We start from the raw sequence: 72,089 nt of genomic DNA on the forward strand, positions 1-72,089 counted from the left end.
ACACCTGAAGTTCGACATGAACCAAGGGCCATCTGACAAGGGTATCATGCTTTACTACCACTGACTACGATGTCTTCTAGGCTACATGCATATCACTTTCGAAGACATGGTGGATATAGGATTTTGGAGAGCACACTCAGCATTCCGACGCACACTCAAAAAGCTCCAATCTAGAAGGAACTTCTACCGACATGAGTTTGGTGACCAGGTCTTTAGACCTGGGTATAACAGGTTCTGTGGACATAACCTACATTAGGAAGGGGGGATGTTAATCCCATTTGGGATTAACACACATGATCGTCCAATTGAGGACATTAATAAGTGTCATGAAACGGCACTATGAAAGTTGTACATTATGAGATATTGGCCACCCAAGGCCTAGTAAGTAAGTTTTGGGCGCCCAAGTGTGAATACGGGCCAAATGTATATAAAGCATTTTCTCATAATGAAAAGACGCAATCCCCTTTGTGCTATAGAGAGCTCTTCCTTGTGTCTTGAGAGAGATTGAGAGAGAGAGAGAGAGCATTCTAGCATTGTTTCTCTTCTATGCTTGTCTGGAAGAGTGAGAGAGAGAGTGATTGCCTTATGCGACGGTGCGAGAGCGACTCTATGGTGACAGCGTGGAGGTGGAGCTTGGAGGTTGGAGCTTAACAAGTGAGCTTGGAGGCCTCAAGGGACTCAAGTTCGAAGCATTGGTAAGTGCCCTACGACAATTGTGATCTATTGCTCATCCTTTAGGTGAATGTGTTGAGTTCCCTATTAGAGGTGTGGTAGCCCATAACAATAGTTTGTATCACCACCTTCTTGGATGGCTTATCAGGCTACAATCAAGTGATTGACCCAACCCAATGCAAGATGTTGTTTGCTACGGAATGGGGAACCTACGCATATCGCATCATGCCATTCAGCTTGGTCAATGTTGCTACCACCTTCAAAAAGACTTGATGTGTATAACCTTCAAGGATCTCCTTCAGAAGATCCTAGAGATATTCATCACAACAATCTATGCGTGCACTCCAATGTTTGACTAGTCTTGGAGAGGTGCCGCAGAATCTTACCATATCTTGTTAAACCCACTAAAATGCCAATGGTGTTATCCTTGGACACATCATCTCCAAGAGTAAAATCTCCATGGATTAAAAAAAAATCCATGTGAACTTAGAGTTGCCACCACCAGTGTCAAACTACAAAGGAGTGTAGAGATTCATGGGGCGCACATAGGGTATTGTAGAAGGTTAATCTTCCTATATATACAAGACCTTTGCATATGCTACTACTAATTGTCTTTGAATGATGGATAGACAAATGCCAATGGGCATATGAGAAACCAAAGTAGGCATTAGCAAGTGCACCCACAATCCTGAGATCCCCCAATTGGGATCTAACCTTCCATGTACATATAGATGCTACAACCTTTTTGCTATTGGACTTCCATGTGACCTTTACTAGCCATCAACTTAATGACGTTGAGTGCAACCAAACCACCACTAAAAGAGAGGGGTTAGCCATGGTATATGTTGTGAAGAAGTACATGCATTACCGACTAGCTACCAAATTTGTGTTCTTTGAAAGCACTACTGTATTTGAGCCTTGTAGCATAGGGCACGTGATCATCAAGTTATTCTTTTGAAGTTTGATTTCACTATCATGGTGAAAACGGGATTTGTGCATGTCCATGCTAACCACCTTTCTAGAATTCCAAATGGAGGACCCCTTCTAGGGGTGGATGATGATTTTCCTCTGTTCCACATTGACCACGTACCAGAATGGAGTGATGAAGACATTGCCCACTTCTTGGTCAATGGATTTCCCATAAAAAAGGATAGAGCCAGATGCCTCTTAGGAATTAATTGATAGTAGGAATTCTTTACAAAATAAAGGTTAAGATAGCATCACATCATGAGAAAGTGTGTCCATATAGATGACTATGTTGCTATTCTTAAACAAGCCTATTCTGGCATAGGTGGAAGACACTTTGCTAGGGACATAACTTCCCACTTCTTGGTCAATGGATTTCCCATAAAAAAGGATAGAGCTAGATGCCTCTTAGGAAGGTGGCTCCTTATTAATTGATACCAAGAATTCCTTACAAAATAAGGGTTAAGATAGCATCACATCATGAGAAAGTGCATCCATACAGATGACTCTGTCATTAAACAAGCCTATTATGGCAGCATAGGTGGAAGACACTTTGCTAGGGACACAACTTCGCACTTCTTGGTCAATGGATTTCCCATAAAAAAGGATAAAGCTAGATGCCCCTTAGGAAGGTGGTTCCTTATTAATTGATACCAAGAATTCCTTACAAAATAAGGGTTAAGATAGCATCACATCATGAGAAAGTGCATATAGAGATGACTTTGTCGTTATTCTTGAACAAGCCTATTCTGGCATAGGTGGAAGACACTTTGCTAGGGACACAACTGCGTGAACTTTGGTGGCATATACTCTTTGGAGACGTGGGTGAATTTGTCAAGCACTGTGACACATGCCAAAGGCGTCATAGTCCATGAGAAGGATCGAATGCCCCTTAACCATAGTAGTTTTAGAACAACCCTTTGAAAAGTAAGGCTTAGATTTTGTTGGTTCCATTAACCCTACCGTTAAGGGAACCTAGCTGTGCTTTATCATTGTTGCACGTACTATTTCACAAAATGGGACAAGGCCAGGGCAACACAAAAAACACACTAGATCTACCACCAAATTATGAGAACGTGATTACCCATTTTGGTTTCCCCCACTAGAAATAGTGAGCGATTATGGTACACATTTTATCAATGAAGTGGTGGAGTTCTTGCTCAAGGAATTCCTTATGGTACCATAGAAAGTTGCCTCCTTACTACCCACAAGAAAATAGCCAAGCTGAAAGCATAAACAAGACTTTGTGCACTATTCTCACCAAGATGGTATAAGCATTGATGAGGAGCGATTGGAGCACAAGCTACACTTAGCTTTTATGGGCCTACCACATGGCATATAAGATGACTATCTCAACTTCACACCTTTCTAGCTTGCATTTAGGCTTGACGTAGTCATGTCAATGGAACAGCCTTCGAGCTCCAAATGGAGGACCCCTTCTAGGGGTGGATGATCATCTTCCACTGTTCCACATTGACCACGTACGAGAATGGAGTGATGAAGACATTGCCCACTTCTTGTTCAATGGATTTCCTATAAAAAAGGATAGAGTCAGATGCCTCTTAGGAAGGTGGCCCCTTATTAATTGATAGCAAGAATTCTTTACAAAATACAGGTTAAGATAGCATCACATCATGAGAAAGTGCATCCATACAGATGACTCTATCGCTATTCTTGAGCAAGCCTATTCTGGCATAGGTGGAAGACACTTTGCTAGGAACTGCTCGAACTTTGGTGGCATATACTCTTTGGGGATGTGGGTGAACTTGTCAAGCGCTGACGCATGCCAAAGGCTCATAGTTCATGAGAAGGATCAGATGCCCCTTAACCCTAGTAGTTTTGGAACAACCCTTTAAAAAATAAGGCTTAGATTTTGTTGGTTCCATTAACCCTACTGCTAAGGGAACCTGGGTGTGCTTTATCATTGTTGCCACATACTATTTCACAAAATGGGCTGAGGCCAAAGCAACGCAAACTTCTCTTTCTGATCTGTTGGAGCCTTTGGGAAGCTAGCCTCTGAGTGTCGTGTAGTTGTTGTGTAAGCTGCTCCATCGCCTCGATGTGCCAACTCTTTTCTTTGTACTTCAGTCTAGCTTCACTTATTGTTTCATTAAGTGCTCTAATCTTTTCTTCATGGGCCTTGTTTGTTTGTTCCCTTTCCTCCTCTGCCTTTAGCTATGCTATTAGCTGCTAGATTTGGCATTGCAAATCTTCTTCTTTGGCCCTGGCATTGGCTTGGAACTACTATATTTGTCATGCATGAAGCGTAGTGAGTTCCTTTATGTGGGTGACCTCTTTTTGAAGCTGCTCCTTTGCTTGTTCTAATTTAGCATTAAGGTCCACATTGTCCTTGATTCTTTGCACTATTATTGGGCTTAGGCCCATGTTATTACTCTCCAGGGCATTATACCTTTTCTCCTGGTCCTCCGTGGCCTTCAAGCTCTTCGTGGTGGTGAGGACATCTTTATGGGTCGCTCAGCTGCTTCCAAGTTGGCTTTTAATTTTTACACTTGTGTGGATGCATCTTTTACTTGTTTCTAGAGGGCAGCGTTACGGTCGTGGAGCATGTGCGCTGTCAGGAGGTGGCACCGCCAGACCTTTTGTTCTTGCTCCCACATTGCACTTGTACTTGATTCGGCTTCCAGCCGAGTTTGTGGTTGGTAAGCAACTCATTGAGTCCTTCCATGGTCTCCTGCACAAGAATTGGTGATAGTCTATGTTCTGCAGGGAGGCCAGCTAGGCTAGTCTTTCGTCATCTTCCATCCTCCTTCTCTTGCTTGGACTGGATGGCTCTGGAGTTCTTTGTCTTTTTCTTGCATTGATTGGGGCCTCTGGTTCTTGTACAGGAGTTGTGGTCACCTCAACTCCTTGTCTTTCCTCAGCCTGTATTGGTGTTGTTTGTTTGGGCACTGCCTCTGTTGGCTTGTCTGCCAGAGTTGATTGTTTGAGAGGAGATAGATCTATAAATATTAGTTGCGCTAGGCATGTCGGAGGAGTAATTCATTGTAGGGGCTCCTGTGTGGCTTGGCTAAGAGTTGTCTCTTGCAGGGCCTCTTGGTATGTGCAGATTACCTGGGCCGCTTCCGCCTCTAATCTCTGTGACTCAGTAGCTATATCTGGCAGCATTCCCCTTATCTTCTTATATGTTTTCTTCTTTTGTCCCTTCTTGATCTGCTTCATGATTACCTTGGTCTCCATCAAGATTGCCTACCCTTCTTGCATATCTTCAACTATTAATGTGGGTTGGTTTGGTAACAGTGCTGCCAACTGCATGTGCTCCTATGGTTTGGGCTCCTTGAGAGGCCTTTTTGCTACGTGATTAAGAACCTATGTGAGGAGGTATGGGTTATAGATTTTTGATTGGTGTGCCTTCAAGTAGTTCTCCATCTCCTTATGGATGTAGTATTCCTAGTCGTCTTCTTTCTCCTCATGTGCTTTGGCAATCCTATTCAAAGTGACCCTGTTGTATCTGTCTATACAGGCTTCACCTGCAGCATCAAGGACATGGCCCTGCAAGCTTTCTCTGTGGCCTCATCATCCTGCATGTTTTCGTACTCAGCCCATTTGAGTTATAAAAGCTTTTCTTGAGCATGGCATCCAGAGGCATCTTGTCAATGGAGTGTGCGTGGACCTTGACTGCGGGCAGAAGTTGCAGAACATCCCGGATGAGATCTTTTGTGATGATCGGAAGTGCTGTCAGCTTTGGTAATGGTTCCCCTTTGGTCCCCTTGTCGTAGGTCTTGAGGTATTCTGCGCATAGTTCTGTGTCAATACTTCTTGGGAGTATCTTTGCCATCTTCCCCAGACTAACCTTGTCTAGCTTTGCTTTTACTTCGGCCTCCTCCAGAATTTGTAGGCATTCTGGGCTGTGATACTAGAGAGCTACCTTTCCATGGGTCGTGAGAGCTTCATCTTTGGGTGTTGTGCTGACCTCTTTCTCTGACTTGCAGGGGATCCAGTGGTGTTGGCTTGAGTCATAGCTAGGGTCTCAAGAGCTTCTAACTCTAAGGCCAACATCTATACATGAATATCGCATCAGTCCACCGACTGGTGGGGTTTAATATCATCTTTTCTTTTTTCTTTTTTTCTTTTTTTTTTAAAATATAAATAATGGGTAATAGGTTAGTTGGATTGAGGAATTGTTAGTGTAGGAGCAATCATGGGGTGTGTTAATAGTCAGGGGAAAGTTGTGGTGTGAAGGTTCATGGTTAGAGTGAGTTCGTGAATCTGCAGGAGGTTGTGAAAAAGTGAGGCGTAAATCTACAGGCCGTGAAAAAGTAAGCCGTGAAAAGGTGAGGCATGAAAAGTCAGACGTGAAAAAGTCAGGCGTGAAAAGTCAGTCGTGAAAAGGTAAGGCGTGAAAAGTGAGCCGTGAAAAATTCAGGCATGAAAAGTCAGTCATGAAAAGGTAAGGCGTGAAAAAGTCAGGCATGAAAAGTCAGTCGGTCGTGAAAAGGTATGACGTGAAATTACATACGTGAAAAGGTATAACGTGAAACTGTAGACATGAAAAGATATGATGTGAAACTGTAGACGTGAAAAGGTATATCGTGAAACTGCAGGTCCACGAACCTGAGTTTCCGTGAAACTACAGGATGTTATTGTGAATCGTTTATTATGGTTGTTTGTTATGAGGGTTTTTCCATTTTGTTTAATTTTATTGTGAATCATTTATTATGGTTATTTGTTTTTATGAGGGTTTTTTCATTTTTGTAAAGATGCATATGTGAAGATTCCATGAAGACAATGTTTATACTAATTACGATGTATGTACACAAGATTTTATTAATCTGTGAAGATCAAAAAACATAAGAAGAAGAAAAAGAAAACGAAAAGAAAAGGATCAAGCTCCCACCTCGAAAGGAGATAGTTAAAAAGGTCAAAATCTGGAGATGGCGGGTTGGGAGATGCAAACGGAAGTTGAGCGCAGCGAAGATTCAAAGCACACAATGCAAAATGATGAAAATGGAAAGAATTACGATTTTATAATGCAGTCGTCAGACATGGTAGCTGCCTTAATGAAGAACACCACGTGGCGCTACTTGATTGGCTCGTGAGAAATTATTGTTTCACGACGTGAACGTTTTTTGAAAATTTTTTATGACATGAACCTCTATGATTTTGTTCACGGCGTGAACGTTTCTGAATTTGTTCACGACGTAAATGTTTCTGAATATGTTCACGGTGTAAACATTTTTGAATTTGTTCACGGCGTGAACCTTTTCGAAGTTTGAATGAATAAGATCGATACCTTCTCATTTTTTCCTTTATGCTCAAGCAGTCAAACATGCACATGATGATTGAATGATACCTTGCTTACCTCGTACCCATTGGACACCCTTCTGTTTTATTGCCCCATAAAAACTAAGGGGTCACCTGGGCACTTTTGGGCATTTGTTGATGCAGTTGTTTAAGCTCTTTGTGGGAGTTTTGTATTGTTCCTTCCACCCAACTGAACAATGTTTTCACTTTGCCTTGTGGTGGAGGGCTTCTATCTGTGTCTCCTCGCTGAACTTCTTTGTTTCTACCTTTAGGTTCCTTGTTTAGTTCTGTAACCTGAGTGGGTACTTTCGTTGCTTTGGCAATTCCCAACCCATCTGTCTGAGTTGCCTTTTTCCTCCACACCAGGGTTGGTGAGGTTCTGCTTGAGTTGGGAGTTGATGTTGTATGCTCTTAACACCCTCTTTTTTATGACTTGAAATGCTTGTGGTATTGGCCACTGAGTGGGGTTTGGGTACCCATATTGCCGTATTGCCTTGGTAGTAACGTTGTGCTCGCAACAATAAGTCCTTTCAGACCCATTGCTTTTGGATCCTTTGAGGTCCCTTGGGATGCTTGGAGTCCTGCCAATCTGTTTGTGTCAACAAGGTCTGACTTTTGAATTTTTTGCAAATTCTTCTTGTGGTCTCCATCTCATTCATAGAGTCCTTTTTGTCTAGTTGATCTTGAAGTTGAATCTTGGGCACCCACTTCTGTGTACCCTTAGATGTTGGGTATTGTGTGTGCAAGCACGGATGCTGTTTCTGTTTTCTGTGGTGTTGCCACTGCACTCGTTGTTGTTTGTTCATCAGTTATGATGTGTTTCCCTCTATTTGTCAAGCTCCATAAGGGTATGGACATGACCTTGTCGCCCGTATGCTGTCCTTTATTCCCATTGGATATTGCATTTACTTGCACAGATCCAGGATTGTCCTAGAATCATTTCTTCTTCCATGGAACCTGAAGGCATGACAAACACCTTCTCGACCAAGGAATGATTTCTTATGGACATGTTAACATTTAGAAATCCCTCGACTTTTGTGGTTATCAAGTGAACACTACATACTTGTGCATCAGTAGGTTCAAGGTGTGGTCTATCTAATGCTACCCAGGTTTCATATGAGATCAAGTTATGACTTGACCGCGTATCTATTAATGCAATGCTTGTTGCAATGCCTTTAGATGTAGTAAGTCCCACCTTAAGTCGTGCTAGCTCAATGTGTTTAGTTACTCCTCATCCAAGAGAGTCAGAGAAGCCATGTTGACATATATCAGTCTATTGTGCAGCAATTGTTTAGCTTTGGCCTCCCTAGCCTTAGCTTCTTCTTGAGCCTGATAGATTTTTTCCTTTGCAAGCTGTTTCTATTGTTTTAAGAGATGTTCTTGCAAGGGCATCGCTTGGGTCGATGGTCCAAAATATTTTTTAAATTTACATTCATTGACGTAACCCTCCATTTGTATGCCGTCAATTGTCTCAATTCGAACAGACCCCTAAGGTGTGATCTCTGATACTTGGAATGGTCCTAGGCCTCGGTATTTGAGTTTCTTTTTCCTGGTGCTTTTTCGACACCATAAATGAGGGCAAGGTCCCCCGTTTCCAGTTCTTTTTTCTTAAGGTTTTTGTCAAACCAATGTTTCCTGCGTAGTTTTTCGACCATGAGTCCATGTGATGCTATCAGCCTGGTCTCATCAAGCTTCTCTAAGTCGATTAGCCTTTCATCAACTAATGCATTCTCTGTCAGACGTTCTTGTATGGCAATCCTTAAGCATGGGACTAAGTATTCCATGGGCATAACTGCTTCAACACCATAAGCTAGATGGGAGGGAGTGTATCCCATTTTCTCTACCTTATAGGAGGTTTGATACGCCCATAGGGCTGCTGTTAGCTTATGTTCCTAGTCTGTTCGACTTGCTTCCCCCAAGGTTTTTGTCAAGATAGTACATAAAATTTTGTTTGTACTCTCTACTTGACCATTGGCATGTGGATTATAAGGTGATGATTTTCGATGGACCACTAAGAATCTTGCAAGTAAATGATCAATCATCTCATTAATAAAATGTGAGCCGCGATCACTAACTAATTCTAATGGGGCAGCCGAGCCTCGAGATAATTTTCTCATATAAAAATTTTACTATTGTTCGTGCATCAGCTCCTCTTTGAGGCTTTGGCTTTTGCCCATTTCGTGAAATAGTCCGTGGCCACAATCACGTATCAGGCTAGATGTGCCACTGGACTAATAGGTCCCACAAAATCTATTCCCCATTTCTCAAATGGTTGTCTTACAATTATAGGGGTGAGCAGCATCTTGTCCTTTTGTTGTGGGGATAGTGAAACGTTGGCATTCTTCGCATCTTTTGACAAATTCTATGGCATCTCCGAATAACGTAGGCCACCATAGTCCTACTTGAAGCACTTTTCGAGCTGTGATTTCTCCAGCAAAATGCCCGCCTACTATCCTTGAATGAGCTTCTTCCAATATGGTGACGAACTCATCTTCTCTAACGTACTTCTGAGCACATTATCTTTTCCTATCTTATATAGTTCTTCCGCAATCAGTTGGATAAGGTGCAACAAGCTTGATAAGCTGCCGCATTTTATCTTTGTTCAAAGGTATTTCTGGCGAAAAACCATAAGCTAGATAATCTGAGATTTCCTCACTCCATTCGGGTACCATATCCAACTTGAACAAGCAAGCATCAGGGAGATCATAATCAACACCAGTTGTTGGTTCCCCATTAGGAGTTCTTGACATGTGATCGGCTAACACATGTTGTGTTCCTTTTCTTGCCATGACTGTAAAGTCAAATTTCAACAATAATAGTAACCATCGTGTGATTCTCCCCATGGTGCAAGGCTTATTCACCAGGTATAATAAGGCTTAATGGTCCACGAAGAATACAAATTTGTTGGCCAAGAGGTAATGTCGATATTTCTTGATGACACAAACCATGGCCAATCCTTCCCTCTCTATGGTGGTGTAGTTCACCTCTGCATCATTTAGCTCTAATGACTAGTGAAGCAGACTAGATAGTCCAATTTGAACTCACCAGGCTAGGCTAGTATGCAACCAACAGCAAAATTTGATGCATTAATATGCACATGAAATATGAGATCCCAATTGGGGGGTCGTAGAATTGGTGCGCTAGCCAATGCTTGCTTTAGTCGATCATATGCTTATGGCATTCCTCAGTCCATTCAAAGACAATGAGGAGCTTGTACAATGGTCTGGCTATTTCAGCATAGAAAATTATGAAGCGACGATAATACCCCACATGGCCCATAAATCTTTGCACACCCTTGTAATTGGTGAGGCGGTGGCAGTTCCAATATCAGCTTGACCTTGCTATCATCTATGGATATACCATTCTTTGAGACAATGTGTCCCAATCTCACACCATGCTTGACCCAAAACTAACACTTTAAGGGGTTCAGGGATAAACGATATAATCGACATCACTTGAACACTTTCCTTCTACCCATCGAGAGTGTGCACACAGATCGTCAATGAATACCTCCAACCACTTTTGTAAGTAATCCTTGAAGGTTGTGCACATCAACCGTTGAAATGTTGCTGGGACATTGGACAGGCCGAAGGGCATAACTTTGTATGCAAATGTCTCCCACATTGTATTGAAAACTGTCTTATGCTGGTCTTCTAGTGCTATGGACACCTGATTGTAACCGAAGAATCCATCCAAGAAGCTGTAAGCTTCTTCCCTAGTCACTCTTTCCAAAACATGTTCCATATAGGGCAGTGGTTGGATAATGGTCTTTCCTGGTGGCTGCGTTGACCTTTTTAAGATCAACACATACCCTAAGTTTTCCATTCTTTTTTGGCACTATCACGATTGGTGACAACCAATCCATATGTTTGATTTTATAGATGAAACCCACAATAACGAGCTTGTCTATTTCCTCCTTTACAATTGCCGCATACTTAGGATTCATCTGGTATGGTTTCTGCCTGGTTGGTCTCAACCCTTCCATGATTGGAATCGTATGATGTACTACCTCAGGTGGTACCCCCTTCATCTCTTTGTAATTCCAGGCGAAACAATCCTTAAATTCCTTAAGGAGAGCAACGAGCTCATCTTCTTCAGCCAAAAATCAAGTCCTTAGCAATGTATACGGGTCGGGCTTTCTCCCCTCGTTCCACAATATCCACTTCCTTAACTTCTTCCGGGTCATCGTATGATGTGGACAGCCCATCCTCCTTGACTCTTGTTGCCATCAGTGAGACCACTTTCCGTTCGCCACCAACAACAGTATAGGTTTTGAAGTGGTCGGGGACTGAGAGCAAGTCTGGTTTGTCCTTATTTTCACTTTTGGTTTTAGCCATGATCTTTCTAGCCTCATGTTCTGCTTCTGCCAAGGCTTTATTGCATTTTCGGCACCCAGCTTTTTCTAACTCTTGAAGGGGGACTTTCTCAAGTCTGGTTTGTCCTCATTTTCACTTTTGGTTTTAGCCATGATCTTTATAGCCTCACGTTCTGCTTCTGCCAAGGCTTTATTGCATTTTCGGCACCCAGCTTTTGTAAGCTTGGGTGTTTCTAACTCTTGAAGGGAGATTTTCTCCCTTTGTCTTCCCTCCAGCGATATCTTAACTCCTCACCCCAATCCTTGGAGAACTCATCATGCACCTTAGTGGCCTCAAGGTATCTCAACCACTGGGCATCTGTGGGTTTTCTTTGTAATAGGGCATTTCAGGCTATATATCATTTCTATTTTCGCCACCGTCTGAGGCGTTGAGCACTGGTATAACCTTGTGCTATGGTCCCTTATGAACTCGATGTCTCCTCTTTTGATGCTTCATCAATGGTCTGCCAATTAACCATACAGATAGAGGTCATGAGGGGACGGTTCCAGATTCCACATACTAGGTCCCCCTGGGTTGCATCACATCTATGGTGGCCAACACATGCATCCATTTTTCACTGAAGTCCGAAGGAGGAATTGATGAGTACATTTCCATTTCCTCTTCTTCCTTGGAATCTCCCACCGAGGGTTGGTATATTTGTATAGAGGTGGTCCGTTCCGTTGTGACCGAATCGTTACCAAACAATTGCCCTTCCATGGGGTGTGCTTCCCATGTTCTCAGATTAATCTTTAAAATTTTGGAATCCCTACGTACATACACGTGATCTAAGGCCCCCAATCATGCACCAATTTGGATTTCCTCATGAAGGGTCTCCCCAATATTATGTCATATGAATCAAGTTGGCGCGCAAGAAGTCCATGACCACAAATGTATGATGGTCGAGATGTAAAGAGTTTGAATTTCACATTCTCCAAAAGTCCAATGGGCCTCGAAGATGTTTCGTCAGCCATTTTTAACGATTAGATCTGCTTTTTTTAGATCAGGTTTTCCCTAGTTTTCCCAGCAACGTTTTGTGTGATGATGCTAACCCATGCCCCACTATCCAGGATAGCCAGTGCCTAGTACCCACCATTATGATGAATTGGGATTGTAGCATTGTGTCATCGCTTTCGTAGTAATGTCCTAGTTGATTAACTGGTATCTTAACGGCTCGGGTTTTCCTTGTGTGTCTCAAGATTCTTTCTGCCAGAGGTAGCAGAGTCTCATCTATAAAATCTGTTGGCTTTAGTCCACCTTCTACCCATTCTTTTATGTCTATCCATAGGGTCGGTGAATTGCGTAACAGTTGCCCTAATGGCATTTGCACATGCGTGGACAGCACAACCGCGAGACTTCCTATGTCTCTAGGTTCTTTGGAGATAGAGGGTTCTCCCCATGTATGTGCCTCGTATTCCTCCATTGGGAAGGAATGGATGGACTCCCCCAACACATTTTCCTCAAACATTCTGAACAGTGTGTTTGCTTGGGACCCCTCTTCTATTTCTTTTCTTGTTGGTCATAAGACTCATAGCTCACTTGTTCTTGGGTTTCTATTTCTTGGGTAGGGTCACTATCCTGGTGCGGTTCTTTGAGGAACTAGCTAGGACGAAGGTGGATATGGAAATTGGGATGGTCTCGCTCTCTGGTAAAGGGTTTTGATATGTAGGCATGTGACAAAGTTCAAAAAGGAGTTAAGTCAATTTGGGCCCAAGGCCAAGGATCAAGGGTATGTGAAAGGGGCCAAGGATTAGGACTAGGGTTGGGCATACCCATGGACACTTTTATCATAGTATGAAAGGGCGGCCAAGTATAAGTATAATTTGGGCCCAAGGCTAAGGATCAAGGGTATGTGAAAGGGGCCAAGGATTAGGACTAGGGTTGGGCATGCCAATGGACACTTTTATTATAGTATGAAAGGACCCATATTGCCTAGTATAGGCAATATCTTGTTAACCATGATAATCACTTTACTAATAGAAAATTATAGTTTCTTTCCCTAATCATAGTCTAATCAACTTAAGCTAGGCTAATCCAAGACTAATCCATGCTAAGCTGGGCAATATATCATATAGCTAGCTTTCTTTTAGTGGTATCAAAGCTATGCTTTGATCTTTTTCTTGTTAGTGTAGGGAAACCCTAATTTTTCTCTAAAAACCTACAAACCCTAATTTTGTGCATCTTTCCTCAAGTTTCTTCAAGATCTATACTCTAGCTATGAGTGGGGTTAAGCAAAATGCCCTTGATTTGAGCTTGATTTTATCAATTTTCTTGATCTTGATTAGCGATTTCTAGGACTATTTTGTTAATTCTTGGCAAAATGTTTGCAAGAATTTGTTGGAAGCCATTAGGAGCTATATTGCAGCCGTTTGAAGCTTTCTTTTGTTTGGAATACTAACAGCAAGGTGCAACATGCAACAGGTGCAACTAGTGCACTACGAACTATAGCTTTCTTTCAGGGATCTATATTATAAAATTTTTAAGCTTTCTTTGCTAGAATCTACTGACGGCGAGTACCAAAGGAAGTTGGAACCTTCAAAGCCTAAAGAGGTCATTTAAGCAAGTGCAGCAACAACTGCAGAGAGAGCTCAAGAGGTACATAGCTATGGCTGGCAATGGCAGTCACATTAATCCACTCTACTAACTCAAGAAGAGTTGAAGAGGTCCATGTCTATGGTGTATAGTAATAACAAGCCGAAGAGGTTGTTCTACTTGCGTAAAGACACTATTTTGGTAACCTTTGATTCGCAAAGTGTGCCTTTGGAAGCCTCTTGGTTCACATTGGGACAACCCTATAGTGGCCTTGGTGGAGTTTTACTTGGCCTATATTCAACTTGCTATCTTGGCCTATATTCAACTAATTGAAGTCTTATGAGCCTTCTACTTCCAAGGAGAGCTGGTGGCAAAATGAAGTAGCAACCTATGGAGTTTTCATTGGCATTGTGCATAATGAGAGTTAATGGAGAGCATAGCCAAGTTTAAATGCTTCAAATGTGGCAACAAAGGCTACATCTACTTGATTCTCACCTTTCACACGAGCTTAGTGGATATGGTGAGTCTTCTTGATGCTTATGGGTTGATTTTGATCAATTTCTCATAAATCCTATCAAGAAAATCAAGAAAATGCTCTTTACATGGCTTCTTTATGAGCGTGTTGGAACATTCTTGATCAAGAATACAATCTTGGTAAGTAGTGCACTTCAATCCAAGTCTCTCATTGGAGACCATTACTCCCATGAAGACTCTTCAAGTGAAGATGGTGATGTCGAATGAGGAATGTCAAGAGATTTCTATGTAAGCATTGTTGTCTGAAAACGAACCAGTGGATAGCCATGAGGTTGCAAGTGTAGATGAGGTTAATAAATGACAATTACACTCTTGATGAGAATGATTATGGGAATAGTGATGCTTGTGATGAGACTTTTCTCAATGAAGGAGATGACTATTATAGTAATCTTCGTGATGGTGACTCTCAAGAGGTCAATGTGTATTATGATCATGAAGAGATGAGACAAGTGTTGAAGATCCATATGATGATAATGTGGATGATAGTGGGGATGCAAATGATTGTGACCCATATGAGGACATTTATGCAAAAGATGCTATGGGTTATGATGATTATGAGGACATCTATGGTGATGATCTATATATATATGTTGATGACTCATGGGAGGACTATGATTGGTTCATTGGATGGCTATAATACCCATGATTTCAATGATGACAATGATGATGCATATCCTTTTGACCCTGGCATAAGTGTGAGGAAGAGCTTCATCGCTTATACTTTTCTTATGATTATGAGTGGTTTAGCTTCATTTCCATATGATCCGAGTGGATGCTATGCACATGATGGATATATGTGTGTTTATGCATACATATGGGGTTAATGGATTTCCTTTTGACCTTGGCATTTTTTGTGGCTATCTTTCTTTGGTTAGGGGATGGCGCAGATTCAAGTTTAATCCACGAATAAGACATTCCACATGATAAATATGTTTGAGGGGTTAAATGGTGCTTTAAAAAAGTGGAATAGCTTGCTGGAATTTTTGAAAATCACTATTTGGATAGCCCTATACCTTTTGGTGTTGGATGCATAATGCATGGGAGCTTCATGAGGTTCATAAGACATTATGGAGTATGTGATATGGCTTGATTTGAGGGTATTAGGTGCATTTCACAGCCATATACATGTTTTTCTGGCTCACACATGAGCATGTTACTTAACATGAACCCTTGATGGTATTCTCTATACATGATGCGAGATTGCACATACATACCTAAGGTTTTGAGAACGAAACCTCTTGGGTGGGGATGGTTTATAACAAAGTTAAAAAGGGGCTTAAGTCAATTTAGCCCCAAGTCCAAGGGATCAAGGGTATGTGACAGGGGCCAAGGGTTAGGGCTAGGGTTGGGCATGTCCATGGGCACTTTTAAGTGGTGTGAAATGATGGCCTAGTATATAAGGCAATATGGGTCCTAATCTCTTGTTAACCATGATAATCACTTTACTAATAGAAAATTACTATTTATTTCCCTAAGCATATGCTAATCATATTAAGCTAGGCTAATTAAGGGCTAGTCCATGATAAGCCAAGCAATCTAGGGTAATCATGTAGCTAGCTTTCTTTCAAGGCATTGGAGCTTGTGCCTACTAAGGAGTGACCGATGGAGCTAGTAAGGCTAATGGTTGTCATGGCGCGAGGAACATCTATTGTGGTGCCAGAGTCCACATTGCTTGGTTTCCTTGGTACCAACAATAAGCGGTGTCATGGTTCCCGTGGCACTAGCACAATGAGCACAATATTGTTGTTATCTAGGCCTCAACATTAGACACTCTCTACTTGTATGATTTTGTTGGGGAAAATCGCACACCAAACCATATCTCTTAGTGGGAATAGATGTGGGGAAAATTGCACACCAAACCATATCTCTTTGTGGAAATAGATGTGGGTGTCGTGCTTGAGGTGCTGGTTGGCCTTAAGGTTGCCCTTGGGATTGTGGCCATCCCACCGCTACCTAAACAGTTGAGAAGATTCTTTGCCAACTTGTCCACGGTCATGTACTTAACTGGGACTCTAGCTGGTATTGGCTGGGCACTCTTAAGGCTTTGGATGATGTGTCCCCTATAACTCTTCAGTGACGACTTCTACATCCTTATCTTGGAGATTGTCTACTAGGTCTATTGCCTCGCCAACAGTATTCATAAAAAATGTACTCTTAAGACCTGTAGAAATGGTCATGAAGCCTCTTGCTTTTAAGATCGATCATAAATCAATCAATCAATGATAAGTCATCCACTCTTTCTCTAGTGCTACATCTCATGTGGAGATACTTGGATCTAGCAATATAACCCCACATTATTTTCCCCCCTTGCAACAATGAGCTTATAGATTGCAATAGGGCTCCAGTTAGCTCCACTGAGAGAGAATCCCAACTATCAAAGTGTGTCTCAAGACCTCGTAGCTAGCCTTTTCAAGTGGATTTAGTGACCTAAACCACTGGTCTGGTTTGCCTTCAAAGTAACATTTGAATGAGGGAGCATCAACCCATCCTATGGCCTCATAAACTTGGTCTAACTTTTCTAGGTACTAAATGGGATCTCTAGTTCCATCAAATTTGGTTATCATCCTTGAGATGTGGATTGGCTTGGTTTTGCCAAACACTAAGCCTCTAGGTGCTATGTTGGTCACAAATCCATTTCCCATTTAAAACATCATCCTCATTATATCTTTCACGTATTCACGTGGTGGTGGAACGAAAGGAGGTGGTTACGTGAGACCCTCAAGTTCAGGGTTGGGAATCTCTTACCCTATAGGGTGGGATATGTGGTTTCCACTGACACTCGTCCTTCGCCAACGTGGCCTTGAGGCTATAGACTCATTGCTGCGATTGAGGACATGTTATGTGAATGCCCTCGTGGATCCCTTTGTGATGAGGTAGTCCCTGTCATTGGCTCTTTACCCTGTCTAAATGGAGAAAAACAAGAACTTGGTTCTGTGGTAAAGGCACTTCTACAGTGGGCTCCTATGGGTGGCAGAGAGCGAGACTCCTTCTTGCATTGTATGTGCTTACTGTTGGTATGAAAAAAGAGTCATGTCCCTATTTGTATCAAAAAAAGAGACATGTCCCATTTACCCGTAATCTATGGTTGTTGGGCTAGTTGATGGTCTGCTTAGGATAAACCCAGCTCAGGATCAACACCAAATGTTTAAAACATTATGGCATCGGTGGGCGGACATGGTTTGATTGCTTCTTATGGGAGCCAACCTTGAGGCTCCTGCTTCTGCTTCTTCACTAAAACTGCCCCCAAAAATAGGGCGGTTGTACGCCTTCTTCATAAAATTTAAGGTGCCTTTTACAAATCCAGTTGGTAAATCCAAAGGTCGTAGGAGTGTAGACTCTTGTTTCTAACTATTCCATTGTTTCTCCACTCATGTATGTGTTTCTTTAGCTCGTTTCTTCCCAAATCTCCTCGCTTAAGGTGGATCTAAAGGAGTTTAGCTTTCTTAACCAGGGATCACTGCTGCTAATAGTCATTTACCAGGACCAAAGACTTGGTAGGTTTGAGGAGGTATGGTTTGATGTGCTGCAATTGAGTGTATTGTCGTTTTCAAGAATTAGTCCAAATCGAGTTCGCATCAAAGGTCCTAGGTGCTTCTAGATCAGGTCTAAGAATGGCTTTAGATAAGTTTTTTTTTTGTTGATTTTTTAAAAATTTACCCTAAGCTCACGGCTCACAGCCTAGACTCACGACTCACAACTCACATCTACAAGTTCACGATTCACAACTCACATCTACAGGTTCACGACTCACGTGTTTAGGTTCACAACTCACATGTTTACTAGGTTCACAACTCATGGCTCATGGCTCATGGCTCATGGCTCATGGCTCATGGCTCATGGTTCACGTCAATGGGCTCATGTCTTTTTTTAATGAACTCGGCTCACGTACTTCTCTGGTGTGAAATAGGCCTATCTAGGGTATAAAAAATCTAGGAACAGGACCTATGACGGGGTTAGTGTGTACTTATTAGAACAAGTGTACTTAATACCCCGATAATTATGAGAAGCACAAGAAGTTTCCTTGGAATTTATAGCTGGTATAGATTGTGTGACGAGAATACCTTCCAAAGACATGGGTAGGTGTGTCCATAGGTTTTTATGGCTGTGATAATTGATCCATACTATATTAGGTATACCTACCGCCTAGGCTGACAACTCATGTGTCTTTTTGTGTGGGACATGGGATCCAGGTCCCCCACCCGAGAGTTGGTTTAGCCTAGTTTTTGGTGGTTTTTATGATTTTTGGACTTGATAGGATGTGTTTAGTGTTTTTAATCCTAATTCGAAATTGTGATGCGGCTAATTAATTAGTTTTATTATTTTTAAATGATTTAGCATACTTCTACTCTACCAATTCAACAATGCATGAATAAATTATGAAAATTTATGAAATGCATGAACTTTTTCGATAGCGTGTGAAGAGGGCCTAATGCAAACTGGAAACTTGCAAGGGTCTGTTGTTTGATATTGATAAGTGGAAGCTAATTGGTTTGGATTGAGCAGGATTTTCTTTTGCTTTGTTTAGCATTTGAACAATCGAGGCATGTACATGCAAACAAATCTAGCTATACAACATATATATATATACATATACATATATATATATATATATATATATATATGTATATATATACATATATATATATATATATATATATATATATATGTATATATATACATATATATATGTATATGTATATGTACACACACACACACACACACACACACACACACACACACACACACACACACCAAGACCATATAAACTCTAGGGCTAGGCCTTCTCAACGATACTCGTAAGAAAGTGGTACCCAAGGAAAAAAAACATGAGAAATATCAGTGAAGGGAAGATTTTGGAAATGCCCAAATTATTGAAAGGAAAAGAAAAGAAAGAAAAGCAAAAAACATGGATGTGGAATAAAGAAAGTAAAAAGATGAAGAAAATACAATAGGAGAATGATATATTTTAGGAAAAACACACCTTTGGGACTTCCTATAAGCTTTCTTAAAATGCAGAAGCTTTCATAAAGTACCGATAACCCTTAGCCCTTTTGAGTTCTATAAGATTTCCTTGGGCTTCCTTATGTTTCGTTAAAACTTCTTGAGCCCCTAAAAAGTGCTAATGAACCTTTTTTAGAGCTCCCATAAACAATCTTGGGACCTCTCAAGCCTTGTCCAAGGTTTTTTTGAGGCACTCTTGTGATAAGTGTCTTTCTTGTGGGTAGTACTTAGGCTATTCTTTGGGTTTGCAACTAAAAGGTTTTACTAAGATACACACATTAGTTTGAGCTCATTTTTCGATGATTTGAGGGCGGTGTTGACACGAGCATTATAGTGAAAAACTTTATCGTCTAAATCACTAATGCAATTAAGAGATTTTAATCTCATCATCATCTCTATTCAAGAAATGGATTCGAAGATAATGGAATCAATAGTGGCACCTATGTAAGGTCAAAGATCAACATTGATGTGCCAATAAATGTGTGTGTGATTGTCCCTCCTCTTGTGTGGAGCAACATGCAATGACAAAGGGCTAAAGAGGTCTATGAAGGCAAAAATTAAATCTTTAAAGACATTCAAGATACATAGTTTACAAATGGCAACGAGAGCAAATGGTAAGAGATGCAGTCTCACTATGGAGCTTTTTTGTAGGGTTGATTTTTCCATCACATATATAGATCTTCCTTAGCTCACAGACAATGGAGGACCTTCATTAAGAAAAAAAAAGGCAAATGCTCATTGTTAGTCATAATCTCTATGGGGACACCCATTATTTTATTTCGGGATATTTATTTTGGATGTGCCTTTTATTTATATCATCTACCAAGATTAATGTGTAGAGTTAGCTGTGTGCAATGGTATTATTTAGTCAAGATTAATGTGTTTAATTGGAGGTGTGAGCTGACTAATATTATTTTGGATATAAGCGATGATTAAGTGGCAGATTATGTGTTAATCACACGGGTGGAACACCACTATGAGATATTTTGGAAGACATGTGAACACCTATTATGGTTTCATATTTTGACATTAATATTTTTGTAAGGCTAAGGTCTCAAACCTTTATACATACCAATTCGCATTTTATACCAAGACTTTATATTTATAGCTTGCTATATTTTTGTAAGAGCTTTTACTCTCAAAAACTAAAAAGCACTTGTGCTTTGTTTTTGAGTTATCTTTTTGAAAAGAAAGCTTTCTAATACATATAAATATGGGCAGGGCCACACTCATCCAGGGGAGATTCAACCCAATCTTATGTCGATGGTGATCTCTTTCTTATTTTCAAGTTCTCTTGTTTATTTAATTTTATTTATTAAGATTTATGCTTTTAATGTATGCAAGTCTATGTTAGCTCTAATTTTTATGCTTGAGAATTAGAATTTCTTCTCCAAGTGTCTTAAAGGTCTCGACACTCATACTTAGCAATCAAAGATGGGAAAGTTAATTTATTTATGTTTTCTAATCTTATATGGTCTATTGATATGTTAAAAATAGAATTTATTAATTTGCATATTCTAATTTCATATGGTGTGTTGATATATTAAAAATAGGATTTATGTCATGTTACCCTTCATTTATGTAGGCATTTTTTGTCAAGACAATCCGTAGTGTTACTATTACCCTCCTATTGCCACTAGCAATTTAGATCTCGATATGCAATCTTTTGTTTGTTGGTAGCAGGTTGTCAAGACAATCCGTAGTGTTATTATTACCCTCCTATTGCCACTAGCAATTTAGATCTCCATATGCAATCTTTTGTTTGTTGGTAGCAGATCAGCAATCCAAGAAAGTGTTACTATTACCCTCCTATTGCCACTAGCAATTTAGATCTCCATATGCAATCTTTTGTTTGTCGGTAGCAGATCATTAGTAATTCAAGAAAGTGTTGGTATTACCTCCTATTACCGTTAGTAAATCCCCATATGCAATTGGTTGAACCAAGTCATATGGAAGGAAAAAACGATGAACCACTTCTTTCTAATGAGCCTACATGCGTTAATAATGGGGTGCCCAACAACCAATAAGAGAAAAATCAAAGAACGATGATTTTGTATGTAATTAACTTGATGACAAGGTAAAAGGTTAGGATGTTGTTGGACCAGCTCATGGGGACTTAAATTTGTCAATGCATCTAGGCATATCCAATAGTTGAGCGAAGATGAAATTAAAGAGATTCCACATCCACTTTAGAAGTTGTATAAATTGAAGGTCCTAAAACTCTAATTATCATATTGGATACACCAAAGAGTTGGGCGAGGATGAAATTAAAGAGATTCCAAATCCACTGTAGAAGTTGTATCAATTGAAGGGTCCTAAAACTCTAATTATTGCACAATGAAATAAATCATGCAAACTACAAAAGCTCACTTTTTTTTTGAAAGCTCATGCGAGAAAACCTCTCAAAAAATTATACTCCGGGAAAAAAAGAGGAGGGGGAGGGGGGATTTTGGCAAGAATCGAATCCCTGTAGCTAGTGGGAAGATGCCACCTCCACCGCTAGGCTATTATCCCCACCCCAAAGTTTTGATTTAGAGAGAGAGAGAGAGAGAGAGAGAGAGAGAGAGAGAGAGAGAGTAGACTAGAGAAGCCCAAGTGTATTTATAGTGGGGCATTTGTTTACTTTTGTTTTTGTTTTTCAAGCCAGAGTCAGAAACAAGCACGCTTGAGCACGCTCGTTCTGAGACTCGAACAGAGAAACACTTTTGATACTACCTTCGTCGTCTCTAGTCTCAGAAAAGGGGCATTTGTTTTGATGAGACAGAGCACGTTTTGGCGCGTGTGTGGGCTCCGCCGGTTATCGTAGGACTAGGAGTCCAGTTGACGGGAGCCCTTTACACACACGAGACCCGATGGGCCCGCCGCCCATGTCTCTCTCAAAACGACTCATTTCCATCATCGTTAGGGGAATCTGCAGGGCATTCACCATACGAACGCACCACAGCAACCCTCATCATGATTTAGCTCTGTTACTGCGGCGCCATTGGTCTACCTGACCTTCATCTCGAGCTGCCCACGTAGCGTGTAAGTTCAACTATTTTGCTCTTATCTGATTTTCATTTATTTTTCACCCCCCTGGTTGATTTGATCTTAGCTTTTGTCCACTTTATCATCCTATGCCCTTGGTTCCTTGCTTAATTAAATTCTGACATGCTCTTCTTGTGCCTACTTAATTGCTTAGTATGTGAGGCATTTATGTCAATGTTTGGAGCAAGCTCCTTTGAAAATGACTTCTCTCGTTTGAGCCAAAATTAGCCTCCTTTGCATACAATTCATGATCGAATTTATTGTGCTGAGAATCGGCAACTTCAATGTTCAGAATTTCAGCAATCTTTCTCGAGACGAAGATAACGCACAACATAGAGAGAGAGGTGTAGAAATAGAGAGAGCGGGAGTCGGACCTAGTATTGGGTCCCGACGAATACCCTCTGTAGGGCCCCATCACGAATGGTGTATTTGCTTTATTAGAATGATGTGCAATAACTCAAATCTGGAGATATGGGGATCTGTTCTTGACCTGCACTCTTCACCTTGGCTGTCCTGGCCCTTGGAATACAACAACCCATTGTGAATTATGAGATGAATGAATGAATTCTTACCTAAGCTATTTATAGCTCCTAAAGGTGCTGGTCGGCTGGCTCAAACAGGGGTCGGCCTGTTATATTTCCTCACTCACGACCTGAAAATACCCCTCATTGGGCAGTGCTTTTCATACATGGCTGCAGGTCCCCTGCGCATTCCGTCCAGATTGGCTGTCTAGGCTTGCGCTGGCTGCCAGGTAGCCCATAATACCTTGCCCACTTGGCTGGGTTGGCCTCTAAGCATGGTCACCATGAAACTCGTTTCGGTGGCTTTGAAACTCGTTTCACGTTTTAGTGTTGAAACGTTTTATGTGCACATTGAAACCATATCGTTTCATGTGGGGAAAAAGGTTGTGATTTTATGTGCTTTTTATCTTTTATAATTCTTTCTTTCCTTCTTTCATCACATTTGTTCTTTTCTCTTCTCTTTTGTATGTCGTCTTGTTTATTGATGATAAATATGCTGATATCATCTTATAACTATTGGCCAGTACCTTCACATTTTATGTATATGATCATTTCGGTCCGATGTTTCACTGTCCACCTGCCTGGTGTTGGAACGTTTTGTTCCAAAATAAATCGTTTCAGCATCGTTTCGTTTCAATAGTGAAACGTTTCGTGGTGACCTTGCCTCTAAGGCATGTCAGTTGGCTGGCCAAGCCTTGCTTGGGCTGGCCGACAGCCAAGCCCTTGCTTGGGCTGGCCACAACCTCCTAAGGCTGGCCAACCACATGCCCTAGCCTTCCTAGCTAGTGGGCAAAGGCCATGGGCCATCTTGGCCCCCCTTGGGTGACCTAAGGTCTACCCCATGCCCAAGTTCAAGGGATTCCACTCCCTTTTTGGGGTAGCCCTAAGGGCTGTCCCCCTTCTACATGCAACTACATGCAACTAGACAGATGCCTAGCATTTGGTTGCAAACCAAACACTCAGTACAACTGACATCATTCTAGAGGGAGACTCACAGTACGAATTGGCATTGCTTCATGTGCAGGACAATCATAGTTGTTTCTTGTACCGGTACGAATGGATTCGTACCGTACGGTTTGTATGGTACGATACCGTACGATATTGTATGGTACGAATCGTGTGTGTGTGTGTGTGTGTGTGTGTGTGTGTGTGTGTATATATATATATATATATATATATATATATATATATATATATATATATATATATATATATATCAGTGTTGAATTTTTGAGTCCTTTTAAGAAGAGAGCAATTAATCGACTCTAGGTGGGCTTCTCATCTTCTGGGCAACGATTAATGTACTGCTTCATCCTATTTACACAGTCTCTAACACTCTCAGTCTCGCCTTGCTTGAAAGAGTAGATGTTTGCTACTGTGCCATGCTGAATCCCCGTCAAGGAAAAAGCAGCAATGAATCTCTCTTCCAAAACTCGTAAAGAAGATTTGTCTGAAGCCTCTAGTGCCTGAAACCAAGCAAGGGCCTTTCCCTCAAGAGTGAGCCCAAATCCTTCAATTTTTATATATATATATATATTCCCTTGAAAAAAATAAATCCAAATGCTATAAAAAAATATACAAACCTTGCTTAACGAAGATCCCAAATGCTCGCAATACTTCGCAACTTTCGTGTCCACTTAGTATTCCATATGGGGTTGTTGAGAGACCTAAAAATTCTGGCGAGGTAAACTGGTAGTGTACACTTGATTGGTAGGATGAGAGAATCTTGCTGCCTCACTTGGAGATCCCTAGTATAGGTAGGCTAGACAGTTAGATTCTCAAGTTATGTACGAGGGAGAAGATTTGGACATGGCCATTTTGATCTAGAGAGGAGTCCCTAAACCTATCACCCTAGATGCACTGCTCGTATTTGTGCAAGGACGGTCCCTTAGTCATAAACACTACACTGGGAGACCTTTGGTATTGCATTACCCATCCAGGTTCTTTTTTGGAGACAATCGAGAGATCCAACTGGGAGAGACACATATCCATGTTTTGGTTCCTCAAGCACTGTAGAATTCTCCCCTCCCAACCTTCCGTAACATTCAAGCTTGAAGCTCCATAGGTTTAAGTGTAAAAAATAAAAACCGTATTTTATGGTACGGTATCCGAAAATTTCATATCGTACCAAAAATTCCCGTACGGTATCGTATCGTATGGTATCGTATTTTCGTACCGTGACTACCATGAGGACAATGCACACCTGACCTTGGACGCTTAGAGTGGAACCCTGGCTGACTCGTCCTGGACTGGGGCTCACATGGGACCAGCTTCCACTCCAGGTCCCGCACCTTGGTATCAGATATATCCACGTGGCATCCAAGTGTAGGACGCACGTGACATCCCCTTTTGCTTAACTTGACGGAAGCTGCATAGCCTCTAGATAGTCTATCAACATGTTTTCCCAACATGTCAAGGGGTGTCATATCACCTGAAATGCAACCATTCAGAGAATCTAAATAGAGAGAAATAAGAGTTTTGTAAAGCATCTGCACATATCCTATTTGCATAAGTCTCCCAGTTTTCCCCTCATGGAGTCCACATGCAACCACCTGGTAGTAACCCTAGAAAGCATACGTCTGATGAGATAAAACCAGTTGTGGTGCTGAGAGAAATACCTGGGAATCCTGCTGCAAAATAACACATGAAAGACACGCAAATCTCTATAGACTCTGGTTTAGGTCGCTCTGATACCACCAAATGTAAGAGGCCTCCCAGGCCTGCTAACCAAGATCTCCTAAACATAGTCCAATACAAGGTTAGAGAAACCAAATAAAAGGGGTGCTAGCAAGCTCACCACCCAACTGTAGGATCAATGGGCCTTGGCAAGACCATGTTCGATCTGCCATGTCCATAGTAGGAGTAGAAACTCTGGTCCAGGCACAGACCCAAAAGAAGTGCCCCGCACAACGGACTACCAAATAATCACACAAGGCATCACTTATATAGTGATAACTGTTGCTATAAATAGTAACTTGCTATAGATAGCTAGTAGCCTAGTTTATTTAATTTTGAACCTTAGCCCTTATATTTGCGTGCTATCTCCTAATCCCAGGCTCCCTAACCGTGTTGGATTAGGCTCGCTAATCGGAATATTAGCTCCAGGTACATAAGAACTTGATGTGTGCAGAATGGTGTGAAGGTGTGCTCAAGAAGCACCATACACAAGCCCAAAAGAAAAGTTGTTGCGCTTTGATACCAAGTCTCAAGGCCCTCCCAACAAGCAAACCCCAATCTCACATGCAAAATTCCCTTCTTTAGGCATGCACGTTTGGAGAAGAAGACCCAGAAATAGCAAAAGAATGTAGGATGGCATGATTAGCATTAATCTCCCAACCATTATATACCAATCAGTCTTGTAGGCACCCTAGTTGTGAACAAACGAGTCCACACATTAATCTATTGCCCCAGTAATTGGTCCCCCATTGGTGCGCATCAATAGACCCTTGCTAGCCGGCTTGGCTTGGCCTACGAACCCGGATTTCCTTTGGCTGCTTGCGTCAGACTGCGAGCAATCATGCTTGTTGCTTGCAAACGTTGATGGGCACTCATGCCGCCACGTATATGGCTATCCTTCGGACCACTTGTCCTCAAGCACATTGTTTCATCTCTTGGCCTCAGTGCATTGATCCTTGGCCAAAGCATTACTTTTTGGCCTTGATTCACTCCATCCTTGCCAAATCAATCATCAATTATTTAGGGTCGTGACAAAAACAACAAAACCAAAAATTGACAACTACATATGACAGGGTAGTCATGAAAGAAGTGCAAGACTAGAGCCTAGAGTGTGCATTTGAGTGAGGGGTATCTTCATGTATCCTTTGATCATGAGCCTTAGTCATTGATACCTCTCGATTGAGAAAATGGACAGCAACACATCTTCTAGATATAACTTTGTAGCCTCTGTTCATGAGCCTTAGCAATGAGTCCAAGGATATGCCTTGAAGCAGGAGGGGATGTCACGTGCACGCTCGTGCCATGGCTAATGTCTAGCATGAACAACATAATCCCTGATTAGGGCAGCAGTTAGCAGCATTCAGGTCATCAACAGTATCATCAGTAGCATCATCAGCATCAGCATCATCATCAGCCTCAGCACCACCATCATCATCAGCATCATCATCATCATCAGAAGCATTGGAGGGCTTGGGCAGCCATCAGACCACAATCGACAGCCAGCAGGGAGGCTGCCAAGCGACAGCATGCAAGCATCGTCATAGGGAATGGGCATTTTTAGACTCGGGAATGTTGGGGATGGCGGCATCTTCCCGTTCCCATTCCCGTCCCATGTCACTCTATAGTCACAGGGAATGGCCGTTCTCAATCTTTTCCGTCCCCGTTCCCTGTCCCCATTTCGCGTCCCATGTGACTATGCATGCAAGGCATCAGGTGTGGGCAGCATTGAAGTTAACGCAGCAGTTTAGGAATATTTCATTAATACCTTGTCCAGCAGCAGGCCGACAGCATTCAAGACTGGCTGACCAGCTTCCTTCCACATATATATAAGCGAAGGCATCATTTGCAGCATGGACATCAAGTCATTCAATCATTTCATTATCCTAGAAGTCAGTAGAAGTCATGTAGGGGCCTAAGGGGCTGACTAAAGGCCTAACCATGTACAATCATTCAGTAACCTTTTCGTACCATATTAATACAGAAAACCCTGACACTAACTATCTCTCTCTTCTTCTCTCTCCTGTCTTAATCATGTTTAAATCAGCATCTTGTTCTAAATCAGGCTTAAGGCTTTGGATCAGTATAGCAAGGCTTTCGCGTGTGCGACAATAGCATGTTGACTCTTGATGCAGGCTACCTTCCTTTGCCTCTTACTTAGTGGGTGGCAAGAGAAAGAGAAAGAGAAGGGGAAGGGGAGGAGAGAGAGAGAGAGAGATGTATTAAACTTCAAAGATTGCTGTATATTTTTTTATGTTGTTTTACAGAAGTTTTTTAACATTTTGTGCTCAACTGGATGGCTTGCAGACATGACCTTTTGAGATGGAACTTGCCATGCGGAATTTAATATAAAGTGCTTATTCACATGAGTTGTCTATATCACACATATTCGACAGAGTATAAACCTGAAAAATTGGTGATGACTCTTGCTTGCCAAACATTGGAACAGAATGATTGTCTGTCCATCTACACACCAGCAATCGAAGCATACTGGGCTGAAGCGTCAACTTTTAGTGCATCTTTTGAAGATTACAAGGTTGCCTTTGCATGTGCCAAATTCGAAAGTGGACTCTATACTGCCCAAAAATGCAAGGAAAGATATATTAAAAGTGACTGCCCTGTATAATAGCAAGCAGGTAGCTCTAGGGGAATTCCCAATTATGATGAATGAGTGTGTAATCGATCAGAAATTGACCTGCCAGCTCAATATTTCCAAGTCAGAGGCTCAATCCAAACTCCATTTTTACATAGGTGAGCTGCTTTGGTTCCAAGTGAGAGCAATGTTGTAAGGTTCTTTTCGTAGTTTGTGGGGATACTCTTCTCAATTTTATTTGTTTTAGTACCTTATTCAGTAACACTTGCAAACTAAGCATGGGTGCTCTTTGTTTCATTAGATCAAGCTTTTAGCCCAGGGTTAACTGGGCACCTGGCTCTGGACTTAAAAGAGGTTAGTGTTTTTTTTCCCCAACTGTTTATTTAGAACTGTCTACATGGAAGAAGCTTAGGTTGACATTTTGAAAGAACAATGTGTCATTTTGTGTGAGCATGGGAGCCTCTAGCCTTGATGCGGGAATGAGTGAGTAGAATGCATGGCTTTGAAGGTTACGTGATCACCTTCTAACCACATGTTTCATAGGAAGGATGTGTAGCTAGAAGAACCACAGCTTTGATTATATGCTTGCGATACATCAAGGAACTGATCTACCTAAGCAGCTTTTTTTCCAGTTTATACGCGAAGGTGAGACAGAAGTGTACTTGAAATATCCTTTACATGCGAATGCTTCACGCTACAGCCAAGGGCCCGTTCTCAAGGCAAGGATTTTGCTTTGCATTTGTTTTTCTACACTTCCTTTGCAATAGCTAGCATTCTGTGTGGGATAGATGGATGGCTTCACTGCTTTAATTTTCCTTACTTGCTTAATTATTGTACCAAAATTGTCAGATGATCATACAAAATCTGGGAAAATGGGATGTCGAGGCTTCCTTAGATGAGGACAGCGAAATTTTTGTTCTCCAACATCAAAGGTTTCCCCTTGTAACATGGATTTCTAAGGACTTTCCTTTTATTAAATTTAAGCATTTTGTATCTACCTACTCAATCAGAGTGACTCTTCTACCTTTTTGTTTGCAGTATTGAAAGGCTTCATAGCAATAGGATCAGCAGCTCAGAAGACCCTAGTTGTAAGCTGCAAGACCTGGCTTCAAGTGGTAACCTTAGTTTGGTAAGTGATTGGTACTTGTGAGAGTTTGATGCTGCATGCACAAAAGTCATGGAAATGTTGGTGCAGACGCCAGTTCATGAAATTGGTGCTTTTAACGTTTTTTCATAACCATTGCACGCACACGTGCTCATGTACGCGTACACATGCATGTGCACGACACGCCCACCCACACATGCATGTGCACATATTACACTCGATAGTAACTGTATTTTGTATTGGCAAGCAGTAATGTAGCATTAAGCTAAGGTGATATTGTGTATGGATGCAATTATGTGCGTGGACCTTGTGTGACAGATATGTTACTGGAAATGTGTATGAGGCATTAGTATTAGTTTGGTGACATTTCCCCTAGCAATAAGTGTCACATATAGACTATAGTTTGCAATTTGTAGCATGCACAAGATCACACAATGCAGCTATGGAGGATGAAAGATATCCGTGATAGGTGTGTAGGAGTAGAGTGCAAGAAGAGAGATGAGATGGAAGATCAAGCCATGACAATGGTGCAAGAGAAAGAAAGATATATTAAGCGCCTACTTAAGACCCAATGGGCCTATGAGACCAAAGTGATACAACAATGATTATATTATGATAATACTTCTACCATGTACAATGCTTTTATAGGCATCAAGCCTCATATCTTATGTTCTCTCAATAAGAGGGTGTTCACAGCAGTGGACACACTACTAGACTCCAAAAATATCCAACAAAACCCCCTTAGGAGTGATGGAGGCAATGTCTGACAAACCTTCAAGAATAGTCTCTATGCTCCAATACTAGCAAAGCAACAAGACATGGTTCCTGCAACTGGCTCAGAGGCATAAAAGCATGGCTCAGAGGCTCATGAAGCATGGCTTAGAGGCTCATGAAGCATGGCTCAATATGAAAGTCTTAGAGGTCATGTTCTACCTCGGAGACAAAGACATCCTACATCAGTTCATCAAGATGATTCCCCCTTGCTCTAAGTATGGGTAAAAAGGGAATGATGGAGCATTACAAAACGAAACCCAAAATATTCAGATTTTGGGGGACATCCCGGGCAAAGAACCCATGATTACAAAATATTCAGAATTTGGGAGACTTGCCGGGCAGAGAACCCATGACTAATAACTAGAAATAGAGAAAATTTTGGAAGTTTTACAGGACGTCGATGATGATCTGCAGTAGTCTTCTTACGTCGACATTTCCAAGTTGAACACTTCATGGTCAAGTTTGGGAATTGTACTCGCAAAGAATAGATGCTTTGTGATGATGCTTATAGTACTGATGGTTATAATCTTTTTATGCATGATAGCTAGGGTAGAGAACCCGAGGGACCCAATGTGTTCCTCCATGAAACTTTATCTCAAAAGGATACTGATATGATCAGTAAGTACCTTGTTGACATATGGAAGCTGTTGCAGAGGAGGCAGGCAAAGGAGACCAAGAGCAAAATACCAGGTGCACTTTAGTAGTGGAGCCGCCGGTGGCTGGCCTTGAGCATGGACATCAAGGTTGTGGCACTACTGCTGAAGTTGATGAGTAGCAGAGTTGTTTATGGAGAACTATTGTAGGAGATCACGGATAACGTTGCTATCGGTCGGTCGCATACCAAGTGTAATTGCCCCAAAAAGGGTTGAGCACAATTGTGACACACTCTTAAACTATTAATACTATTAAACAAGATGAAATGGCACAAAACCAAATATGATAGCAATGCTGAAATATGATGGAGTTGATGGTTTATTGTCTTGTGGATGACTACCATGAGGTTATAAATTGCACTTTCGTATAAGGTGGATTTGGGCATGTTTCTGGATTCATCTAGGTATATGATAGCAATGCTAAAATTTAAATGACATTGCAATAGGGTTGGAAAAGTCCAACCTCCCTTGTAATATGATTGTATTATCAAGGATTCATCAAGATACAAGCTTCATGGGCATCACATGCCAGATTTCCATGACATTCATGCAATGCTGAAATTTAAATGACACTGCAATAGGGCCGGAAAAGGCCAACCTCCCTTGTCATATGATTGTAATATCAAGGATTCCTCAAGATACAAGCTTCACGGGCATCACATGCCAGATTTCCAATGACATTCATGCAACGAAAACATTTTGCGAACATGTTTTGTTAAAGTTGGTGCTGATTCCACAGCTTTTGTCAGGAAGAACCTGGCATACACAAGCATGTGTGTGCTAGGTTGAGACACAAGAGACTTGAATGGTCAAGGACACGGATGTAGAGTAGGTTAAGAGAACTTCAAGAAGCTCTTACCATTGAATTTGCTGAATTTTGAAAGAAGAAATCAACTTTCGGTCAAATTGTCGACGATAGAAATGCTCAAAAGCATTTTTGGTAGGTAGATATCCAGGAGATAGCAGCTGAAAAAGGACTCCCAAGGGTTGGACAGCAGTGTAGTACTCATTTATTGCCTGATCCAAGAGATAGAGAAGCCAAAAACCATGTGTATGGATTGGTTATGCTGAAAATTGTCTTCCTTTACCTCCTCATGAAAAAGGTGCCTATTTTCCAAGGGGGGAGAGAGAGAGAGGATAAACCTTTCCATAGAGGGAGAAGGTGGCCATCGGGCCACCTTACCAGAGGCCACACCTCCCGTAAGTGGAGAGGGTGCCATTTGTGCAGAGCTGGGAGTGAAGACGCAACCGAGTGATCACGTATATCGTGTGAACGTGGTGGCGGGACATGGACAAATCTGGGACATGCATGTGTCTCAATTAGTGATATCCATTCAGAGTTATATGCCCATGTGGATTGGAAGGGTCATATTTTGTCCTTTGTTATGGAAGATGCTCCAATATATTTGAAGGGTGATTTTGCAGTTCCACCCTCTATTTTGTAATTTAGTAGGACTTCGTAATATTATATAATATTTTATTATGAAGTGTTTCACTGTAATGGTACCCTATTTTTGATTCTCTTCTTTCTTTTAAAATTATTCGTAAGTTCAGACTCATCTAGCCTTATGATGGTATATGTACCCATTCATCTGATGTTAATTGTGGTTTATAATGTTTTGGAGACATTTGGTTTAGGAAGCTGTTATGTACCTAGCACTAACCCTTGGGGTTAGGAACTAATCTAATAGGGTTAGGGGAGCCCTAGGATAAGGAAAAGCAGGCGGATTCAGGTGGCTAAGGTTCAGATTTAATAAATCCAAGGTTAAATCTATTGGCTATTTATGACTAGACTATTATTTATATATTGCTACTATATAAGTGAGTCTTGGGTTATTATTGATTCATTGTTGTTTGGACTTGGACCAAGAGGCTTACTCTTGCCATGGACATGATGGATCATGGGTAGTCTTGCTAAGGGCTCCTATGGGTAGGTACTGGTGGTTTGGGATGCTAGGGCTGATTGGCATGGACTCGTGGGAGTGGAACCTTAGCCCCTGGGTCGAGAGAGGTTTGTGGACGCAAACCTACGGTTGGGTGCTGAACTTGCTTGCATCCCTTTTATTTGGTTTCTCTGATCTTGTTTATGCATGTGTATTAGTATGTGTTCCTTGCGAGGGGTCCCTCCCAGTTGGCATCAAAGCAAACCTAATTGCGGAGGTGGGAAAAAGCAAGGTTTGCATGTCGTCGTGTTTTTATCAAGGTTGCCTAAGCCAGGTATCTCCCGGTCATCATACCTGCGTTTTAAATCTGCAAGAAGTAGGTGCTTTTTTAGGTTTTTTCGGTAGGATAGGGTTCATGTGGATTCTGAGAGAAGGGAGAGAAAGGGGAGGTTTGTAGGCATGCGCGCGGGTGGAATTGTCTTGGGAAACCCTTGTTTTGGACTGTAACCCTAGGTTTTCTCTCTGTTGTTAGTGCTGCAGATTATCTGAGTTTCATGGTGTGCATGGTTGTTTCATGGGCTGTGGGCTTGCAGCCAGGCATGTAGGGAAAAGTGATCGTGTGCAGGCACCATTAGGGCATCCGGTGGCTGTTTGCTAGGGCTGGGAAGTGCTCTGAACTGGGCGCCAACAGCTCAAAGCAGGCGCAGGTGGCAGCTGGGCAGAAATTGCATGCGCAGCAAGCATACAGGTCGTACAGGCTGTCCAGCAGGTGGTACAACACCTGAACCAGGCTGTACAGTGCCGGAAGCAGTCTGTCATGCAGGCCGTACTGGTTAGGGAAGGGCTAGTGCATATGACAGCAGGTGGACAGCAGCAGGGCAGTGCAGAGAGAGAGAGAAAGAAAGAAAGAAAGCTGTATTAACGTCTACTAGAGGCCGAACTTGACCTATGAGACAAATCAATGTACAACTGTCAATGTCTTCTTGATGTCCAGAAAAAAAAGGACAAAATGAACCTGAAATAAACTGTGAAAGTACTGAGCTAGTGGGGGGGTGTGATGGATGGAGCACTATTGCTAGAGGCTCAGTATGCAACCTATATGCGCAAGGTATACAAGAATGCAATGCAGATCTGTCTAGCTCCAACTAGTACCATAATGGGGTGTAATATGTGATACATAGGCGATGGCGAGGCAAAAATACCTCGGAGCATGATCTCCGGGTGTGAGTGTAAGTGAGCTAGCCGCTCTTGGATATGGTGCTGATGTCGAGCCCGTATCTCTGTGATCTCCCTCTGATGTAGTCTGGGAGTCTGGTAGCCTGGTGCTCTCAGTCTCCGTCTGGCTCGGAGGTCCGCAGCGCGCTGAAGTGTAACCCCCTCCTGTGTCAGAATAGGCACTGGGATAGATCTCTGGAAGAAATTAGTGAGCTGGAGCTGTCGCGCACCTCTCCCTGTGGTATGAGCCCGTAGCAGTGTCTCTGTGGCGCTCTCTCTCTAGCAAGAATTGGCCAAATCTGCGCTGGTCTGCGGACTCCATGATCTGGCGGAGTGAGGGATGTCCACTGAAGATGGTGGTGTCTCTCTCTCTAATGACACTATATGCTCTGCATCTGCATACATAATGTTCCTCACTCTCAACCTCCTCCTAGCATAGTTTGCATATCCTCTTTGCTCTGGGGATCCGTGCTGCCCTACTTGTCTCAATCTCAAGCTGGTGTGATGACACTCTGAGCTAGCTAATCACCACTCGGGCACTGTGAGGCATGTACACATCCATGTATCCAGGTCTCTGTATGAATCCATCCGCTGAGATACGCATAAACTGATCTCTGCAGTATAGCATCTTCGGCGGTAGAGGCTGACTGGGTGTAATCCAAGTCTCTTGAGTGTATCGCTGCCATAAATCCTGCAAAAGGACTTTGTTCCTCTCACTGTGAGAGAGCTGGATGTGTGGTGCATGTATATCATACTGGAAAGGTGGCAGGTGATCTATGTCAAGACCATGCTGAGTGAGCCACAACATGGCATACATCTTCACAAAGTGGCTTCCCAAAGATAAGTTTGAAGCTTTTCGCAAAGCTTTAAGCTTGATACATTCTGGGATCTGATGTGACTTGTACATGCACATTGTACATCCAGTTACTATGTGCATCCACATTTCCATTATAGGGGGGGATTGTGACAAATATGTTATTGGAAACGTGTATTAGGCATCAGGATCAATAATTTGGTTAAGTCTTGTTTCCTGTTTTATGACAGTGTGGAAAGGCGCAATCTTTCTGTCTGGACGAGGTACTAAAAGTTGTATACCACATCCACCTCTTTCAAATACATGTCACATATGACAGTTGTGTAACGGTTTCTCTTCTTTGTCCTCAGACTCGTCTTCTGCAGTTGGAGGGCGCACTTTCTGACATTGGTGAAAAGCTAAAGGTCCTGGTGTTGACTTATAAAGGCGCAGAGTGTCCTCAGAATGGTAAGTCCTTCATTCGTTTCTATTAGGTATGGCAGTCCTCCATATCCTTCTTATTGAATGTATTGACTCAACGAAAGGTCTAGTGTGTTTTTTGATGTGTTAGGAGTGTCTTACGCCTAAATTTGGTGGCACTAATAGAGGTGCCTAAATTTGAGAGTCCTTTGTGGGATTTATGGTTCTCCAGGTGACAGTCTCTCCCAGGAGGTTGAAAGCCAGTCGAGTATGACCTCACCCTTGTTAAGCTCTCTTCATACTGGAACTTCTATGGATAGTCACTCGGAGATTTATGAAGAGCAATGCACAGATTCAGATGATGTTTTTGATTCCTACCTTGAATCGGGTAGTTCAGTGTACCCTCTTTCCACTTCCAAGCATACGCGTACCTTGTCGGATATTTCAAGCCTCACTTCAAGTGTAGGATATCCGCAGGTGAGATGGATACATGTATACAATGTATTATTCCTTGAAAGTTCATGACTTGAGTACATACTTTAGCAAGCCCTTGGCTATTTGGGTGCCTTCAAAACATTCACAGCCAGCAGTTGTTCTTACAGGTACTCAGGCATAGGAGAAATTTATCAACGGATGAGGGCTCCTCAGAGTACTGGTATTCACAATCAAGTGCATTAAGCGGTAAGGAAGTGTTCTTGTATATGCCAACTGGATCTCTATATTGAGTAATTTCTTTGAGGACTCGGACTAAAACCTGAACCATCATTTTTAAGGAAGAAAGAGTTGTCTTTTTTCAGCAGATGAAGATCATGGCCACAGTCATGATTGCAGGGATGAATGCTTTGTGTGTTCATCGTACACCCTCCGGTCATACAAAGGGATACACGCCAGTCTCTCGAAGAGTAATTCTGTCTCTTTGCCACCAAGCTTATTCCATCAAAGCAGCTCTGGATCTGCTTCAACTGGGTTACCTGCACCACTAGAGAAGCCATGCTCAAATAAAAATGAAGAAGCAGAGGCTCCAGTAGTTAGGAAAGGTCCTGGTTTGCTGAGGAGCTTATTTGGAGCAGTAGTGGTTGCGGGAGTATCACTCTTAGGTGCTAGAAATGCAAACCTAGCAAAAGACCGATCACAAACTGGAGTGCAGGCTAAGCTTGGCCACACAACCAGAGCCACTTTCTCTAGTGACACAAGAAGTGGGAGGTCTCTAAAACAACGCTACTCATTTGGTCGTTAGATTGCTGTGCTAGTCAGGTCCATATCATTAGGCTTTGAATGCGTTTTGTTTCCATTAGTCTTCTGGAAACAAACTCACGTATACTATGAAACTCTTGGATGTATACAACTTGGTAGTGACAATGAGACCAAAGTTAGAAGGGAATACTAGCCACATGAGCATTCAGATGCTCACTTTGGGCAAGTGGGCAAGAGACATTTTTGAAGTCAGGGTCCCTCTTAGGTGGAGAAGTCCATTGGGAGGAACTGTAAAAGAAGAAAAAAAGATCTTTACCTGAGCATATTGTACCTTCACTCGAAAGTTGGTGTTCCACTCGAAAGTTGGTGTTCCACAAGACTGGGAAGCGCTCTAGCATTGTTGTAAATGTATGTAACATTATCTATGAATAGGCTGAAGGTGGCCTATTTCTTAGACACCATGGACAAAGCATATGTCTATCCAACAGATTGGACATCAAATGGAGGAGTGGTTTTGCTAATCCAAGGTCTAATTCATGATCAATACAATCCACTTATTAAAAAGTCATTGTAGGAGCATTTTTTTCAGCCAATTAAGAAAAGACCGTCTCAGATTTGTGGCTCATCAAACGAGTGTTTGTTGTGAAAAAGTTGGATCTTTAGTGCCCTTGAAGAATAGTGGTGGGTAGTGACTAGAAAGTGGAGCCCCCACCAAGTTAGGACAGTAAAGATGTAGATATCAAAATGTGTCTTTATTTGAGTTGCATTTAGTTTCCTCTGTCAATAATGCAGGGATTTATTTTCAAAAAAGTGTATATTGGTAGTATGGCTCTACATTTACTTTAATAAGATAGATAGAACTCCTTGTTCAGTAATGGGGATTTGCAAAAGAGTTGATGAAATAAAGATCACTTAAGACCACACACTCACATAGGAGCAGCTAGATGATCACCATGCAGGCACCGAGAAAATGTAAAGAAGACAAAAATAGTTTTAACATGCCCATATAGTGGAATCCTGGAGTCATGGACTTTTCTTCTTTGTTCTCTTTTAACTAATTGCTAAATCATTCCATCTTTAGCTTTGATAGCCTAACAATTCAACTCATGTGACTATTTTTTGCTAGTCACTCTCATAATACAATTAATATATCCCCTGAAATTTACAACCTTGAGAATTTGAATAACTATATCTTTCTCCATTTGCAACAAAATACAATACGGTACATTAGTATGATCATTTTGAGTGATTGCAAGAGTGCATATATGAGGGATGCATCACTATGTAGAGGCTGATGTGGAGTGTAATATGACGATGGTACATTCAACATGTTGATGAAGAATTGTACATCGATGAAGATTCATGTATGGGTGTAGGTTCAAGTGTTGAAAATGAAAGTAGGATTGTGGTATCCTTCTCTTTGTAGCCATTTCCATGCTATTCTCCATATGCTAAGTCAAGGTGATGATCTTAGTAGATACAACTATCCTTGATTTGTTGATAGTTTGCCTTGCATGCATCAATTTCATCTATAGTGCAATATAACCTAGCAAAGCAACATGTATCAAAGAGTGAGGGCTTGGTCCGCTTCCCTTTGCATCCACGACAATCACTTGGCATGTGCATAGTGCTACAACTTAGGTCATGGAACTCCGTTACTGAGTCCAACGGGTTAACACATATCATAAAATCTGCATGGACACAAAATTGAGCATTGATTCCATTCATTCTTATTACACAAGAGAATACAAGGAAAAATTCAAAAAACAATGCAAGTATGCTATATTTTGTACAACATGTGTATGCAAGGTTCTTACAAGAACTTCCATCATCATGTAACTTGTAAAAGGAAAGTAGTGGACTCATCCAGCCCACCCATCAGTGGGCCAGTACACCGGCCACCACGCTTCCTTTTTCTTGTGTTTTACTCCACGATGCTTGGACTATAGGGTTGACCTAAGAGAGCAACCTGACACTCCCAAGTCGTTAACCTTGATCTCACCCAAGCTAAACTGAAGGACTGGAGTCACGAGTGGTGAAGTCCTAAACTTACCACTTTTCATGGTGAAAGCAAACTTCTTCATCGCTACCCTCGTCTATCTTGTCTATTGGCTATGGTTCTAATCTTTATTATTAGTTTTATTTCAACTTCTTTAACTTAACAATTGCATAAAGACATCATTGCAACATTTTGAAAACCAACTTAGCCTTTTTGCATTCTTTTCATGACAGTAAATTCTCATACGTTCTTTTTAAATTTCCTTGTTAACACACCTTCTTAACAATTTGCCTTCGAAAGAGTAATACTTGAAAATAAGCTCTAAGCAAGAACAACAAGACCTAGATTAGGAGGAGACACTCCTTTTTACTTACACACACCAAGCTCTCTACTAATAAAGAAATGAAAGGTCTCTTTAATCTCATACTCTCTCACAAGACCCATGCTTCCCTCATAGCACAAGATAGGGAAACTATAGCAAGAGATATTCTTACAAACAACCTAACTTTATAATAGGGAATTGATTAGAGTATAGCTTATTCATACAATTTCAATTCTCTATTTATCTTGTTTGATTACTTATCTTAATTAATTAATTTTTCTTAACTTAATTTACAAGAAAGAGGTCTCTAATTTCAGAATTGAGAGAGAGAGAGAGAGAGAGAGAGAGAGAGAGAGAGAGAGAGAGAGAGAGAGAGCTCTAAGACATGGTCTCCCATGGCATTATACATCACATTAGGGGCATAATTGAATCAGGGAAAAAATTTCTGCGAGCCTTCTTTTACATGCTTTTTCCGTATTCATACAAATTTATGAGATTTTTTCATACATTAAAATATAATACACATTTAAAAAAACAATGTTACAAGGGCCAAAAACTTTTCATCACAAATTTATAACTTATTTAGAGAGATCGTTTTAGTCTTACTTGTATAAACGATCCAACCCATATCTTGAGGTTGTTCATGTTTGACATCTTCTTGTTGACTTATTCTTGACCTTGACCTTGAGTTGAAGTTAGAGTAGAAGTAATTTATTCAGTAATGGATGAGTGTAAGATAGAGAGATCCCTTGTGATGGTAAGAGAGAGATGGTCCTTATTACAAAGCCTGAGGAGTCCTCAACAAGAATTACCCCACCATGTTCATCCTTCTAAGTATGTCTCTATCCACACACCCTATGCTTCCACCTCTTGTCTCCATGCTACCAATGCATAGAAATATTCTAGCATGGTCAACACTATGCTTTTTTGCCTTCTTGCCAACATGTATTCCGATACAACAATGCATCCAAGACCTTTACCAATGACCCTTCGCAATGCATCCACGCATCCATAGCCTCAATACCTCCATGCCAACGAGTGTTAAGAAAATAAAGGGATCTCCCTATGCTCATGAGAGAAGAAAGGGACTCTATGTGCTCAAAATCTCATCATAATGTTACCAACTTTTTCTAGGTGTAAAATTTTACACTTTTGACATTATAAATGAACATAAAAGGCCCAAAAAATGGTACAAACAACTGTAAACAAGCCTATGTTTGGATGAGTTTTTTGGACATCTTTTTTTTAAAAAAAAAGAGGTGTTCTGGGAGCACCTTGGTGATCAGTGTTAGCATTAGATGACTTTTCTACACCTTTAAAAAAAAAAGAGAGGGGGTAGCAACGCCAATCACCCTTCTTTTTAAAGGTCCAAAAAGTCATCCAAACATAGGCTTGTTTACAATCATTTCTACCGTTTTTGGGCCTTTTGAGCTCATTTTTGATGTCAAAAGTGTAAAATTATAGAAAAAGTTGGTAGCATTATGATGGATTTTTCAAGCACCTAAAGTCCATTTTCTTATCTCATGAGCATAGGGAGGCCCTTTCTTTTTTTAACACTAGTCGGCATGAAGGCATTGAGGCTATGGGTACACAGTGGCATTTGGATGCATGCTAGCACGAAGGAAAATTAGAATAGGGTGTTGTAAATACTAGAGTTCACTTATGCATTGGTAGCATGCAGGATGGAGGCTAGTGGGCATGGCATGTATAATAGGGGAGACATTAATAGATTGTATATAAAGAAGCATGGAGGCATGGGAGAAGAGTAATGCTGGAGACAGAGGAGTGAGTGAAGAAGGAATACACACAAAAAGGACATAGCTAATGCAATTGGAGATGGCATGTATAGGGGATGAGCATGTTGAAAAACAAGGTGTCATAGTGGCACAAAGATCAAATGGGTTAAGATAGTAGTCACAATGTTTTGAATTTTATGTAGGGAAAAATCTATGTTTGTGTATAGGAGTGTTGGGTTTTGTGCATAATAAACTGTAACTTTTCAACCCCAAATATCGCTTTTCAAGTGTTATTTTAGATTGTTTTATCTTATGATACTTGAGTAATGTTACAACTATTGTATATACTAGTATGGTTATGTGCATAGTGGATGAATTAGTCTAATATGCATGAGTAGGTGATAATCTTTCCATGTTACAACTCAAGTAAGTTATCAACCCTAAATGTCCCTTTTCAAGTGTTGAAATCTCATTTTAGATTGTATTATCTTGTGATGGATTAGTGTAATATGCATACATAATGCATGATAATCTCTCCGTGCAGTAGTAGTGTGTGTGTTGATTGATAGAGAATAAGTTTTTAACTATGTTTAAAAAGGGTCACACTTCTTCTACAAGGTTGATTGATAGAGAATAAGTTTTTAACTATGTTTAAAAAGGGTCACACTTCTTCTAGAAGGTTTAAAAAAAGCTCGTAAGAGAAAGCTCACTAAAAAACCAGACTCAATTAAACCCTAGTAAAATATTAATTAGTAAAAATTAAGAGAAAAACTAGAATTTTACTTACACTACACACAACTTGGCTTTGGGAGAGTGGGATGTGGTCTTCTAGCTCTAAAAGCTACTTTAAACACACTTGAGAGTGGAGGGGGTAGTAGAAGGAAGCAATAGGCAACAAAAGGGAAGAGTATTTATGACAAAAACAAATTCCCAAGGGCTAGGGAAGTAGATGGCATTTTTCAGCATGAGGATAGGAAAGGTAAGTCTCCAAACAGTCCAAATACAACACTAATATGGTGGGTGGTCTTCTCACTTGGAAAGGTGATGGTGGGATGGTGAGATGAGATGCATCATGTCCTTTTGAGAAGGAGTTTTGTGGGACAAATGGCTGGGGATAGGCAAGCAAGTCCCTTGAGTAGGTTCAATATTATTAATAAGGTCTAATTAACCAAGGTTAAAATTTGTTGCACACACGTTGATATCCGAATCAACATTTACATTGGACCAAAATTTCACCTTTCAAAAAATTCACCAAAAATAAATTATTTCTAATTTTTAAAAATAATTTTCTATATTTCTTTGATTTCTTGCTAATATACCATGCCCAGCTTGAAATCAAGATTTATCGCGCATAACTCTTAATAATGACCAGCTTAATAAATTTTCTAGCTCTTTATCCAATAAATTTTTTCTTGTCTTTTATTTACTATATCATGTAAAATTTATAAAGTATTTATTATTATCTATTTGTGAGTCTTGGAATCAAAAAATAATATCGTATCTCTTGATAACGCCCAACTTAAGAATTTTCCTAGCCTACTACTGGGGAAAAGTTCAGAAGTTCAATTTTTATAATATAGGAGTGTAGTAAAAGAAAATGGCTAAGGTCATTAGTTTTGGAGGAACCTTACATTCTTCCCTCCTTAAAAAGAACGAGCTGTCCTCAACTCGAAAAATGGGATAGGCATGTTGAATACCATCAGCCTTTTCCCAAGCAGAGAAGTCTAAGTCTATTCCAAAGAGGCTTCTCTCAAAACTCTAATATCTATTCTGGCTCTACTTTAAATTCCCCTTGCTTAGGGATGATCACCTAGGCATCGTCTAATACATGTGAGGGGTGAGCCTTTTCCCAAGCAGAGAAGTCTAAGTCTATTCCAAAGAGGCTTCTCTCAAAACTCTAATATCTATTCTGGCTCTACTTTAAATTCCCCTTGCTTAGGGATGATCACCTAGGCATCGTCTAATACATGTGAGGGGTGAGCCACATACCTCTTAAGGAGACTTAAATGAAAGACATTGTGGATCCAAGATGAAGAGGTAGAGATAACTCATAGGCTTGGTCACCAATTTGCCTTGTGATCACATATGGACCACAATACCTAGAAGAGAGTTTCTGAAATTTTCCCAACAAGGAGGATAGGGAGCTCTTCTTTGGCTTGACTCGGAGAAACACCTTGTCTCCCTTTTTGAATAGTCTCTTGGATCTCTTTAGGTCTATATAACTCTTATCGCATTTGCTTAATAGCTTCAACTCTAATGAGAGGATCTGACTAGGTCAAAGGTGTAATGTATTCTTGCCCATATAATGCCTTAAATGGAGACATTCCCAAAGCTTCTATGATAATAGACATAGCAAATCCTACAAGATGCTAAATTTTAAACCATTTCTTAGGTTCTTAACTGTAGTAAACTCTAAGCATATCTTCAATAACCTAATTTACCCTCTTGGTCTGTCCATGTCTCTGGATGATAAGCCATATATCTAGGTGAGTACCCACAGCCTCAAATAAAACAATCTAAAATCGAGAAGCAAACTTACTGCCCCTATCACTAATGATGCGGTGAGACAAACCATGAATTACTATCTCTTTTGCAAAAATATGGATAATATCAGTACGCCTTAGTTAATCTGTCCACCACAACCATAATGGAGTCATATGCACCTTGCATAGTGAGGAGCCCAATGATGAAGTCCATACTAATACATTCCCATTTCATATGTGGAATCTCTAAGTAAGGATGAAGCTTCCCTGGAAGCTTAACTCTTTCTGATGTAATTTTCTGACAAGAAAGGCATTGCTTTACAAAATTCAATACATCCCTCTTTAAACTTGGCCAAAAGAAACTCCTTTTAATGAAAGAATAGGTCAACACATCCCTCTTTAAACCCGTCCAAAAGAAACTCCTTTTAATGAAAGCATAGGTCTTTGCATAACCTGGGTGTTCTGCTAAAGGGGTATCATGTGCTGCAAAGAGGATCTTCTTTTGGATCTTCTCGTTGAGGGAAATGCATTGCCCTCTATAATAGAACATGTATCCATCCTCCAAGGTAAAGCCTTCAAGTTTTGGATCCATGTTATTAGAGTTTAGTGCTTCCGAAATTAGCAAAAATTGAGGATCTTACTTAAGAAGACACTTAACTTGCTCTAGAAGAGGATTAGAGAGCATAGAGATGGATAGTACGTCCTCCTCTTGAAAGGGGAAGCAATACTCCTCTGGTTCTTGTATTTTGGTTGCTTTTTTAGGAATGGCATTATTAGGCTCAACCACAACCAACCACAACCGGTGATGCTATATGACACTCAGCAATGCTAAGCATGCTCTCCTGAGCTTGCTTTTTATGTTCCGCATATGTCATGTGATCATGATTTTCAATTTGGGGTGGTTGGGTGATTTCTAGTTTCTTGATTGGACTGTGAAATGCACCTAGTGCCAAATTAGAACTTGTACTAGAACTTGTTTCATCTTCTGACTTTCTTTGGATCATCAGCTTTTCATTATGTTTGCCCAATGCGACGAGAATGAATTTTCTTTCTGGTTTTTATATTCTGTGTCGCACATATAGGTGTTGTGGTTTGTGTGGTAGTCTTTGAGGTGGATGCTTCTGCATCATATATAGCTTTTGGCTCTTTTGGGGTTATGTCCTCCATGGGCTCTTTTTCCTTGTCCTTTATTTCAACCTTGCTGTCGACAGTTTGTTGTCCCTTGTTTTTCTTGCGTTTAGAAGGTTTTGCTTTCTGCTTTAAAGCATGTTCCTCTACCCATTTCGAGGTATTGTCTTTTGCATTCTTTTTTACTATCTCTCGTGCCTTGGCTTGCAAGCGTATAAGCACATTCAAGGGTACCATGGACAATTGTCCATTTTGTATGCTTAAGATGTTAAGAGTTGTATTTTGTGAGACAAGTTGCATTGAAGTAACTCACCTTGGGCAATCTTGGAACATGTAATCAATGCCACATTGCTCACACATGGGTTGCAAAGTGTTAGTGACTATGGGTTGCAAAGTGTCAGTGACTATGGGCATAGAAGTATTCTAAACTATGCAGTCTGCCATTTTGTGAGGTCCACGGCAATAGAAACACTAAAGTGTTTGCTTAACTACTTCTTGACCAGTTTCTACCCTTTCGACTATTTCTGTTTGGTGCACAAAAGATGGAGGTTTTGAGTCAATTGTTGATAAATTTGGACATTGGGTAGTATCATGACCAAAGGTTTTACAATATATGTAGTACAGAAAAACAGGTGCCTCGTACGCACAATGGGAATTGGGATGGTTGTAGTGATTGCATTGAACACAAGTCATTTCACTCATCACTTGGAGAGGCATTAAGGATGTTTGGTTTTGAAGGATCTCATCCGCTCTTAGAGATGTCGGTTGAAACCTTTTAAGCAAGTTTGTATAGAATTCAGGGAATGACAATTTCGAGATCAATTTTTCTTTAGCCATTGCTTCACTTGGTTTAGATTACGAACATCTCGTATCATGATCATCTTCCAACAAGTTGTCATCTAAACGTACTATTTCTTTACAACATTGATCAAGTGTTTTCGGATTGGATACAATGATCAAATTGTGTAATCTGTTATTCTTTAATCCCATCATGAAACATCTCTTCAATTGAGCATCATTTAGTTTCTCCCATGGCTCACATTGTGAGTCCAAGATTTTAATCTAAAGGATAAAATCTCTAATAGTTTCGCTTGGCTTATGCTCAATTGAATAGAGTTCTGTCATCGTTGCACTCCACCGATCACCTTGTCTTGAAAAGCCATGGATAAAGGTTGACTTCAAGGTCCTAAAGTTTGTCTTGATCGTAGGCATCAATGTGATGAACCATCAACTAGCTTTTCCTACTAAGCATAGGTTCAACGCATGTACCTTGGTGGGACAGTTTGGATTTCCACAAAGGCTTTGCATCGCTATTAAAACATTTGTATGAATTGAACAGGATGAGTTGTTCCATTATATTTGCCCATGATTTTTGAAATCTGTACGGCCGTGTTTTTGTATGAGTCACCGAGGCCATGTGTGAGTGCTTTTGTGGGTAGGGACTTAGTCCTTGGGCAATCCCCCTTCTCCTAGATTAGTCAATATATCCAAGGTGTGGGCATCTAGGGTTTGCAAAGGGTTGGTACCTACAGTATTTGTGGGAATGTTAGGTAAAGGACCAAAGCTCGGTGAGATTGAAGTGATAGGGGATGTAAAACCCAATGACACACTTGTTGTTAGCATGGCAAATGGTATTTGAAGTTGCGGCTAGGGCATAGATCTCAATGGCTCGAAGATGTCAGCCATTAGATTTAGTCCATATGTGAGCCCTGGCAATCCTTCTATTGTTGCAATATCTTGACGTTACTTTTTTTTTTGCTTTTTATATTTTCTCACAACCCGTTATACAGCCTCATGAGGCTTGACTTACTTTTCTTTAGGTCAAACGAGTGTTCGTTTGGCCTAATTAGCTTAGGCGTTACGCACGTGAACGATCTTAGAGATACTTTTTCAGAAAAGGTGCATGCTAGTAGCTTCCCAGATGGAAGAGGAGGTTCTAAAACCTATTTTCCATCAGTCTCGATGAATTCCTTGTTTCGCAGCCCGTTGTTTGAAGGTGTTTCAAAAGGAATTTGAAAAAACTTTGTATGAGAGAGTTGTAGTATTTTTTGAGTACTACAACTTTGTCTCTCTGAGTCTTTCATGATTTTGTCGTTTAGAATCTCAAAAAGTAGCCCAAATATGGTTTATCGTCGTTTTTGCGCAGTTTCGGGTGATTTTTAGTGCTTAAGGACCGTTTTTTGCCTCGATTTTTAGGTCGCATTTTGAGGCTACTGGTTGGAGGCCAAAATGATCGATTTTGACCTCGGACGGCTAGACCAATTTCGAAGAGCTAGATGTCAGCTTTTCGAACACTAGAGTGCCTTCATCGGATTCACAATTTAGGAGATACAAGCCTCCAAACTGGGTTTTTTTTAAAAATATCGACGGTCCCCATTTCACAGCGTGAACTAGCAAGGTGTAGTTCACGACGTGACACATACTTGATGGATTTTTATCAAATTTGATTTATTTATTTTGTTGGGCATGGGGACTATTTCATGCCCTGAGAGGCGCTTAAGGGTTTCACGCTGTGAACCCTTAAGGCGTGAGATGGACTTTACGAAATTTATTAATTTTTTTTAATTTGGGCGTGGGGATTGTTTCACGACGTGAATCCTTAAGGCATGAGACAAACTTCATAGAATTTATTAAAATAGATTTTTTTTGGTGCAGGGACTGTTTCACGCCGTGAGACGCTTAAGGGTTTCACACCGTGAACCCTTAAGACTTGAGATGGACTTCACATAATTTATTAAATTTGATTATTCTTTTTTGGTCGCTTGAGGCCTTAACTCGTGAGACCCTTAAGGCATGAACTGATTTTTTTTAATTTTTATTTTGGCCACGTGGGGCCTTAACCGTGAGACCCTTAATGCGTGAGTTCGTTTTTTTTTTGGCCGCATGAGGCCTTAAGTCGTGAGACGCGTAAGGTGTGAGACCCTTAAGGAGTGAGCTGATTTTATTTATTTATTGAGTCTAGAGGGAAATTCGAATTTACTTGTTTGGGGGGAATATTTTTTTACTTTTAAATTAAGAAGATATGGACATTTTTACAAAAAGGCAAGTGGGAATAAAAAAAGTCAACCTTTTTATGACACCCCCTTACACCCTTCATAAATGACCCCCAAAATGGACAATTTAACAACTCATGGACATCTACTCATTCAATACTCATTAGCCTTAATGAGTTATGTAAAAAAGTGATTAAGAATTAATTAAAGATTAATCCTTTCACTATTTTTTTCTCTCTTTTAGACTAATCAAGGATTCTAATTAACCCCTAATCACTAATTAATTCACACAATTGAGCACATCATTGAATAGAGCAAGGGATTGCTAAGCTATGTGCATCAACTAATCTGTAAACTAATCTAAAATAGGAGATTAAGCAAAAGAGAGTCAAATTTCTCTAATTGATGTAATTAGGTATTTTGTTGCATATAAATGCTCTAAAAATACTCAAAAACACTAATTTCGACTACTTACATGACCAAATTAGATCCCAAAAAACACATTTTCTAAAATTTTTGGCCTCTTAAATAAGATTAATCACCCTTAATGACAAACCAGTCCATTAAGAAAGACTAATCGATTTCAAGAATTTTTTGATACTTTTGAGAATATTTTTCAATTATTAAGCTACTCCTAATGCTTGCTAACACTCTAACACTCTAATGCATACAATTCCAACAAAAAACACACAATTTAAGCTAAAATTAATGATTCGAGTTCTATGTTTAACTCTTAAGAGAGCTAACATTCACTAAAAGTTGCATTCTATTGTATTGTTTGATGTAATGGATGCAAACTAATCCTAATACACTCTATGTGTAAGCCCTAGGAACATTTAAAACCACATCAACAACAACAAAAATAATAATTTAAGATAAAATTAAGCAAAAAACATTCTTTACAAAAATCAAAAAGAGAGCTATTCTACACCAAATCACCATCAATCCACATCTTTTTCATGGAAAGCCATTAATCAAGACAATGGGAAATGGGGAATGCATAGATTAGAGAAAAACAATGAAAAGAGCCAAGGAATGGTTGCAGGGGTGCCAAAAATGTTATGGCTCACCCTAACCCCCTTTGAAATACATCCAACAAGAGATTACCTAGTGAACCGCAACTGTCGTGAGGATCTTTCCAATGGCCGAGATCGTAACCCTTAAGGTCTCTAAGCTCTACAACTGCTTGAGAAGCAATTCCACCACGCCTCTTGCTGCACAAGCATTGTCACACCGCCGCGTTGCTCTACGGGTACTTGTCCCTCCTCTCACCTCACTTCACTCACACACACTCACTAGCATGCATTAGGGAGAGAGATTAGCAAGAGGATTAGCAAGACCAAGACTCTATTGCAAATGGGAGAGTCTCCTTGTATATTATGAGAGATATTCACTTATATACATGGCCATAAGTGTTCACACTCACTTAAACGGTGGCCGACTGGGCACTTTAGGCTTATAAGAGGCCTAATGCTATTACAATGACTACTCTCCTAATATATCCATGAAGTACATTACTTGGGATTTCATCCTAACTTGCTATCACATGCTCTTAAAGCGGGAATCGCCTTAATTATTCCATCGGACCATTACGAGTGCCCGTCCAAGTTGTAGATTTGGAGACCATTGCTTCATATCTTGAATGTATGACCTTTTGGTGTATCTACCTTGACTCCTTGATGTAAGATAATGGTGGTTGCTCTTGTTAACCCCAAGAATGAGTTAACATTAAGTGATGTAAATGTTTTTTGTATATAAAGGTTGTACTTGATTCTCTTTGAAGGGCTATTAAGCTAGCTAAAGATGTTTAGACTCTCTTTTTTTCACAATCATGCCTCACCCAACTAGTGGAGTTGTTGAAGGTGTTGTACATGATGACCTCAGAGATCTCTTGTGTGGTGTGCCTAACCTAAGATGTTCTTAGGTGAGGCCCCAACATAGGGGAGACTTTGGACAAATGCATGGAAGATTATATTGCCTTATTTGTGGTTATAAAATGAAAATAACAAATCAATCATGGCTTTCCTAAATCTATGTGGACCAGCCAAGGTGGAAGTCTATACCTTGCTCATTAATGAAAATAATCTTACATGGGAGAAAACCAAGGTCATTCTTAAAGAGAGATATTTCCCTATCGACTTGGAGTTAAAGAAGATGGATTTTTTTCTCCAATTTCAAAGAAAAGCCATACCTCTGGATGTGTATCATTTGGAGTTTATCCAACTTTCTAAGTATGCACCTCCCTTGATTGAGCCATAGTGACTAAGGTGGTTCATCACTAGCTTGGGACATCCACTTAATTCTAAAATAAAAGCCTTTTAGCCAACCTCCATCTCAAATGTTATGCTCTAGGCTAAGGCCAAAGAAGAAGCCATGCGGAGCCAAGCTAGGGCAAGACAAGCCTCAAACCAACCTTACCCTTGAATAGAAAGTGTCCATCTCTGCCTAGAAGTGGAAAATCGGATTCCGGCCAAGGTTTCAAGGCATCTCAGTGTGAGATACATAAGACCCCTCCCTCCTTTTCAAATCTAACTCTTGAACTTCTTCAAAGGGACAAGGGGGAGAACTAATGCTATAAGTGTTTTGATAATAATCACAAAGTTTGTGAATGTAGGAGACCCTTGACTTTGCCTTCCCCTTCTACAATGGATCGGTGTATGGATCCTTCAATCAACTCTTGTCAAAGAATCACAACTGGGCTAGCAAAAGTGTAGCTCATGCAGTCGCTCTGGGGGATCTAGAGACCCATTTTCATGCAGTAGTTGTGAGCTTTTGAGAGCAAAATAGACAATATTATGTCATCGAGATCCGATTGTTTTATCTTATGATACTTGAGTAATGTTACAACTTATGTATATACTAGTATGGTTATGTGCATAGTGGATGAATTAGTCTAATATGCATGAGTAGGTGATAATCTGTCCATGTTAGAACTCAAGTAAGTTATCAACCCTAAATGTCCCTTTTCAAGGGTTGAAATCTTATTTTAGATTGTATTATGTTGTGATGGATTAGTGTAATATGCATTCATAATGCATGATAATCTCTCCGTGCAGTAGTAGTGTGTGTGTTGATTGATAGAGAATAAGTTTTTAACTATGTTTAAAAAGGGTCACTTCTTCTACAAGGTTGATTAATAGAGAATAAGTTTTTAACTATGTTTAAAAAGGGTCACACTTCTTCTAGAAGGTTTTAAAAAAGCTCGTAAGAGAAAGCTCACTAAAAAACCAGACTCAATTAAACCCTAGTAAAATATTAATTAGTAAAAATTAAGAGAAAAACTAGAATTTTACTTACACTACACACAACTTGGCTTTGGGAGAGTGGGATGTGGTCTTCTAGATCTAAAAGCTACTTTAAACACACTTGAGAGTGGAGGGGGTAGTAGAAGGAAGCAATAGGCAACAAAAGGGAAGAGTATTTATGACAAAAACAAATTCCCAAGGGCTAGGGAAGTAGATGGCATTTTTTAGCATCATGAGGATAGGAAAGGTAAGTCTCCAAACAGTCCAAATACAACACTAATATGGTGGGTGGTCTTCTCACTTGGAAAGGTGATGGTGGATGGTGAGATGAGATGCATCATGTCCTTTTGAGAAGGAGTTTTGGGGGACAAATGGCTGGGGATAGGCAAGCAAGTCCCTTGAGTAGGTTCAATATTATTAATAAGGTCTAATCAACCAAGGTTGAAATTTGTTGCACACACGATATCCGAATCAACATTTACATTGGACCAAAATTTCACCTTTCAAAAAATTCACCAAAAATAAATTATTTCTAATTTTTAAAAAATAATTCTCTATTTTTCTTTGATTTCTTGCTAATATACCATGCCCGGCTTAAAATCAAGATTTATTGGGCATAACTCTTAATAATGACTAGCTTAAGAAATTTTCTAGCTCTTTATCCAATAAATTTTTTCTTGTCTTTTATTTACTACATGTAAAATTTATAAAGTATTTATTATTATCTATTTGTGAGTCTTGGAATCAAAAAATAATATCGTATCTCTTGATAATGCCCAACTTAAAGCATGTTCCTCTACCCATTTCGAGATATTGTCTTTTGCATTCTTTTTTACTATCTCTCGTGCCTTGGCTTGCAAGCGTATAAGCACATTCAAGGGTACCATGGACAATTGTCCATTTTGTATGCTTAAGATGTTAAGAGTTGTATTTTGTGAGACAAGTTGCATTGAAGTAACTCGCCTTGGGCAATCTTGGAACATGTGATCAATGCCACATTGCTCACACATGGGTTGCAAAGTGTTAGTGACTATGGGTTGCAAAGTGTCAGTGACTATGGGCATAGAAGTATTCTAAACTATGCAGTCTGCCACTTTGTGAGGTCCACGGCAATAGAAACACTAAAGTGTTTGCTTAACTACTTCTTGACCAGTTTCTACCCTTCGATTGTTTTTGTTTGGTGCACAAAAGATGGAGGTTTTGAGTCAATTGTTGATAAATTTGGATATTGGGTAGTATCATGACCAAAGGTTTTACAATATATGTAGTACAGAAAAACAGGTGCCTTGTACGCACAATGGGAATTGGGATGGTTGTAGTGATTGCACTAAATACAAGTCATTTCACTCATCACTTGGAGAGGCATTAAGGATGTTTTGTTTTGAGAAGGATCTCATCCGCTCTTAGAGATGTCGGTTGAAACCTTTTAAGCAAGTTTGTATAGAATTCAGGGAATGACAATTTCGAGATTAATTTTTCTTTAGCCATTGCTTCACTTGGTTTAGATTACGAACATCTCGTATCATGATCATCTTCCAACAAGTTGTCATCTAAACGTACTATTTCTTTACAACATTGATCAAGTGTTTTCGGATTGGATACAATGATCAAATTGTGTAATCTGTTATTCTTTAATCCCATCATGAAACATCTCTTCAATTGAGCATCATTTAGTTTCTCCCATGGCTCACATTGTGAGTCCAAGATTTTAATCTAAAGGATAAAATCTCTAATAGTTTCGCTTGGCTTATGCTCAATTGAATAGAGTTCTGTCGTCATTGCACTCCACCGATCACCTTGTCTTGAAAAGCCATGGATAAAGGCTGACTTCAAGGTCCTAAAGTTTGTCTTGATCGTAGGCATCAATGTGATGAACCATCAACTAGCTTTTCCTACTAAGCATAGGTCCAACGCATGTACCTTGGTGGGGCAGTTTGGATTTCCACAAAGGCTTCGCATCGCTATTAAAACATTTGTATGAATTGAACAGGATGAGTTGTTCCATTATATTTGCCCATGATTTTTGAAATCTGTACGGCCGTGTTTTTGTATGAGTCACTGAGGCCATGTGTGAGTGCTTTTGTGGGTAGGGACTTAGTCCTTGGGCAATCCCCCTTCCTAGATTAGTCAATATATCCAAGGTGTGGGCATCTAGGGTTTGCAAAGGGTTGGTACCTATAGTATTTGTGGGAATGTTAGGTAAAGGACCAAAGCTCGGTGAGATTGAAGTGATAGGGGATGTAAAACCCAATGACACGCTTGTTGTTAGCATGGCAAATGGTATTTGAAGTTGCAGCTAGGGCATAGATCTCAATGGCTGGAAGATGTAAGCCATTAGGTTTAGTTCGTATGTGAGCCCTGGCAATCCTTCTATCGTTTGCAATATCTTGACATTACTTTTTTTTCTGCTATTTATATTTTCTCACAACCCGTTATACAGCCTCATGAGGCTTGACGTACTTTTCTTTAGGTCAAATGAGTGTCTATTTGCCCTAATTAGCTTAGGCGCTACACGCACGTGAACGATCTTAGAGATATTTTTTCAGAAAAGGTGCATGCTAGTAGCTTCCCAGATGGAAGAGGAGGTTCTAAAACCTATAACTTTGTATGAGAGAGTTGTATTATTTTTTGAGTACTACAACTTTGTCTCTCTGAGTCTTTCGTGATTTTGTCGTTTAGACTCTCAGAAAGTAGCCCAAATATGGTTTACCGTCGTTTTTGCGATGTTTCGAGTGATTTCTAGTGCTTAAGGACCGTTTTTTGCCTCGATTTTTAGGTCGCATTTTGAGGCTGCTGGTTGGAGGCCAAAATGATCGATTTTGACCTCGGACGGTTAGACCAATTTCGAAGAGCTAGATGTCAGCTTTTCGATGAACACTAGAGCGCCTTCATCGGATTCACAATTCAGGAGATACAAGCCTCCAAACTGGGCTTTTTTTTAAAGAATATCGACGGTCCCCATTTCACAGCGTGAACTAGGAAGGTGCAGTTCACGACGTGACACATACTTGATGGATTTTTATCAAATTTGATTTATTTATTTTGTTGGGCATGGGGACTATTTCATGCCCTGAGAGGCGCTTAAGGGTTTCACGGTGTGAACCCTTAAGGTGTGAGATGGACCTCAAGGAATTTATTAAATTTATTTTTATTTTTATTTGGGCGTGGGGAGTGTTTCACGCCGTGAGACGCTTAAGTATTTCACACCGTGAACCCTTAAGACTTGAGATAGACTTCACATAATTTATTAAATTTGATTATTCTTTTTTGGTCGCTTGAGGCCTTAACTCGTGAGACCCTTAAGGCATGAACTGATTTTTTTTTAATTTTTATTTTGGCCATGTGGGGCCTTAACCGTGAGACCCTTAATGCGTGAGTTCATTTTTTTTTTGGCCGCATGAGGCCTTAAGTCGTGAGACGCGTAAGGTGTGAGACCCTTAAGGAGTGAGCTGATTTTATTTATTTATTGAGTCTAGAGGGAAATTCAAATTTACTTGTTTGGGGGGAATATTTTTTTAATTTTAAATTAAGAAGATATGGACATTTTTTACAAAAAGGCAAGCGGGAATAAAAAAAGTCAACCTTTTTATGACACCCCCTTACACCCTTCATAAATGACCCCCAAAATGGACAATTTAACAACTCATGGACATCTACTCATTCAATACTCATTAGCCTTAATGAGTTATGTAAAAAAGTGATTAAGAATTAATTAAAGATTAATCCTTTCACTATTTTTTTCTCTTTTAGACTAATCAAAGATTCTAATTAACCCCTAATCACTAATTAATTCACACAATTGAGCACATCATTGAATAGAGCAAGGGATTACTAAGCTATGTGCATCAACTAATCTGTAAACTAATCTAAAATAGGAGATTAAGCAAAAGAGAGTCAAATTTCTCTAATTGATGTAATTAGCTATTTTGATGCATATAGATGCTCTCAAAATACTCAAAAACACTAATTTCGACTACTTACATGACCAAATTAGATCCCAAAAAACACATTTTCTAAAATTTTTTGCCTCTTGAACAAGATTAATCACCCTTAATGACAAACCAGTCCATTAAGAAAGATTAATCGATTTCAAGAATTTTTTGATGTTTTTGAGAATTTTTTTCAATTATTAAGCTACTCCTAATGCTTGCTAACACTCTAACACTCTAATGCATACAATTCCAACAAAAAACACACAATTTAAGCTAAAATTAATGATTCGAGTTCTATGTTTAACTCTTAAGAGAGCTAACATTCACTAAAAGTTGCATTCTATTGTATTGCTTGATGTAATGGATGCAAACTAATCCTAATACAGTCTATGTGTAAGCCCTAGGAACATTTAAAACCACATTAACAACAACAAAAATAATAATTTAAGCTAAAATTAAGCAAAAAATATTCTTTACAAAAACTAAAAAGAGAGCTATTCTACACCAAATCACCATCAAATCCACATCTTTTTCATGGGAAACCATTAATCAGGGGACAATGGGCAATGGGGAATGCATAGATTAAAGAAAAACGATGAAAAGAGCCAAGGAATGGTTCCTCCGCAGCGGTGCCAAAAATGTTATGGCTCACCCTAACCCCCTTTGAAAAACATCCAACAAGAGATTACCTAGTGAACCGCAACTGTCGTGAGGATCTTTCCAATGGCCGAGATCGTAACCCTTGAGGTCTCTAAGCTCTACAACTCCTTGATTGAGAAGCAATTCCACCACTCCTCTTGCTCTACAGGTACTTGTCCCTCCTCTCACCTCCACACTCACTAGCATGCATTAGGGAGAGAGATTAGCAAGACCAAGACTCTATTGCAAATGGGAGTCTCTCCTTGCATATTATGAGAGATATTCACTTATATACATGGCCATAAGTGTTCACACTCAAACTGTGGCCGATTGGGCACTTTAGGCTTATAAGAGGCCTAATGCTATTAAAATGACTACTCTCCTAATATATCCATGAAGTACATTACTTGGGATTTCATCCTAACTTGCTATCACATGCTCTTAAAGCGGGAATTGCCTTAATTATTCCATCGGACCATTACGAGTGCCCGTCGTCCAAGTTGTAGATTTGGAGACCATTGCTTCATATCTTAAATGTATGACCTTTTTTGTATCTACCTTGACTCCTTGATGTAAGATAATGGTGGTTGCTCTTGTTAACCCCACGAATGAGTTAACATTAAGTGATGTAAATGTTTTTTGTAGGTTGTACTTGATTCTTTCTCTTTGAAGGGCTATTAAGCTAGCTAAAGATGTTTAGACTCTCTTTTTTTCACAATCATGCCTCACCCAACTAGTGGAGTTGTTGAAGGTGTTGTACATGATGACCTCAGAGATCTCTTGTGTGGTGTGCCTAACCTAAGATGTTCTTAGGTGAGGCCCCAACGTAGGGGAGACTTTGGACAAATGCATGGAAGATTATATTGCCTTATTTGTGGTTATAAAATGAAAATAACAAATCAATCATGGCTTTCCTAAATCTATGTGGACCGGCCAAGGTGGAAGTCTATACCTTGCTCATTAATGAAAATAATCTTACATGGGAGAAAATCAAGGTCATTCTTAAAGAGAGATATTTCCCTATCGACTTGGAGTTAAAGAAGATGGATTTTTTTCTCCAATTTCAAAGAAAAGCCATACCTCTGGTGGATGTGTATCATTTGGAGTTTATCCAACTTTCTAAGTATGCACCTCCCTTGATTGAGCCATAGTGACTAAGGTGGTTCATCACTAGCTTGGGACATCCACTTAATTCTAAAATAAAAGCCTTTTAGCCAACCTCCATCTCAAATGTTATGCTCTAGGCTAAGGCCAAAGAAGAAGCCATGCGGAGCCAAGCTAGGGCAAGACAAGCCTCAAACCAACCTTACCCTTGAATAGAAAGTGTCCATCTCTGCCTAGAAGTGGAAAATCGGATTCCGGCCAAGGTTTCAAGGCACCTCAGTGTGAGATACATAAGACCCCTCCCTCCTTTTCAAATCTAACTCTTGAACTTCTTCAAAGGGACAAGGAGGAGAACTGATGCTATAAGTGTTTTGATAATAATCACAAAGTTTGTGAATGTAGGAGACCCTTGACTTTGCCTTCCCCTTCTACAATGGATCGGTGTCTGGATCCTTCAATCAACTCTTGTCAAAGAACCACAACTGGGCTAGCAAAAGTGTAGCTCATGCAGTCGCTCTGGGGGATCTAGAGACCCATTTTCATGCAGTAGTTGTGAGATTTTGAGAGAAAAGTAGACAATATTATGTCATCGAGATCCTGACCACCCTCAAAGGTATAAGTTTTTACCTTGACTTTTGATTTGATTAAAGGAGTTCGCGTTCATTAATGTCTCCTCAGTGTCTAAAGGTGCTTGGTGTCAAGGCTAGAGAAACTACGAAGTTCATTTATGTATCCTCAATGTTTGAAGATGCTTGGTGTTAAGGCTAGAGAAACTAAGTGGTCATTAAAGATAGAAAATGGCCAACGAACATCTAGAATTTTCTAAGTCACAAAACAGATGAAATTCCATTTCTCCTTGATGGTACCACCCTACCTCGAGCTTTCAAGGTTATTCCTTTGGGAATCTTTCATGGAATCTAGGAAGAATGATATCGACATTTGTTATATGACGAGACGTGTGTCTTTCTTGGATGCATCCTCCTAGTAGAGTGCAAGGAAATGGGGTTCATGGTAATGCCATGTTGCATATAGCAAAAGAGGGGATGCGTGTCTTTCTTGGTGTCTTTCTTGGATGTATACTCCAATAGAGTGCAAGGAAATAGGGTTCATGTGGTAAGGCCATGTTGCATGTAGTAAAAGCTACCCATTCAGTTAAAGGTCTTCAAAAGGGATTAGCCTTGTATGATGTGAAATTTAAGGCCATGTTGCATGTAGTAAAAGATGTTCGTTTCTTCGAAAAGGATTAGCCTTGTATGCTGTGAAATTGAATAAAGATGATGATAAGTCTCCAAAATGGGAACCTCAATGGCTTAGCCAATATTTATACCTATTCCCAGAGGAGCTTGCAAAATTGCTACCTTGTAGGGAAGTTGATCATGAGATAGAGATAGAGCCTGGCTCTCAGCCCAGTGGGGTCAAAAGAGCTTATAAGATATCAATGCCAAAAGCAATTGAGCTAAAGGAGAAACTCTCTCAATTAAATAGACAAGCGTTTATTCAACCTATACCCTTGGGGAGAACCATCTCGTTCAAAAGAAAAGAGATGGCACCCTAAGACTTTGTGTGGATTAGAGAGGTCTTAACCAATGTAGACCACAAGAATAAATATCACATTTCTCGCATTGATGAGTTTTTTTATAGGTTTCATGGTGTCAAGTACTTTAATTAAATAGACTTGAAATCTTGGTACTATCAAGTCAACATTCGAGAGTAGGACATTCATAAATCTACATTCAATTCCCACTATGCTCATTATGAATTTAAGGTGATGCATTTTGGATTAACTATGCTCCAACCACTTTTATATCTAACATCTTTTGAGAGTAGTTGGATGATTTTGTGCTTGTGTTCTTTGATGATTATTTGGGTGTATTCTAAGAATGAACAGGAGCATTAGATGACTTTTTTACACCTTAAAAAAAAAGAGGGGGTAGCAACGCCAATCACCCCTTTTTTTAAGATCCAAAAAGTCATCCAAACATAGGCTTGTTTACAATCATTTGTACCATTTTTGGGCCTTTTGAGCTCATTTTTGATGTCAAAAGTGTAAAATTCTAGAAAAAGTTGGTAGCATTATGATGGATTTTTCAAGCACCTAAAGTCCATTTTCTTATCTCATGAGCATAGGGAGCCCCCTTTCTTTTTTTAACACTAGTCGGCATGAAGGCATTGAGGCTATGGGTACACAGTGGCATTTGGATGCATGTAGCACGAAGGAAAAGAAGAATAGGGTGTTGTAAATACTAGAGTTCACTTATGCATTGGTAGCATGCAGGATGGAGGCTAAGATGCAAGTGGGCATGGCATGTATAATAGGGGAGACATTAATAGATTGTATATAAAGAAGCATGGAGGCATGGGAGAAGAGTAATGCTGGAGACAGAGGAGTGAGTGAAGAAGGAATACACACAAAAAGGACATAGCTAATGCAATTGGAGATGGCATGTATAGGGGATGAGCATGTTGAAAAACAAGGTGTCATAGTGGCACAAAGATCAAATGGGTTAAGATAGTAGTCACAATGTTTTGAATTTTATGTAGGGAAAAATCTATGTTTGTGTATAGGAGTGTTGGGTTTTGTGCATAATAAATTGTAACTTTTCAACCCCAAATATCGCTTTTCAAGTGTTGTTTTAGATTGTTTTATCTTATGATACTTGAGTAATGTTACAACTATTGTATATACTAGTATGGTTATGTGCATAGTGGATGAATTAGTCTAATATGCATGAGTAGGTGATAACCTTTCAATGTTACAACTCAAGTAAGTTATCAACCCTAAATGTCCCTTTTCAAGTGTTGAAATCTCATTTTAGATTGTATTATCTTGTGATGGATTAGTGTAATATGCATACATAATGCATGATAATCTCTCCGTGCAGTAGTAGTGTGTGTGTTGATTGATAGAGAATAAGTTTTTAACTATGTTTAAAAAGGGTCACACTTCTTCTACAAGGTTGATTGATAGAGAATAAGTTTTTAACTATGTTTAAAAAGGGTCACACTTCTTCTAGAAGGTTTAAAAAAAGCTTGTAAGAAAAAGCTCACTAAAAAACCAGACTCAATTAAACCCTAGTAAAATATTAATTAGTAAAAATTAAGAGAAAAACTAGAATTTTACTTACACTACACACAACTTGGCTTTGGGAGAGTGGGATGTGGTCTTCTAGCTCTAAAAGCTACTTTAAACACACTTGAGAGTGGAGGGGGTAGTAGAAGGAAGCAATAGGCAACAAAAGGGAAGAGTATTTATGACAAAAACAAATTCCCAAGGGCTAGGGAAGTAGATGGCATTTTTCAGCAGCATGAGGATAGGAAAGGTAAGTCTCCAAACAGTCCAAATACAACACTAATATGGTGGGTGGTCTTCTCACTTGGAAAGGTGATGGTGGGATGAGATGCATCATGTCCTTTTAAGAAGGAGTTTTGGGGGACAAATGGCTGGGGATAGGCAAGCAAGTCCCTTGAGTAGGTTCAATATTATTAATAAGGTCTAATTAACCAAGGTTAAAATTTGTTGCACACACGTTGATATCCGAATCAACATTTACATTGGACCAAAATTTCACCTTTCACAAAAATCACCAAAAATAAATTATTTCTAATTTTTAAAAATAATTTTCTATTTTTCTTTGATTTCTTGCTAATATACCATGCCCAGCTTGAAATCAAGATTTATCGGGCATAACTCTTAATAATGACCAGCTTAAGAAATTTTCTAGCTCTTTATCCAATAATTTTTTTCTTGTCTTTTATTTACTATATCATGTAAAATTTATAAAGTATTTATTATTATCTATTTGTGAGTCTTGGAATCAAAAAATAATATCGTATCTCTTGATAATGCCCAACTTAAGAATTTTCCTAGCCTGCTACTACTGGGGAAAAGTTCAGAAGTTCAATTTTTATAATATAGGAGTGTAGTAAAAGAAAATGGCTAAGGTCATTAGTTTTGGAGGAACCTTACGTTCTTCCCTCCTTAAAAAGAACGAGCTGTTCTCAACTCGAAAAATGGGATAGGCGTGTCGAATACCATCAGCCTTTTCCCAAGCAGAGACGTCTTTTCCAAAGAGACTTCTCTCAAAACTCTAATATCTATTCTGGCTCTACTTTAAATTCCCCTTGCTTAGGGATGATCACCTAGGCATCATCTAATACATGTGAGGGGTGAGCCACATACCTCTTAAGGAGACTTACATGAAAGACATTGTGGATCCAAGATGAAGAGGTAGAGATAACTCATAGGCTTGGTCACCAATTTGCCTTGTGATCACATATGGACCACAATACCTAGAAGAGAGTTTCTGAAATTTTCCCAACAAGGAGGATAGGGAGCTCTTCTTTGGCTTGACTCGGAGAAACACCTTGTCTCCCTTTTTGAATAGTCTCTTGGATCTCTTTAGGTCTATATAACTCTTATCGCATTTGCTTAAATAGCTTCAACTCTAATGAGAGGATCTGACTAGGTCAAAGGTGTAATGTATTCTTGCCCATATAAGGCCTTAAATGGAGACATTCTCAAAGCTTCTATGATAATAGACATAGCAAATCCTACAAGATGCTAAATTTTAAACCATTTCTTAGGTTCTTAACTGTAGTAAACTCTAAGCATATCTTCAATAACCTAATTTACCCTCTTGGTCTGTCCATGTCTCTGGATGATAAGCCATATATCTAGGTGAGTACCCACAGCCTCAAATAAAACAATCTAAAATCGAGAAGCAAACTTACTATCCCTATCACTAATGATAAGCCATATATCTAGGTGAGTACCCAGAACCTCAAATAAAACAATCTAAAATCGAGAAGCAAACTTACTATCCCTATCACTAATGATGCGGTGAGACAAACCATGAATTACTATCTCTTTTGCAAAAATATGGATAATATCAGTACACCTTAGCCATAATGGAATCATATGCACCTTGCATAGTGAGGAGCCCAATGATGAAGTCCATACTAATACATTCCCATTTCATATGTGGAATCTCTAAGTAAGGATGAAGCTTCCCTGGAAGCTTAACTCTTTCTGATTTGATTTTCTGACAAGAAAGGCATTGCTTTACAAAATTCAGTACATCCCTCTTTAAACTCGGCCAAAAGAAACTCCTTTTAATGAAAGAATAGGTCAACACATCCCTCTTTAAACCCGGCAAAAAGAAACTCCTTTTAATGAAAGCATAGGTCTTTGCATAACTTGGGTGTCCTGCTAAAGGGGTATCATGTGCTTCAAAGAGGATCTTCTTTTGGATCTTCTCGTTGAGGGAAATGCATTGCCCTCTATAATAGAACATGTACCTATCCTCCAAGGTAAAGCTTTCAAGTTTTGGATCCATGTTATTAGAGTTTAGCGCTTCTGAAATTAGCAAAAATTGAGGATCTTACTTAAGAAGACACTTAACTTGCTCTAGAAGAGGATTAGAGAGCATAGAGTTGGCTATAGTACGTCCTCCTCTTGAAAGGGGAAGCAATAATCCTCTGGTTCTTGTATTTTGGTTGCTTTTTTAGGAATGGCATTATTAGGTTCAGCCACAACCGGTGATGCTATATGACACTCAGCAATGCTAAGCATGCTCTCCCGAGCTTGCTTTTTATGTTCCGCATATGTCATGTGATCATGATTTTCAATTTGGGGTGGTTGGGTGATTTCTAGTTTCTTGATTGGACTGTGAAATGCACCTAGTGCCAAATTAGAACTTGTACTAGAACTTGTTTCATCTTCTGACTTTCTTTGGATCGTCAGTTTTTCATTATGTTTGCCCAATGCGACGAGAATGAATTTTCTTTCTGGTTTTTATATTCTGTGTCGCACATATAGGTGTTGTGGTTTGTGTGGTAGTCTTTGAGGTGGATGCTTCTGCATCATATATAGCTTTTGGCTCTTTTGGGGTTATGTCCTCCACACGGGCTCTTTTTCCTTGTTCTTTATTTCAACCTTGCTGTCGACAGTTTGTTGTCCCTTGTTTTTCTTGAGTTTAGAAGGTTTTGCTTTCTGCTTTAAAGCATGTTCCTCTACCCATTTTGAGGTATTGTCTTTTGCATTCTTTTTTACTATCTCTCGTGCCTTGGCTTGCAAGCGTATAAGCACATTCAAGGATACCATGGACAATTGTCCGTTTTGTAAGCTTAAGATGTTAAGAGTTGTATTTTGTGAGACAAGTTGCATTGAAGTAACTCACCTTGGGCAATCTTGGAACATGTGATCAATGCCACATTGCTCACACATGGGTTGCAAAGTGTTAGTGACTATGGGTTGCAAAGTGTCAGTGACTATGGGCATAGAAGTATTCTAAACTATGCAGTCTGCCACTTTGTGAGGTCCACGGCAATAGAAACACTAAAGTGTTTGCTTAACTACTTCTTGACCAGTTTCTACCCTTTCAACTGTTTCTGTTTGGTGCACAAAAGATGGAGGTTTTGAGTCAATTGTTGATAAATTTGGACATTGGGTAGTATCATGACCAAAGGTTCATGACCAAAGGTTTTACAATATATATAGTACAGAAAAACAGGTGCCTTGTACGCACAACGCACAATGGGAATTGGGATGGTTGTAGTGATTGCACTGAACACAAGTCATTTCACTCATCACTTGGAGAGGCATTAAGGATGTTTGGTTTTGAAGGATCTCATCCGCTCTTAGAGATGTTGGTTGAAACCTTTTAAGCAAGTTTGTATAGAATTCAGGGAATGACAATTTTGAGATCAATTTTTCTTTAGCCATTGCTTCACTTGGTTTAGATTATGAACATCTCGTATCATGATCATCTTCCAACAAGTTGTCATCTAAACGTACTATTTCTTTACAACATTAATCAAGTGTTTATTCTTTAATCCCATCATGAAACATCTCTTCAATTGAGTATCATTTAGTTTCTCCCATGGCTCACATTATGAGTCCAAGATTTTAATCCGAAGGATAAAATCTCTAATAAGTTTCGCTTGGCTTGCGCTCAATTGAATAGAGTTCTGTCATCATTGCACTCCACCGATCACCTTGTCTTGAAAAGCCATGGATAAAGGCTGACTTCAAGGTCCTAAAGTTTATCTTGATCGCAGGCATCAATGTGATGAACCATCAACTAGCTTTTCCTACTAAGCATAGGTTCAACGCATGTACCTTGGTGGGGCAGTTTGGATTTCCACAAAGGCTTCGCATCGCTATTAAAACATTTGTATGAATTGAACAGGATGAGTTGTTCCATTATATTTGCCCATGATTTTTGAAATCTGTACGGCCGTGTTTTTGTATGAGTCACTGAGGCCATGTGTGAGTGCTTTTGTGGGTAGGGACTTAGTCCTTGGGCAATCCCCCTTCCTAGATTAGTCAATATATCCAAGGTGTGGGCATCTAGGGTTTGCAAAAAGGGTTGGTACCTATAGTATTTGTGGGAATGTTAGGTAAAGGACCAAAGCTTGGTGAGATTGAAGTGATAGGGGATGTAAAACCCAATGACACGCTTATTGTTAGCATGGCAAATGGTATTTGAAGTTGTGGCTAGGGCATAGATCTCAATGGCTCGAAGATGTCAGCCATTAGGTTTAGTCCGTATTTATGTGAGCCCTGGCAATCCTTCTATCGTTGCAATATCTTGACGTTACTTTTTTTTTTGCTTTTTATATTTTCTCACAACCCATAATACAGCCTCATGAGGCTCGACGTACTTTTCTTTAGGTCAAACGAGTGTCCGTTTGTCCTAATTAGCTTAGGCGCTACGCGCACGTGAACGATCTTAGAGATATTTTTTCAGAAAAGGTGCATGCTAGTAGCTTCCAAGATGAAAGAGGAGGTTCTAAAACCTATTTTCCGTCAGTCTCGACGACGAATTCCTTGTTTCGCAGCCCGTTGTTTGAAGGTGTTTCAAAAGGAATTTGGAAAAACTTTGTATGAGAGTTGTAGTATTTTTTGAGTACTACAACTTTGTCTCTCTGAGTCTTCCGTGATTTTGTCGTTTAGACTCTCAAAAAGTAGCCCAAATATGGTTTACCGTCGTTTTTACGCTGTTTCAGGTGATTTTTAGTGCTTCAGGACCGTTTTTTGCCTTGATTTTTAGGTCGCATTTTAAGGCTGCTGGTTGGAGGCCAAAATGATCGATTTTGACCTCGGACGGCTAGACCAATTTCGAAGAGCTAGATGTCAGCTTTTCGATGAACACTAGAGCACCTTCATCGGATTCACAATTTAGGAGATACAAGCCTCTAAACTGGGCTTTTTTTAAAAATATCGACGGTCCCCATTTCACAGCGTGAACTAGGAAGGTGCAGTTCACGACGTGACACATACTTCATGGATTTTTATCAAATTTGATTTATTTATTTTGTTGGGCATGGGGACTATTTCATGCCCTGAGAGGCGCTTAAGGGTTTCATGCTGTGAACCCTTAAGACGTGAGATGGACTTCACGGAATTTATTAAATTTATTTTTATTTTTATTTGGGCGTGGTTACTGTTTCACGCCGTGAATCCTTAAGGCATGAGACAAACTTCATAGAATTTATTAAAATAGATTTTTTTGGGTGCAAGGACTGTTTCACGCCGTGAGACGCTTAAGGGTTTCACACCGTGAACCCTTAAGACTTGAGATGGACTTCACATATTTTATTAAATTTGATTATTCTTTTTTGGACGCTTGAGGCCTTAACTCGTGAGACCCTTAAGGCATGAACCGATTTTTTTTAATTTTTATTTTGGCCACGTGGGACCTTAACCATGAGACACTTAATGCGTGAGTTTGTTTTTTTTTTGGGCCGCATGAGGCCTTAAGTCGTGAGAGACGCGTAAGGTGTGAGACCCTTAAGGAGTGAGCTGATTTTATTTATTTATTGAGTCTAGAGGGAAATTCAAATTTACTTGTTTGGGGGGAATATTTTTTTAATTTTAAATTAAGAAGATATGGATATTTTCACAAAAAGGCAAGTGGGAATAAAAAAAGTCAACCTTTTTATGACACCCCCTTACACCCTTCATAAATGTCTCCCAAAATGGACAATTTAACAACTCATGGACATCTACTCATTCAATACTCATTAGCCTTAATGAGTTATGTAAAAAAGTGATTAAGAATTAATTAAAGATTAATCTTTTCACTAATTTTTTTCTCTTTTAGACTAATCAAGGATTCTAATTAACCCCTAATCACTAATTAATTCACACAATTGAGCACATCATTGAATAGAGCAAGGGATTGCTAAGCTATGTGCATCAACTAATTTGTAAACTAATCTAAAATAGGAGATTAAGCAAAAGAGAGTCAAATTTCTCTAATTGATGTAATTAGGTGTTTTGATGCATATAGATGCTCTTAAAATACTCAAAAACACTAATTTCGACTACTTACATGACCAAATTAGATCCCAAAAAACACATTTTCTAAAATTTTTTGCCTCTTGAACAAGATTAATCACTCTTAATGACAAACCAATCCATTAAGAAAGATTAATAGATTTCAAGAATTTTTTGATGTTTTTGAGAATTTTTTTCAATTATTATGCTACTCCTAATGCTTGCTAACACTCTAACACTCTAATGCATACAATTCCAACAAAAAACACACAATTTAAGCTAAAATTAATGATTCGAGTTCTATGTTTAACTCTTAAGAGAGCTAACATTCACTAAAAGTTGCATTCTATTGTATTGTTTAATGTAATGGATGCAAACTAATCCTAATACACTCTATGTGTAAGCCCTAGGAACATTTAAAACCACATTAACAACAACAAAAATAATAATTTAAGCTAAAATTAAGCAAAAAGCATTCTTTACAAAAACCAAAAAGAGAGCTATTCTACACCAAATCACCATCAAATCCACATCTTTTTCATGGGAAACCATTTATCAAGACAATGGGCAATGGGGAATGCATAGATTAGAGAAAAACGATGAAAAGAGCCAAGGAATGGTTCCTCCGCAGCAACGGCGCTAAAAATGTTATGGCTCACCCTAACCCCCTTTGAAATACATCCAACAAGAGATTACCTAGTGAACCGCAACTGTCGTGAGGATCTTTCCAATGGCCGAGATCATAACCCTTGAGGTCTCTAAGCTCTACAACTCCTTGAGAAGCATTTCCACCATGCCTCTTGCTGCGCAAGCGTTGTCACACTGCCGCGTTGCTCTATGGGTACTTGTCTCTCCTCTCACCTCACTTCACTCACACACACTCACTAGCATGCATTAGGGAGAGAGATTAGCAAGACCAAGACTCTATTGCAAATGGGAGAGTCTCCTTGTATATTATTAGAGATATTCACTTATATACATGGCCATAAGTGTTCACACTCACTTAAACTATGGCCGACTGGGCACTTTAGGCTTATAAGAGACCTAATGCTATTACAATGACTACTCTCTTAATATATCCATGAAGTACATTACTTGGGATTTCATCCTAACTTGCTATCACATGCTCTTAAAGCGAGAATCGTCTTAATTATTCCATCGGACCATTACGCGTGCCTGTCCAAGTTATAGATTTGGAGACCATTGCTTCATATCTTGAATGTATGACCTTTTGGTGTATCTACCTTGACTCCTTGATGTAAGATAATGGTGGTTGCTCTTGTTAACCCCACGAATGAGTTAACATTAAGTGATGTAAACGTTTTTTGTATATAAAGGTTGTACTTGATTCTCTTTGAAGGGCTATTAGGCTAGCTAAAGATGTTTAGACTCTCTTTTTTTCACAATCATGCCTCACCCAACTAGTGGAGTTGTTGAAGGTGTTGTACATGATGACCTCAGAGATCTCTTGTGTGGTGTGCCTAACCTAAGATGTTCTTAGGTGAGGCCCCAACGTAGGGGAGACTTTGGACAAATGCATGGAAGATTATTTTGCCACATTTGTGGTTATAAAATGAAAATAACAAATCAATCATGGCTTTCCTAAATCTATGTGGACCAGCCAAGGTGGAAGTCTATACCTTGCTCATTAATGAAAATAATCTTACATGGGAGAAAATCAAGGTCATTCTTAAAGAGAGATATTTCCCTATCGACTTGGAGTTAAAGAAGATGGATTTTTTTCTCCAATGTCAACCAAAGAAAAGCCATACCTCTCGATGTGTATCATTTGGAGTTTATCCAACTTTCTAAGTATGCACCTCCCTTAGCGACTAAGGTGGTTCATCACTAGCTTGGGACATCCACTTAATTCTAAAATGAAAGCCTTTTAGCCAACCTCCATCTCAAATGTTGTGCTCTAGGCTAAGGCCAAAGAAGAAGCCATGCGGAGCCAAGCTAGGGCAAGACAAGCCTCAAACCAACCTTACCCTTGAATAGAAAGTGTCCACCTCTGCCTAGCAGTGGAAAATCGGATTCCGGCCAAGGTTTCAAGGCACCTCAGTGTGAGATACATAAGATCCCTCCCTCCTTTTCAAATCTAACTCTTGAACTTCTTCAAAGGGACAAGGAGGAGAACTGATGCTATAAGTGTTTTGATAATAATCACAAAGTTTGTGAATGTAGGAGACCCTTGACTTTGCCTTCCCCTTCTACAATGGATCGGTGTTTGGATCCTTCAATCAACTCTTGTCAAAGAACCACAACTGGGCTAGCAAAAGTGTAGCTCATGGGGGATCTAGAGACCCATTTTCATGCAGTAGTTGTGAGATTTTGACAACAAAATAGACAATATTATGTCATCGAGATCCTGACCACCCTCAAAGGTATAAGTTTTTACCTTGACTTTTGATTTGATTAAAGGAGTTCGCGTTCATTAATGTCTCCTCAATGTCTAAAGGTTCTTGGTTTCAAGGCTAGAGAAACTAAGAAGTTCATTTATGTCTCCTCAATGTTTGAAGGTTCTTGGTGTCAAGGCTAGAGAAACTAAGAAGTTCATTTATGTCTCCTCAATGTTTGAAGATGCTTGGTGTTAAGGCTAGAGAAACTAAGAGGTCATTAAAGATAGAAAATGGCCAACGAACATCTAGAATTTTCTAAGTCACAAAACAGATGAAATTCCATTTCTCCTTGATGGTACCACCCTACCTCAAGCTTTCAAGGTTATTCCTTTGGGAATCTTTCATGGAATCTAGGAAGAATGATATCGACATTTGTTATATGACAAGACGTGTGTCTTTCTTGGATGCATCCTCCTAGTAGAGTGCAAGGAAATGGGGTTCATGGTGGTAAGGCCATGTTGCATATAGCAAAAGAGGGGATGCGTGTCTTTCTTGGATGTATACTCCATTAGAGTGCAAGGAAATAGGGTTCGTGTGGTAAGGCCATGTTGCATGTAGTAAAAGCTACCCATTTAGTTAAAGGTCTTCAAAAGGGATTAGCCTTGTATGATGTGAAATTTAATAAAGATGGTAAGGCCATGTTGCATGTAGTAAAAGATGTTCGTTTCTTCGAAAAGGATTAGCCTTGTATGCTATGAAATTGAATAAAGATGATGATAAGTCTCCAAAATGGGAACCTCAATGGCTTAGCCAATATTTATACCTATTCCCAGAGGAGCTTGCAAAATTGCTACCTTGTAGGGAAGTTGATCAGAGACAGAGCTTGGCTCTCAGCCCAGTGGGGTCAAAAGAGCTTATAAGATATCAATGCCAAAAGCAATTGAGCTAAAGGAGTAACTCTCTCAATTAAATAGACAAGCGTTTATTCAACCTATACCCTTGGGGAGAACCATCTCTTTCAAAAGAAAAGAGATGGCACCTTAAGACTTTGTGTGGATTAGAGAGGTCTTAACCAATGTAGACCACAAGAATAAATATCACATTTCTCGCTTCGATGAGTTTTTTATAGGTTTCATGGTGTCAAGTACTTTAATTAAATAGACTTGAAATCTTGGTACTATCAAGTCAACATTCGAGAGTAGGACATTCATAAATCTACATTCAATTCCCACTATGCTCATTATGAATTTAAGGTGATGCATTTTGGATTAACCACTTTTATATCTAACATCTTTCGAGAGTAGTTGGATGATTTTGTGCTTGTGTTCTTTGATGATTATTTGGGTGTATTCTAAGAATGAACAGGAGCATGAGATGCATGTGAGGAAGGTTTTGGACACTCTTAAGGTAGCCAAGTAGCTGCACTACTTACATATTAGCTCAAGAAAGAGCTCCATTCGTCACCAGAATGTCAAAGTAATTTTGAGACGTGAAAGGTGGTACTTACTTGTCAACCTATACTAAAGCTTCCAAACTTCAATGAAACATTTGAGGTAGTGATTGATGCTAGCAATATTGCTATTGGTGTTGTCTTCATGCAACAAGGCCATTACGTTGCTTATGAGTCTTGAAAGCTTCGGTAACATGAGAAGAATTATCCCACCCAGATTTAAGGATCTTGGCTATGGTTCATATACTTAAGCTCTAGAGGAATTACTTACTAGAACATAAATTTCAATTGACCAGTGATCACAAGAAAAGCTTTAAATGGATCTTCTCTCAACCAGTTCTTAACATGAGACAAAGGAGATGGATCAAACTATTTCAAGAGTTTTATTTTGAGACTAACTTTCATATTAGTAGTCCAACTAGCCCACCCATTATCCCCTAGTATCTCTACTTCGTGCTCTAAGATCCATCGAACAATACAGATATGATCCCTTTCTCTAAGATTTGTCAAACAATACGAATACAATCCCTTGCTTGCAAGTCATTTATCCCCATTCATTGTAAAGGTCTTCTAGAAAGACATCACTTGGTCTTCTAGCCATAAGTCTTAAAAGAAAATAATCATCCCGACTTCACTCAAGCTAAATCGGTGGAGGGTCAAGGGGGGAGCTGGTCAAGCCCTAGACTCGCCACTTTCCACCACAAGTGTCAACTTACTCTCGCTACCCTCATCCATCTTGTCTGTCGGCTCTGGTTCCAATATTTGTTATTAGTTTTATGTCACCTTCTTTAACTTAACAATTGCATAAAGACCTCATGGCAAAATTTTGGAAACCAGCTTAATCTTTTTGCATTCTTTTCATGACAAAGTAAATTCTTATAAAGTACTTTTTAATTTCCCTTTTAACACACGTTCTTAGCAATTCACCTTCAAAAGAGTAACTATTGTACTTAAACAATATTCTTAATATCAATATTTGGAAATAGGTCGAAGAAAAAATAACAAGACTTAGATTATGCAAAAACAATCCTTCTTACTTTCACACACCAAGCTCTCTACTAATAAAGAAATGAAATCTCTCTTTAATCTCCTATACGCTCACAAAAGCCCTGCTTCTCTCAAAGTACAAGATAGGGAAAACATAGCTTGTGATATGCGCAATATACAAGAATAATCCATCCTCTTTGAATAAAAATTATTCCTTCTCTACTTAAAGTGAAACAAAATTCAGACCCAATTAGCCATATTAACACACAAAGCTCAACATTACAAAACAATAATTAAGAAAACATAAAGAGGGGAGAATTTCTCACAAAGAGCTTAACTTTAGCAGGGAATTGATTAGAGTATAGCTTACTCACATAATTTCACTTCTCTACTTACTCTAATAATTATTCTTAATTGCTAACCTTAGTTAATTAAATTTCTTGAACTTAATTTAAGCGAACGAGCTCTCTAATTTTAAAATTGAGAGCAAAAGAGAGAGAAAAGAGTAAAAAACTCTAACAAATGGCCTCCCACGGCTTTGTACATCACTCCATAGCACATGAGTGGCATAATCAAACCCTAGGAAAATATTAATTGAGATTAATTATTAAAAATTAAGATAAAAATATTTTACTTAGACTACACATAGCTTACTTTGGGAAAGTGGGATATTGTCTTCTAGCTCCAAAAATTACTCCAAAAGCACCCAAGAGTGGAGGGAGTAATAGAAGAAGGAAGCAACAGGAATCAAGAGGGAAGATTATTTATATGATAAAGAGACTCCCATGGGATAGGGAAGTAGCACCATTTTCAGCGTGAGGATAGGAAAGAGAATTCTCTAGACAATCCAAATACAACAACAATATGAATATGATGGGTGGTGGTGTCACATGGAAAGGGGATGTTGGGAGGTGATGTGAGAAGTATCTTGCCCTTTTCAAAAGGGGGTATGGGGGAGACATGGCTGGGGATGGGCAAGCAAGCCCCTTGAGCACGTTTCATAAGCAAGCCCCTCTTATTAATAAGGTCTACTTATCTAAGTTACAATCTACACACACACCTAGGTGCCAAATGGTAACTTACATTGGATCAAAATTTTACCTTCCACAAAAATCACCAAAAATAATTTGTTTCTAACTTTTCCAAAATAATTATCCCCTTGAGTAGTTTCCCTAAGTAGGCAACTTATTAATAAGGTCTAATTAACAAAGGTTACAATCTACACACACCTAAATGCCAAATGGTCACTTACATTGGACCAAGATTTTACCTTCCACAAAAATATTTGTTTTTAAATTTTTAAACAATTTATTATTTTCTTTGGTTTCTTGCTAATGTACCATGTCTAGCTTAAAATCAAGATTTATTAGCATAACTCTCGACAATGGGTAGCGTAATAATTTTTCTAGCTCTTTACCGAGTAAAAATTTTCTTGTCTAGTATTTACTATACCAGTGACCTGTAAAATTTATAAAATATATATTGTTATCTATCTGTGAGTCTTGAAATCAAAAGGTAATATTATCTCTCTTTATAATGCCCAACTTGAGAATTTTCCTAGCCTACTATGGAGGTAAATTTCACAAGTTTAATTTTCCTAGCCTACTATGGAGGTAAATTTCACAAGTTTAATTTTTACAATATAGGAGTGTAGTAAAAGAAAATGACAAGTCATTAGTTTCAGAGAGTGAGGGACCTAACTAAGAATTGAAACTCATCATTGCATAGAACCCAAAACACCTTACATTTATTATTTTCAATACTCTCGATAAATTATTTATCCAATATATATGTGTATGCTTGATGGTAACCATTGGGCTAACCATGGGGACCGCCCTTAACCCAAGTCATGCAAAAATTTCATGGAAAAACTGTTAGGAATCATAAATTAATGCATATGGATTGATCATCTATGGTCAATCCCTATGCATTATATCAAGACATTTCTTTCTTTTTTATACCACCAATTGGAGCTACGTGTGGTGGTCTTCACTTGCATTATAGTGTACTAGCACTGAGTGTCTAGCATTCTTTTCTTTCATGTTTCCTCTTCTAACTATGTTCAATTTTCCATAGCTATGTGGCATTGTTTGATTCATTAGAGTTTTGTTCCAACTTGACTTGAGGAACTAAACACATGTAGTCAAACCTCATGGGCTAGTCATATAAGTGAACCCTTGGGCCATACTTAGCATGTCTAACCAATGAACTTTCAGTGCAGGCATTTGATTCAAGGGGAAATCAAAATCTCTTTACTTATGTGTTGGGTTCTACTTTTG

The 72,089-nt window shown here is 39.6% G+C and overlaps 1 protein-coding gene across 8 annotated transcripts; it reads left to right on the plus strand.

Annotated features, from left to right (window-relative positions):
- The first annotated feature begins 21,855 nt into the window (after positions 1-21,855).
- Positions 21,856-36,795, plus strand: LOC147623581 (uncharacterized). Of its 8 annotated transcripts, XM_086820149.1 has the most exons (12): positions 21,991-22,343; positions 27,848-27,865; positions 27,910-28,291; positions 28,435-28,487; positions 28,754-28,852; positions 28,983-29,065; positions 29,172-29,262; positions 34,808-34,840; positions 34,928-35,024; positions 35,209-35,453; positions 35,579-35,657; positions 35,774-36,795. In XM_086820149.1, the coding sequence occupies exons 3-12, from the start codon at positions 27,991-27,993 to the stop codon at positions 36,211-36,213; spliced, it is 1,521 nt and encodes a 506-aa protein (XP_086676275.1). In that variant the 5' UTR covers positions 21,991-22,343; positions 27,848-27,865; positions 27,910-27,990; the 3' UTR covers positions 36,214-36,795. The 8 variants fall into 8 exon arrangements, with proteins under 8 accessions (XP_086676283.1, XP_086676282.1, XP_086676276.1 ...); XM_086820150.1 differs by having other exon boundaries at positions 21,955-22,343; positions 27,848-28,291; positions 35,777-36,795; XM_086820151.1 differs by having other exon boundaries at positions 21,955-22,343; positions 27,848-28,291; positions 28,766-28,852.
- Positions 36,796-72,089: the final 35,294 nt, after the last annotated feature.

This window comes from Cibotium barometz, chromosome 26, assembly GCF_041138505.1.
Source record: "Cibotium barometz isolate CiBa-2024 chromosome 26, ASM4113850v1, whole genome shotgun sequence".
NCBI lineage: Eukaryota > Viridiplantae > Streptophyta > Polypodiopsida > Cyatheales > Cibotiaceae > Cibotium > Cibotium barometz.

Bases quoted from the DNA above. Each gene is read 5' to 3' on its own strand.
- LOC147623581 (XM_086820149.1), top strand. From the start codon at position 27,991: ATGATTGTCTGTCCATCTACACACCAGCAATCGAAGCATACTGGGCTG. The intron at 28,292-28,434 runs GTGAGCTGCTTT...TTGTTTCATTAG, and splicing joins CAAACTCCATTTTTACATAG to ATCAAGCTTTTAGCCCAGGG. The intron at 35,454-35,578 runs GTGAGATGGATA...TTGTTCTTACAG, and splicing joins CAAGTGTAGGATATCCGCAG to GTACTCAGGCATAGGAGAAA.